The 72,089-nt window shown below is 39.1% G+C and overlaps 1 protein-coding gene across 1 annotated transcript; it reads right to left on the reverse strand.

Moving 5' to 3' along the window:
- Positions 1 to 15,470: 15,470 nt before the first annotated feature.
- On the reverse strand, positions 15,471 to 35,344 carry LOC149275861 (lysophospholipase-like protein 1). The gene is made up of 5 exons (XM_089504224.1): positions 35,260 to 35,344; positions 30,054 to 30,153; positions 22,170 to 22,339; positions 16,248 to 16,363; positions 15,471 to 15,722 (listed from the first exon to the last, which is right to left on the reverse strand). Exons 1-5 carry the CDS (start codon positions 35,342 to 35,344, stop codon positions 15,471 to 15,473), a joined length of 723 nt encoding a protein of 240 aa, XP_089360350.1.
- Positions 35,345 to 72,089: the final 36,745 nt, after the last annotated feature.

The raw sequence follows: 72,089 nt of genomic DNA on the forward strand, positions 1-72,089 counted from the left end.
TTGTTTAAAAATACACACATTTTTTAAATAATTAACACCCAATCCGTTTGATGACATTTAAAAAAAAAATTGTATTTGATGAACTTAATAAACGTGAAAAGCATTGGATGGTTTTGAGTTACTAACCTGTTGATTGAAGGGTTAATGTTAAAAGAAAACAACACTTGGCAACCGCTAAAGGCTGTATAAATTAATGTCAACTCTAATACACGGCCAATCATGTTTGCCGTGAAATAGCGCACATATACGGGAACATGTTACGTTGTTGCCAAAAAAAATTGCCGTGTTTATAATTGTTTGGAAATTTTGAAAAAAAGGGCTCCGCATATTTCTTAGATGGCATAAGATTATTTTTAGTATTAAAAAACCTGTGGATGAAAACGCATTAAAAGATCATTCCCCGTGGGGGTAAAAACTGCCACATTATATGTTTTAAAGATACCAAGTAATAAAACAATAAAAGCTATACACAATTTATTTTAAAAGGAAACGATGCTTCAAGACATTGAGGTTTATTCACTTAACCTCACGATGCAGGTGGGATAAGGTGAGTTCTAATATCCAACTGACATTAAGCAACTGATTTGATTTTAACAAATCCTGCTAAATAAACCCATGGAAGGTTGTTTTCCGATTAAAATAAGCAATGTATATTTACGTTTGTATGTCAGGGGGCAGCCATCTTTACTTTCTTGACTCCTCCCCATCAAGGTTCCTCTCCCCAACTGTTAAATTGCTGATAGTTGTTGATAGCACCTCTGACATAAAGCTGCTCGAGGTGGCTATATTGACTCATTTTAACCCATGGAGAGGAGTCGTTACCATAATGAATTCTGGATTTCCAGAATTATATATATCTATTTATATATACATACATACTCATATTTAACCTCTTAAGGACAATTGGTGGTCCCTAAACCCATTGAAAACAATGCATTTTGATGTACGGGGTTTGTCGTTAAGGGGATAATATATTCTTGAAGATTTTTTCTTTTTATATTTATGAATTGAATCACGTTTCATAATTTGAATAAATCAACAATCAGTTTCAAAATGAAGACTTTCAGCTAAACATGCACTTTGACATAATGATAAAAACACCTAGTAAATAAGAAAATAAAAGAAAATAATAAATTAAGCAAGTATACTGGCACAAAAATTACTTACCCATATGGATCCAACTATAGTTCTGGTCTTTGTTACCATTTAAGTGAAAATATTGCTTAAATAATATAACTAGAATATATGACTGAACAGGAGGCCAGAGAGCACTTCATAATCACAAAATGAAAACTGTCCCAATTCATACAGGACAGTCCCTGTTTTCCACAAAGTGGTGGTCTGGTCTCACTATGCCCAATGCCACCCCATGGGGTGGTGGGATTGTACATAGATGGCTTGGAGACTACTTCAGTACATGTAACTTCTGAAATACACAGCCATTTGCCAGGAATGTGTGACAGACCAAGTAATTGATATTTAAGGAATGATTCATTACTATGGGCAATGGAAAGTTTGAAAAATCATGATATAAACTAAAGGTCTCCAGGTAATGTGGGATTTTTCAAAATGGCAAGGCCTATATAATAAGGAACAGTATCAGAGATGTCCTTTAAAATAACAAGATTAATAATTGACAGAATTAATAAATATTGTTATCATTTTTAGACAAATTCGAAGCCTCTGTTTTTTAAGGTTCATTTCTGTCTTCTCATATCAACCTCGTAGATGATGGTAGATATACATATAGAGCTGAATTCTCAATGTTTTTGACGCATTTTACACATATAGTATTCACTGATTTAATTACAAGAATTTAAATAAAATTTTAAAAAATAAATAGTCTCCAAAATAGAAAAAAAAATTTTTTGTTAATTACCATAACAAGAAGTCCACATGACATTAGCAGGCATTGTCAATGAGATAAACACATTGGGGGTTTTTTTTTCGTGGCAATTCCCATGGCCCTCTAATATGAAGATTTACTTGCTATTTCATTTCGAGCCGAGATTTGTAAACATGGCATTCCATTGTTAATCTGTCATCAAAGATAACTACGAGGAGCTAAAACGGAGCAATGGGAACATTTCAGCTCTCTGTTATGGAGTTCAAATATGCACTTGCTTTAATGTGACATTTTAAAACAGGAGTCAATTTAAGCCAAAGAGAGCAGCCTTAATACCTTTAAATACCTTTAACCCCTTAAGGACCGGGCTCATTTTTCGTTTTGTACCCTGTGGGACCGAGGCTGTTTTGACACTTTTGTGGTGCTTGTGTTCAGCTGTAATTTTCTCCTCACCCATTTAGTGTACCCACATAAGTTATATATTGTTTTTTTCAGGACAAGATGGGCTTTCTTCAGATACCATTATTTTGATCGTATCATCTTATTTACTATAAAAAAAATAAAAAAAACATGGTGAAAAATTGAAAAAAAAACACATTTTATGACTTTTATTTGAAAAATCTTTTACTCACCTAAAAAAGCAAGTAAAAAAACCTGCTAAATAGATTCTACTACTTGTCCTGAGTTTAGAAATACCCAATGTTTTTATGTTTTTTTGCTGTTTTTTGTAAGTTATAGGGCAATAAGTACAAGCAGCGTTTTATGATTTCCAAATCTTTTTTAACAAATCTGGTCAGTCTGCCTCCATCTCCTCTTTGGAACATCTTTGAAGCCGGTTAACTCAATTTAACCCATTCAAACCATATATTTTTGAAAACTAGACACCCCAGGGTATTCCAAATGCTGTTATTTTAACCCTTTCCATGCACCAATTATACAACTACACTTTGTCAAACTTTGTAATAGTAATTTTTTTTATTTTGTTTTCCACACAAATTGTACTTTAGTTATAGATATACAGGTGCTGGTATATGTCACTGTCAAACAACACCCCAATATGTGTTCAGCAACATCTCCTGAGTACAGCGATACCCCACATGCATGGGTTTGTCAGATTGTTTGGCTGGTAAAAGGCTACTTTTGGGGCATGCGTAATTCAGGTGGTCATTTGGTCATTGTGCCTCCCTCTCCTCTTTGGAATATCTTTGAAGCCGGTTAACTCAATTTAACCCATTCAAACCATATATTTTTGAAAACTAGACACCCCAGGGTATTCCAAATGCTGTTATTTTAACCCTTTCCATGCACCAATTATAGAACTACACTTTGTCAAACTTTGTAATAGTAATTTTTAAAAAAAAAATTTCACACAAATTGTACTTTAGTTATAGATATACAGGTCCTGGTATATGCCACTGTCAAACAACACGCCAATGTGTGTTCAGGAACATCTCCTGAGTGCAGTGATACCCGACATGCATGGGTTTGTCGGGTTGTTTCAGATTTAAAATGCCACATTTGGGAAGTGCGCTTATTTTCTCCATTTTGGTCAGTCTGTACCTATGCCCTATATTTGAGCTAGGCCACTCCAATTTACCCCATCAGCCATTTTTTTTATATATTAGACACCCCTTGGGTATTTGAAGTGCTTTTATTTTAACTCTTTGTTGAGATTTTTGAGAATTTTTAGCACTTGCTCAAAATAATAAACTTTATTTTTTAATTTAATTTAATTTTTTTAATACTTTTTTTATATTTTTTTTTACACATTTTGCTGGTACTGGATGGTTCATCTAGTGACATCACTGCATAATTATTTTTAAATGTTAGCACATTTTTTTTTAATTTTTTTTTCCATTTTTTATTTATTTTTATTTTTTTTGAATATTTTACTAATCACATAGTGATTAGAAAGCTGGGCTCCATTGACTTGCATGGTTGAATGCAGTACCTGTATTCAACCAGCAAGTGGAGCCAGTTCTCTAGAGGGTCTGGAGACCCTCTAGCGAACTTTTTCGTCTTTATTGTTTTATTTCCCGGGCCGCCGCCATCTTGCTTGATGGCGAAGATCACCGGCAGCGGCGGCTGTGACCGCTCTCCGGAGCGGTCACAGCCCACCCAGAGGTAAGTGTTTGGTGTCGCTGGATGCCTCCTGATCGAGGCATTCCAGCGACACCATTTAAGTTGATCGCCTCCTAAACGCTTTTAAAACGGGCGTCCGCCGCCATACATGGCGCCCGATGCCGATCTCGGCCTTGCTGAATGCCTCGACATCGAGGCATTGCAGCAAGGCCGTTTAAGCGAAGAAAGTGATCCTTGATCACTTTCTAAGCTTATTTAATTTTTTGACGGTTCAGGACCGTCAAAGGTCATTTAGTGACCTTCTTGAACCGGCAAAGGTCGCGAAGGGGTTAAATGCCTGGTCAACTGCTGGAAGACTAGGCCATTTGTACTTTGGTTAGTAATAGTTATAGGCGACAAACTTAGTGAACTCAATCTATACATTATGCATATGTGTAATACTATGTAATAGTGAAAATGCACAAAAATATCAAATACAAGCAAAAAGAAAAAAAAATCTCAGTTATCGTGTTTCACCTTTTTAAAAAAAAAAAAATTGGGGTGTAAAAACGGTGCGTATTATACAGTGGTTGTAGATTTCCCCCCCGCTTACCTCTGTGTTGCTCAGCAGCGTCTCTTGTTCCGTCGAGGAGACACAGGAATCCAGTGGAGTCACGTGACTGTACATCACATGACTCTGCTCCGTTCCTGGGCAGGACAAGAGAAGTTCACTCAGAGTGCCAGCAACGCAGAAGAAAACAAAGTGTGTGAGTGGCACCGGAAGATCTGCAGTTCAGGTAAGGGTGGGGGAGGGTGTATGAGTCTGCGTGAATGGGGGAATGAACGAATATGTGTGTGTGATAGCATGGATGTGTAAGCAGGGAGCAGGGCACAGGGAAGCAGAAAGTGATGTGTATGTGTTGGCTGCTTGTGCATGATAGGAGTGTGATTGCTATATTAAATATACATGATTGCTAACAGCAATAACACTCCTATCATGCCCAGGCATACCCAGCTTCCAGCATAGCTAACATCACACTCATCCTAGAACCTGAGCATGATAGAAGTGTAATTTTCAGGCCCCAAAATTAAGGTGCATCTTATACATGGGAGCGTCTTATACATGGGGAAATATGGTATTACCAAATTTATATAAACTGCAGACAAATACAATATACAGATACCACAGGGTAGGCACACTGAAGATGGGCTAAAACGCTAAACACATGTTTGTGTACTTTTATTTTATTTGTGGGAGGTTTGGAATGTGGGGGACATCACTGTATATTAGCATGTATGGAAAATTTTAATTTATTTATTCATATGTAGCCATTGGAACCAAGAGCTATACTAAGTTGCTGGTTCAATATACTGATCCCTGCACATAGAGGAATAGCTTCCAATCAGGTCTGGACTGAATGGCAGCCCCACTACACGCAAAAGAGGTAATGGGCTCTAAATAGTGCAACCATGAGTGTTGGAAAGGTGATCAATCACGGCAATCAATGGTGATGATTGGGTAAAAATAAAAACAATTATTCAATATCAAGTTTTCAGAAGCAAGGACCACTGTTCTTTCTTTTTTAAATCTAAAAAGGAATCAAGACTGCAAATCTTGTAGTACAAGTTTTGTGGTTAACCAAGAAACATGAGTCAGGGTATTGGAAAGAGGACAGTAATTAAAGACAAATGCTATGACATAATCATTTATACACAGAAGAGAGGTTTCAGATTAAATGTACCAAGGACTGAAGCTTAGCGAGTGATATCTATGATTTTTTTTTTCCCTCCACATGTTTAATTATTTAATTTTGGGAAATGTGTGCCACATTTTTAATGGGACAGTCATGCCCTGTTTTAGTGAAATCAGCAGCATTTCCAAAAATGTATTCTGTTAACATACTTAGCAATTAGTGGTGCCATTTTTTATTTACTTCTATGTAAGGGGGGAAATAAATTGTTCAACGATTGAAAAAGGTCTTCTTTACGCTGAGAAAGAGCACCAAAACTCATCAAACCCAACATCAAATTCCAAATTGTTTGTATTTTAAAGATCCTTCTTTTTCCATAGACCTCTTCCCTTACACATCCAGAAAATTTATGAGGTCCAAAAGTACATTCATTTTACTTTGTGTGACTGGTTTCTGGACTATTTTATTAATTGGGCAACTGAGATGTTCATGATGAGAGCAGTCAGACAGAATTGGGCAGCTTTTTAAGAAATGTAGACACAAGAAATATCATTATGTCAGAAAAAGTCTTCTATGATACGACATCAAACGTTATTTGGCACTTGGCCTGGTTTTAGGTTCTAGTCCCCAAAATATTTTTCTTGAAAATGCATACATGCATCACATTTTGCCAGTTCCAGTACATTCTAGGCTAAATATATCTGGAATTAGAGATCTTTATTTAAAGCTCTGTGTAGTTCCCATTCATCCCTTAAAAAAATATTATCCTGCAATAAAGTACAGTTGGTTTAAAGACTTGGATAAAAAAAATGCATCTTTTTATAGAAAAAAAAAATCATAAACAGAGCTTGATGTTGTTTTCTCAACATTCTCCTTGTTTTATTCCACTGTGGATCCGCTCGCTCTTCTTCCTGGTGATCTAATGTATTTTCGCGTTGCACTGTAACTCCTTTCACAAACATTGGATTCAGCAGAAGGGCCTTGCCTGTAACTCCCCACTGATTCTAATTGGAATCAGAAAGCTGCGGCTCTATCTACGTGTCTAATTTGGACCTTCATCTCACACATCTGCTCTACACGTTATACAACCCATGCCCCTTTGCGGGCAAATACAGATGCTTGTGAGGCATGATCAAGGTTGCCGTTAATGTGGGAATATTTCCTTAATCGAGTGAGTTTCTTATTGCCATAATGCCGGCCATTTTACCACTGAAGGGATTGGTCCATTTGTCAATCAATAGGATCTACAACAAGAACCTAATGCTTCCATAAGATTTGTTAATATTGATTTATCTTACCTACTTCAAGCCAAGGCGAATGTGTAACTTATGCTGCCTACATTAGGAAAGCGGGAAAATACTCTACTACTAGCCATGCCATTTGCCTACACCGGTGATGGTGAACCTATGGCAAGCGTGCCACAATGGGCAGGCCAACGCAGGAGCACGGGGGACACGTCTGGGGATGCATCGGGAAGTCAAGGGGGAGCATATAGGGGGTTAAAAGGCATATCAGGGAGGCAGAGTGGCATATAGGGGGTTAAAAGGCATATCAGGGAGGCAGAGTGACAAATAGGGGTGATTAGGGCATATCAGGGAGGCAGAGTGGCATATGGGGGGGTATAAGGCATATCAGGGAGGCATAGTGGCATATAGGGGGTATAAGGCATATCAGTGGGGCAGAGCGGCAAGCCGTGGGGCAGGTTGGCAAGTTAAAAGAAAAAAATGCATTTTTCTCAATCATAGTTTTTATTAAATATGAAAAAATAGTTTACATGAATTAATATTTACTAATAAAACTTTAATCTAAGTTAATAAACTGCATTTTTGTCTGCCTTATTTATTCCTGTCAAAAAGAAACAACATGCGTAACATTTCCCTTACTGTAAAGGTTTTTGTACCTAACAGGTAAACCAATTTCTTATTCAGATTTTTTTTTTTAAACTTCATATATACTTGATCAAAAAATGATGTATTAAAAATTCTTATGTTTTTTTGTAGGTTAATCTTTTACCCGATGTTTGGCAAGCCTGCCTAGACACACAAAAAAAATAACTGGTAGAGCAAAAATGAAAATCTTATGTATTTTATTCTTAAGATTCATTATATCTCTTTGGGAAGAAGCATTTATCATCCGTAATCGTTTGGCAATTGCCATGTATGGTGGAGCGTGCCTGCTTAACATCTCGCGGCGCTGTGATCTACCAGCTAATTAACACTCTCCGGTATAAAATCCACCGAGAGAACAGATAAGGAAGTCTAGTTTTGACAAATTCTATCTCAGAATGGTAATGAACAGCACACTGTCAGCCGAAATTCCTTATCCTTTTATGAGGGTGAAACCACAATATAATGAGCGTTGCTCATAAACTAAAGTCCTTTGGCACAGGAGGGGAAAAGAAGATAAGCAGTCCATTCAGATGACTTCACTGCGTAGACTTTCTAGTGACTCACTAAGCAGCTTAACTATGTTCCCATCATGTATTTGGAACATCTGTATTAATGGTTTCACCTTGTACCCCCCTAATGGACCTTGTTGTGTATGTCTTGGGGGATACAAATCGCTATTTTATTTTTCATGGGAGATAATGCTTGAATAATCACTAATGATTAGCTGCAGAAGCAAAACAGATCACGCTTGACGAACAGCACAGTTTTTTTTTGACAAAATGAACAGTAGTGATTAAGTCACTGCAGGATTTTAAGCCGCGTTAAAGATTATAGGTTTGTAAAATTGATCTAACATTCGTTCGCATCCTTCCTGGAAATTACAGAGATTAATACACTTTTTGGGAAGAGCCGGGAATCGTAGTCAAGAACACGGAGAAGGGAGAGGCAGGGCAGTCAGAACAATCCATGTCAAATAAGCACAAACCAACTAAGTAAGTGGTCAACGTTTCCATTATGTCGTTATTTTCCATGGCCTCTTCTGGGACTTCTTTGACGTATCAAAACTAGAACCTTGGTGCATATGCAAGTGTCCACCAAGCTTGTTATCAAGGTCCATCGACTCCTTTCCTCTTGTTTATTGTTTAATGGATCCATATTCCTTTGAGGGCAGGTCTGGAGCCCACTGGAAACTCATGAAAATATTAGAATGCTTTTTTTTTTTTTACCTAAGAACATTCTACAATTATCTATTTCTGAGCTGATCTCAGAGACGTAATGAAACCGTCTGCTCTGTTTCAAAACCAAAGGACCAGAGACTTACGGAGCAAAACCCACAATTTAGGAGAATGTCAACGACGCCTTCAACTAAAGTAATATTCAAAAAAAGTATTTATTAAATGATTTCAGTAGACATCTGTCTTGTAAAATCTTCTCAATTTCCCTTTTTAACAATACATAGAGTTCTTGATTACGTATTGGCCACCAGATATTTTTATTTGGACTTTCTTGTACCTCTATAAATGAGAGGTTTGTTGGGAGTATTTAGGACAACGAGAACACATGTACAAGGCCAGATTAAAACTTGGTGGAATATTACCAGATTGAACGCTTATGTCAATAACTAAATGATCCCTTGAGGAATAAGAGTGCAAACGTTTCCAGTTTCCGATTTTAATAAAAGTTTTATATCTTCACACAAGGACAGCCTGACCCAATGTTTTACTGACCTCATAACTGTTATATTTGAAAGTGATAAAATTTGATATCACAGATTTGAAATAATAATAATAAGCAATAATCTTGAGAGAACATAAATACATGGATATCACAAATTTACCAGATAAATAAAATCCAGGTACATTTTATGTAGCTATATATATATATATATATATATTTATTTATTTTTTTCCTCCTCACATGACAAATATTTCAAGGGGGAAATATATTTTTTTCCCTTGAGAATAAAATGCGTTACTGTATACAGTAATCTAGGTTAGCAATCGCAAAAATGTGGTTTATCTCATTTTGTTTACTATGAAGAGTCACACAGGCAGCAAAAGCTGGCTCTGCACAATTCATAGTTTAATGGGCAAGGAGACTTTGAATAAACCTCACTTATTTAACTCTAATGTATAGTGAAGTCAAGGAGTGATAACAAATGTGTGTAAATTGTGTCTTGGTACATTACAGTCCCATCCAACCACCATGTGCATCAATTTGACCTTCAGAGACCTGCGAGGACTCAGTGATTGAGATCTAAAGCCCGCCACTATGTCCCAGAGTTCGGCAAATCCTATTTAATTTTTCATGGCCATATTGCTTAACAAGTGGGACTGCACTACATTTTAACCCAAAGGAGACTCATTTTTATATTATGTAACCCTTTTTTTAACTTACCCCACTTTTTTACCAGCCTGTTCCATGTTACCACCTTGGTGCTCACAGATGGATCTTGAGCATAAATGTAACACTGTTGCTAAGTTTATTGTCCAAGTTATCCCCAAGTCTTTTTCGTTTAATGATTTCCCTAACACAAGCCCATTTAAGGTATAATTTACATGTGGTTTTGTCCCCAAAATGCATAACTTTGCATTTGTCAACATTGAACTGAACAGAGCCTTGAGGAATGCCGCTTTTGTCCATTTGAAGAATTTCCGTTTATAACAACTCTCAATAAGGTTCTTTAACTATTGACGTGACTTTGGCTCGCTAATAAACTAGGATATTGTTTAAATTCTCCAACCAGGATCCTTTATAATATTAATGACACTCCGCAGCCAGATTGTATATGATTGTATACGATACGATCAAGCCTCCCCCCTCAAACGTCACCGTTTAACAGCCTGCATCATCGCCAAACTAACCTGGTAAAGTCACCTGATTGGTGTAGCTGCTGAATTATCCTGCTAGTAGCTCCTCCATTTTGAATCCTGGTAGTGGCTAGACAACTATACGTTATATTAAAAGAAAGCATTGATGACATGTCAGTTTTCATTATCTGCTGTGAGATAACTGATTAGGTGCACCACCAGAGGCATTTGTTTAATAAGCTTTGATTACATGGTTTATTCAATCACCGTCAAGAAAAGAAACATAGAACGAGAGAATAAGTACTCATATTTTCCAAACTTATTTGTGGCCAAGGGAGTCATTAACTTAAAAACCACTTGTCTAGTGTTTGTCAGAATGGCGCATGGTACAGCTTAAAAACGATGTTCTTTGTTTCAATATTATTGTTTCCAGGGAAGCATACAAACTGATCCTTCGGCTTTATTTAATAACACTTATCATAAAACACAAGCTGCACCGAATACTTCGTTAAGGGTCAATTTCAGCGAAGAACTTGGTTATACAAGGATTAATCTCACAGCATACCAATTCGGTGACTCTTCGTTTTTGGATTTAGTGAATGAAATTGAGGTCATTCAGATTTCGGAACCTTTGCAGAGAACACACTGCATCCACATTTTTAAAATGGATATGGATAAATAGATGATTATCTAAATAAAAAATCCAGGTTATATTTAAACATTGCTACATTCTATAAGCGAGAAGCAGATTACTATATAAAAATAATTAGGGTAAATTAAGTGGTTTACATCAAAATTGTTGAGTTTTATTATCGGTGATGAGATGGTCTTGTCAATTCTAATAATATACAGCGTGGCTGGTGATTCTCGTTGTAGGTCTTACTTTATTTACTATATGTAGCAATTATTTTCTATGCTCAATCTTCGAACTTTCCATGTACCAACTGGACAGGAATGGACATTCACTAAATGGTATTTATAAAAGTATGTGAGTGACATAGTCACACTCTCAAGAGTATGCACTGGCGAGCTGCTTGCAGTGATTTCCATCCAAATGAATGTTGTCTATTGGAAATGGTAAGATGGTTCACTTACTCCTTCGCTTGGATTCCATCTACAACTCTATCACTCTCTCTGTTACTCCACGATTAGTCTTCGTTTAACCACTCAATGAGTCGGACCATCTCATGGACGGCAGGTCTGATTTGGGGTCCCAGTAGTATTTATGCCTAGGGAGAGATCAAATGTAAATATTGTCCTGGAATTCCTTCATTCATTCATTTCATCATTGTCCCTGATTGGAAAAAAATCTGCAGCCCTCATTCTTGTTACTCCAATTCTTGGAAACCTTTTGACGATGTGGTTTTCACAACCATGCAGTAAATTGAAGGCTTAGTAACAGGAGAAACCTTAACTCACAAACAAAGTCAAGTGATGGCAGATTGTCTTACTTGACAACTGTACTTGTTTTTAGGAACTTCAGAAAGGCCATACGAGGATCACCAAGTTTTGAAGGGGATATGTAGGACTATCAGTTTTGTAAAATGTTGGCTCATCAAGATGTAAATGATAACACGTTTAATATAATAATAATTCACATTTGTCAGTTCATCAGGTGATGGGGCTCGGGATTAGTCCTCCTCCTCTAAATTGTCAATGAATAGTCTTTAAGCAGGATGAGGATCAGCCTGTGACCGTCTCGAAGCGCGAACTTGATCCCTTCTTATGAATAATGGATTCTTAGTGGACCATCTCACGTTAGACATCAGACTTCATCAATGGCACCCTCCATGAACAGAGTGGCCGGAGAACTTCCTCTCCAGTGAGACTCTACGTTTGCTGTCCATGGATCCCAGTATAGCCGGTGCTAAAGGACACTGTCAGAAAACGGATGTAGTGGTTTCCTCTGCCATGGTACACCGTGGGCAATGTCTGTGAGTGCACTGATCCCTACCATGCAGGAATATCCTTAGTGGGAAGCCTACTAGGCCTAGGGCATCAGGTCCAGGGTGACAGCAGCCCGGGAGGGCAAATTGCCCATTTGGGGGATCCATCCCCCAGGTGTCCGACTGCACAACGGGACGTTTACAAATTATGTTTGATATTTGATATATATGCTATGAAGACTCTCACAGCCTCTGCAGACTGCATTAAAAGGGGCTGTTTTCCTCCAACACACAGTGCACCAGGATATGATGTCATATCCAGCGGCTCCACGTCTTAATACATCACTGGTTCTATGATTGCATTTAGTTATAAAAGTCTTTCATTCTGGAAAATCACCTTCAATAGAGATCGATAAGTGTGGCAATTGTTTTGTTACTCGTCAAATATAGGGCTGGACAACTTTGGGTTAAGCTGGATATAGCATGTTTATTTTTGCAGGTTTAGCTTAAATATATCATTTACCTGGAAATTGACAGAATACAAATAAATATTTTTAGTCTGAGTGAACTGGGTTCAAATCTAAGTGTACATTAGTCAGTTCTGGATGTTCTCCTAATTTCTCCCCCTAAATACCACTTTCCTTTCCCAGAATTATCAGTGGAAATGCAGCTTGTTCTAAAAACATTCACTTTTTGCTTGAATTCCAAATGGAAAAAGAAAAAAAAAAAAATTCGGAAATTATGTCATCGGCCCCTCATGACCGTTGATGTTCATACAGTATGAATCGTGCAACCGATGGATTTATTTTATTGTGTTCTTTTCTTATTTTCACTTTTTTTTTTTAAATGGGATCCAATAGATGGTATTTCTTGTCAGGAAGTTCAAACATCTGCTACAGCAATGTTTATTTTTGTCCATGCTTGATATTGAGCAAAAAAACCCCAAAAAACTGAAATCCAAAATAGCCGAGTGCTCTTTGATGGCGTTTAAATGGAAAAATGGAGTCAGATTCTACAAGCGCTTGGACTGTTAACCCTTAGCGCCCAGGGAATATAAATATATAAGAAAACAAAGTAAATGCTAAGTAGCCCACACTTTCGTTTTCCCTTCACCCTAACGGTATCATTTTCAGGGGTCTTCTTTGTGAGGTTTGAATGTACAGCCATTCAACGCAAATACGTACATTAATATAAAAGCAGCGTTTTATGAGAATTAAAGAATAGTTCACTTTACAGATATGTGGTGAGACCTCACCTAGAGTACAGAAGGATATTGATATATTGGAGAGAGTTTGGAGGAGGGCGACTAAAAGGGTAAATGGTGCGCAGGATTAAAATGATCAGGAAAGACCAAGAAAACTCAATATGTACGGCATGGAGGAAGGAAGATAAATAATAAGGGAACAGCCTTGCATCAGAAGCGGTAGACGATACAGTAAGGGGACACATGCATGGGACAGGTGTATATGCCTCCTGAATCTAAGACGAGACCAACGACTGATTAAAGTCTGAGTCTTTACCGCAGGATGCATGGCTGACTAGATGGGGGCCGAACGGGGCCGACCTGCGGCCAAATTCCATTTTTCAATATTATCGCAGATCATCATCTTACTCCAAACAACGCTTACATGATGCCAAGATTTTAGACCTGATCTCGTCATCAGGCCGACTTATATCATATTGCCTTTTCATTACCAAAATATTTCACCATGCAGAATGCACTGAAATGACTCTATAATTTATCTCCATAATAGATCATTACCCCGACTTTGTTACTTGGATGCATGCTACACATCATATTTACAAGCACACGCATTAACCAAACCTACTGAACCCAATCCATGCTTCTTTGGAATATCTTGCAAGGGTGTATAAACACTCAAAATAATAAAGATTCTAATCACAGAATCCAAGGTGCCAGGGAACAGGCGTGTTCATAGTGATTTTTGGCAGCCGTAAAGAATTTTATTTTCTTTTTAAAAGGACCGTAGTAACCATCTGGTTAGTCTCTAGTTTTTCTCACTTCCATCTGATGGACGGATGTTTCTTACCCTCCATCAAATTCTATGTTTCCAAGTGACTGCTACTGTTACTCATTGTTTCTGGTGATGATTACTAAGCAGGGGAAAAAGCTTAAAGAATGCACCCTGCACAACCATGATTTAAAGATGAACTTCAGATGAAAAATCCAACAAATTCTTCTTTATATCTGTTACTTTACACTATAGGTGATTGTCCCCAGCTTAAGTTTCCATGATTCCAAGTAGTGACAAAAATTAGCATGCAAAATGGCCAGCCCCTTAGCATTATGGGAGATGTAGTCCTGCATCAGCTGGAAGGCCGCAGGTTGGATGCCCCTGGACTAGTGGAAAGATGCTGGCCATTTTGCATGCTAATTTTTGTCACTTTTTGGAATCATATCTAGGCACCGCAGTGTTTTTTTAAATTAATTTCACTCTTTAATTTTCAATATGCACATTTGTTGAATTTTGCTTATTGATTTATTGGGACTCAGTAACTTGAGGAATGTATGATTAATTTAGACTCTGATTATGCACTATACAGAACTTTTTTTTGTCTTAGCTGAATAAATTATAGATACCATGATTTATTGTAGGAATTACATTTACAGGGCTTTATTATCTAATCCCACAGCGCACCTTCCATCCAAGTGCCAATATCCTAAGTGCCACCAAAACAGGAGTTTGACAAGGAAGGACAAAGAGAAGCTCTTAAGCACCCCTTCAATTAATACTCCATTGATCCTTTATCATCTGCTGCTATACTGGTTTAGTGTGTTCGTCCATGAACTTCCACTCCCTTTATTCTTTGCTACTATTTCTCTCCCACTCCCATTGCCACCATTCCACGTCCACAAATCACAGTAACATTTCCTCTCCCCTTTTTTCTTGTACCCCAAGGCTCAGTTCTAGGGCCCCTTCTGTTCTCAATTTACACTACCTCACTTCACAAAATAAATTCAGCCTTTCGTCGTCAATACCCCCTTCCAATGACACCCAGACGATCATGTAACTAACTGCCTTAATGGTGTTTAAAACTCGATGTCTGCAGGATTCCTAAAACTCAATTGCTTCAAAACCAAAATTCTATAAGACAAAAACAGACTGGAAGTAAATGGCGGAGTTTGAGTATGTTGGGTTAAAGTTTAATTTAAAATCACGGCACCTGAGACACCTGACTCTGCACCAATATGTTGACTTTAAAAGCAAGTGGTCTCAAAGAAAAACAAAACAAAAAAGCAATTGTTTTTGGTAACAGATGTTTATTTATGCTGTTTTGGGGTCCTGAGATGCTGTGGCTTCTTCAGGCAGCTTTGTTAAAATCCAAGTCCTTAACATCTCCAGTTCTTGCAGGTTAAGCTCATGGTACAGGTTTGGAAAACTATGGAATGCAGTTGCCACACCAACAGATTTTAAGATTGCGTTGGTCTCTTCTCCCCATTTATGCAAAACAAGTGTATCGGCGCGTCCGTGGCATTGGAATAATTCAGGTGGTCTACATTTAGCTTCTTTAATTTTCTAAATGAAGAAATAAGAAAACCAACGTGTCATAATAGATAGAAGAAGATATGTGACAACAAACATCGTTTTAAGAATTAACACAGACTACACATTCTAGGGTTAGAAGGGTTTTTCAGGGCCAAATGCACATTCCACAAAACTTGTAACAAATGTAAAATACTTTGTTGCAAGGAACATGGGCAGGACATGAGCAGAACGGTGGAAATCGTTTGAAAATGAGTAGAGCATTGTAAAACATCCAAGGTCATAGAGTGTGGTGGAGTTAACATTGAGCACATGCCCGGTTGTCCCCTGAGGAACCCCTAATTAAATTGTAGCACCTTTGGTACACGTCAAGTGGGCTTATACAAGATTCCGGTCCGGTTGTCTAGAATGACTACAGTTGCACTGGAAAACCTTCTACGTAAGTGCATGATTATTTCAATTCATGATACAACGGCAATTCTGGACCGTGATGGCTGACATTCTAAGACTACACCAGCGAAGGGCTGAACAGCTCTTGAACCAACTTAGTCACATTACCTGATAAACCTCGGAATCTTTATTGAGAAAACTAGAAAGAGCAAATACTCCCGCCAAGTCCCTGTGGTATCTGTAAGCTAAATGCATCGCCATGGCTCCCCCCATCGAGAAACCACCTGCAAAAATGAAACACAAGAACAGTTGCTTCCACACAGCCCCTCAAACATGGCATGACCAACTACCAAGTCAACCTCTGAAAATGTGTCTACAGACACCATACATTAACAAAGTGCTTTTCCCCCTTTCCTCATATACAAGTCAAATTATCAGTTACTGAAACCAGGCAAAATGTTGCCCCTACTCACTATAAAGCGTGTATTTACCTCCCTCTCTATTGTAGGATTCTCAGGTACAATTAAACACACTACGCACCTTTAAGAAAAGGAGGGCCAGGATATGTCATCATAACCCGCTACGCCATGTCTGAAAGTCTATGGAGGCTGTTCTGAATTGGCACAGTCTCCATAGAGTAAATAGGTTGTTTGGGGTGATCCATGATCTCCCTTGTAACTGGCTCACTGTGCAGCAGGACACCGGGGTGCTTTATTACTCAAATGGGCATTCTGTCCCCTCTCCCCCAGGTTTTGTTTTCATTCAATCTATAGAATTTTCAGTTTATTCTTTGGGTTATACATTGAGAGCTATACTTTTCTCCTCGATTCATGTTCACCGCAGCCATGCACATTTCATACACCTCTTCTGCAGAACGACCTCCAAATAATATAGCCACCGAAATCTCATTATTGCTTCTTAGAAAACCCAAGCTACATTTTTACATCCCGTTAGTCACGATCTGGCAAATAAAAGAGTAATGACTCACTAGCGATATTTTTTTACCATGCAGTCACCACCAGAGTAGAATATTAGGTAATCATTCGTTTTATGTGGTTAACACTACAAAAGGAGAGGAAAAAAACCTTGATACATACGGCTACCTCTTTGAACGTAATTTTCCGTGGAAAAGCCTGCAGTGTATCACTCAATAACATTATAGTCCCAAGGTAAAAATTGTAGTAAATTGTTCGGAGAGGGTGAATAGTTATAGCTTACAACAAAATGCTATGATTCACCGAGACAGTATTTCAGTGTCTAGCTTGATGTGATGCGTAAAACACATGCTTTAAAAGGATTGCTGGCTTTTTCTTCGAGTGTGCTCAAAAGAATATGTATCTTCCCTTGCATTTCTAACAAAAAAATCTAAATAATGACAACATCCTTGAGAGTTATTGTTTGGTATTTTGTAATGTCTTACAAAAGGAAAGGAAAGGTAATATCTTGGCACTGGACAAAGTTGTCTCCCCCCCACCTCCGGCTTCATCGATGACATAATCTCGCTGGTAGTCAGAATGAGCTCATTCCAATCAGACTGGATAAGGCTTCCTTCAACTATGGGGTACAACTTAAAAATATATGGCAAAAATCGACCAAACAAGGATTTTAAACCAAGACACTTGGTTACAGTGGCGACTCTAGAAACAATATATAGGGGGGGCACACAAGATACTACAGTCAAACTGGGGGGGCATTCATAATTTCCAAAAGTAATGTGCTATGGAATTATACTTTTGTTATCGGGCTAAAATAATACTTGATCATTCAACATGGGAAGCCTGAAGCCACAACTGAGTGTGACTAATCCTTGAAATAAATACCGTATTTGCTCGATTATAAGACAAGGTTTTTTTCAGAGCAGGTTTTTTCTTTTTTTCCTAAATTAATATTCAGATTTGGGGGGTCGTCATAATCGAGCAAATACGGTATTATAACACAATAAATAACTTTTCAACTAAATGATTTCAGGGCCTTGAACGTTTTGTCCCCTGAAGTCACTACAGCTTCAGGAGGGCATTTTATCGCTGGATAAATTAAATAATTCCACTGTAAGTTAAGTGCCAGGAAACAGATGACCAAACACACACACCAACACAGGCTTTGTCACAACGACACCCAGACACACACACCAGGACAGGCTCTGCCACACCGACAACCAAACACACACACACCAGGACAGGCTCTGCCACACAGACACCCACATACATCACGACAGGCTCTGCCACACCCACATCCAAACACACACACACACACCAGGACAGGCTCTGACACACTGACACCCAAACACACCCCCTAGGACAGGCTCTGCCACACTGACAACCGAACACACACCAGGACAGGCTCTGCCACACCAACACCCAAACACACACCCGAGGACAGGCTCCGCTACACTGATAACCAAAATTACACAAACAGCAGGACACAATCTACGTCACAGACGTCTACATCAGGATGGATTTTTCACACTGCATTGTCGTTTATACCCCCCTTAGTGTTTTTGCCCCTTGTGTATTGATGCCCCTGCTGCCCATATATATATTAGCCCCAGTTGCCGATAGCAGGTATAGATCAACACATTAACACACAAACCAAGCTTTGCATGTATAGATCAACTGAAATTCACTTGTGATCTCAGCACTGAAGGTATATATCAAATAAACAGAATCAGACATACAAATCCTGTATTTGCAGGTATACAATAGTATATGGAAAGTAGCATTGCAGGTATAGATCAAATAAATACCGTATTTGCTCGATTATAAGACGACCCCCCAAAATCTGAATATTAACTTAGGAAAAAAGAAAAAGCCTGAATATAAGACGACCCTAAAGGAAAAAAGTTTTACCAGTAAATGTTAATTCATGTAAACTATTTTTTTTAATAAAAGCTATGATTGAGAAAAATATTTTTTTTGTTTTTATTTCTTGTATTTTCCAGCCTGTCCCCCAGTTACGCACATCTGCCCCCAGGCTTGCCACACCAATATGGCACTGTGGCCCATGATATGCCTTTTAACCCTCTATATGCCACTGTGCCCCATGGTATGCCTTTTGACCCCCTATATGCCACTCTGCCTCCAGAAATGCCTTATACCCCTATATCCCATTCTGGCATTTAGGGGGTTAAAATGCATATTATGGGGCAGAGTGGCATATAGGGAGGTATAAGGCATTTCAGGAGGCAGAGTGGCATTAAGGGAGTTAAAAGGCATTGTATAGAGCACTCTGCCTCCAGAAATGCCTTATACCCCTATATGCCACTCTGGCATTTAGGGGGTTAAAAGGCATATTATGGGGCAGAGTGGCATATAGGGAGGTATAAGGCATTTCAGGAGGCAGAGTGCTCTATTAAATGCCCCCTTAACGCCACTCCAGAAATGCCCTATGCCCCCATTTAACTAACACACACACACACACTCTCTCCCCCCCCTCCCCTCCCCTCTCCTCTCTCCCCTCTCAGCCCTCTCTTACCGGTGCTTCCAGCCGGGGCAGCGGGTTGACGTCGCCTTCTGCTGCAGCCGGAAGGAGGTGGAGTTGGCAGCGGGGGTTTGTATGCGTCCGTCGCGTATACTTTCCCCGGCTGTCAGAGATCAGAGATCTCTGACAGTCGGGGAAGGTCTACGCGACGGACGCAGACAACCCCCGCTGCTAGCCACACCTCCTTCCGGCTGCAGCGGACGTTGTCTACGCGGATCGCGTAGACGTCAACCCGCTGCCCCGGCAATACAGCAGGAAGCACCGGTAAGTGTGTATGATGGGGGGGGGGGGTGAGACAGGAGGATCCAGGTCCCCTGCAGCGGTGCGGGGGATCTGGATCTTAGTCTCCTAATCAGACTCTATTTGAGGTCTGATTAGAAGACGACCCCGATCAGAAGACGAGGGGTATTTTTCAGAGCATTTGCTCTGAAAAAAACCTCGTCTTATAATCGAGCAAATACGGTACATGGAAACAGCATTGCAGGTATTAATCAACTGAATAAGACATACAAACACTGTATGTGCAGGTATACATAAATAATGTATGGAAAACCAGCTTTGCAGGTATAGATCAATTGGAATTCACATAAAAACACGTCATTAAAAGGTATATTTAAAACCCCCTAAATTACAGGCATAGATCACCTTCCCACACAGCAATCACACTCCTATCATACCCAGGCAACCAGTAAATGCTGGTACCTAGGCATGATGGGACTGTGCTTGCTGTGATTGCTGTTAGCAATCACACTCCTATCATGCCAGGTCAGCCAGTACATGCTGGTACAGGGTGGCTGTAAGTGATGTGTAGACCCCACACTGCTGGCAGCATCAATACACAAGGGGGGCAGCTAGCTAGGTTTCAGCATGTACTGGCTGACTTGGCATGATAGGAGTGTGATTGCTAACAGCAATCAAAGTCCCATCATGCCTAGGTTCCAGCACTTACACATCCAACCAGTAAATGCTGGAACCTAGGCATGATGGGACTGTGATTGCTGTTAGCAATCACACTCCTATCATGCCAAGTCAGCCAGTACATGCTGGTACAGGGTGGCTGTAAGTGATGTGTAGACCCCATCCTGCTGGCAGCATCAATACACAAGGGGGGCAGCTAGCTAGGTTTCAGCATGTACTGACTGACTTGGCATGATAGGAGTGTGATTGCTAACAGCAATCACAGTCCCATCATGCCTAGGTTCCAGCACTTACACACACACTCAATCATTCATATACTCATTCATTCACAGATTAATTCCCTGATGTCACGTGAATTCTGCTGGGTTCCGCTTCCTCTATGCAGTACAGAAGACCCTCCCACAGGTAAGTAGCCTGGCTCGAGGTGCGGCCCGCGTAAGATCGGTTGCCCTGGCTGCCGATCATACGCGGGCCGCACCCTCTCTCTCCTCCGCATTAAAAGAAAAAAAAATAAAATAAAAAAAAAGACGGGATTTAAAGTCGCATTGCGACTTTATTCCAAATTCGGCAGGGGGGCAAGGATTAACCTAGGGGGGGCAATTGCCCCCCTGTAGCGACGCCACTGCTTGGTTATATTTATATTGTACTCTTCACAAAACATTGAGGGTCACTCCAGCCATCACTCGCACTTTTTACCCATTTGTATTGGCCCCTTTTCACCTCCCCAACTACATGCCTTGCAGGAGATGTGTTCGGCTGAACACATCTACCTACACGTGATATTCTCACCTAGAAACATGGGATTTAAAGACAGATAAGAGCCATGTGGCCATCTAGTCTGTCCATTTATCCTGATTTAAAGACTCCCGCTCTCTTCATATTGAGATCCCTTAGTCCTTCCTGATACATTTTAAGCATGGAAACCATTCTCCTCTAAATAGCCTCCGACGTATCGATATAATTCTGGAAATCGGCTCTCCAGAACTATACGCAATACTCTGGTGAGGTCTGACCAGACATCTGTAAAGCGGCAGAACCATCTCCCTCTTCCTTCTACTAATGCCTCTCGCTATACAATCCAACAATCCGAAATCCATCTCTTCTGTCGTCATTATTTTATCATGATCATTTATTGATCAACATTAAACTGCAGATGCCACACTCTCAACCATTTTTCAAATTTACTTAAGTCACTTTTGAGTTGTTCCACCAAGAATGTCTACCCTGTTGCAGCCATTAAGACCGTTTGCAATATCTCGTATGAAAGTATTAAAAAGTATTGGTCCCAGTTCTCCTCCCTGAGGAACATCACTAGTAAGAAGTCCGTCCTCTGAATATACACAATTAACTACAACCTCAACCATTGTCTTATCAAATAAACTATTTTAACATCCAAAGCCAAATAGTGCAATTTATTTATAAGTCGCCTATTAAGGACATTTTCAAATGCGTCACTGAAATCCAGTTATTCTATATATACTGGTCCTCACTGATCTAAAATAAACTAAAACAAGATCTCCCTGCAGTATATGCCATGCTGTTTCTGATCTTGCAAAACATTTAGATCCAGATACTTAACATCTTCCTATAGCACGATTCCCATTAATTTCCCAACAACTAGGTTGCTTACTGGTCTGTAGTTGGCCAAGTCTTCCCTGCTAAGGGAAAAGTATTCTTAATACACTGACAACTTACCTAAAATGATTCTGTTCTTGCTTATTCCAGATTTAACTTCTTCCTGGATTAAGTTCGTGAGGACATGGCACATCGAGTCAACGGAATCAAGATTTTCACAGCACTCCATTGAGATTTTATATCGGTCAAACCAGACGTTGGACATTTCTCCCAGCATCGGTGAATATGGTCTGGGAAACAAAATACAACAACAATCTTAAGACTTAAAAAGGTTAGAAATTTACCTTATATGAGAGCAGCCAACCTAATTTCTGTGCTCTAATTATCTGTACATGATGATGTAATCACGTAAGTTTATGTGGCAAATGGCATCAGACATCCTTCCACACATGATGAAAAATGCCAAAATGTGACAATACTCTGGCTTCACATACAGCACCCCCAGTGTGTAGAAGATGAAAATGTAGTATTGCCTCTTTATATACCTTTGGTAAGACTACACTTAATATGCAGTAAAGTTTAAGGCTCCAAGCCATCATGGAACTGGAAAGGGTTTGGAGACAGATAAGAAAACCAACTGCAGAAATTGTAAGATCGCCACTATGTGCTTACTTACACTGGAGAAGAGACACCTCCGTGGGAATATGATTAGTGTATACAGGTTGTGTCTGGGGGTGTTTTTGCTCATACAACTTTGCATTTGACACAAAAGTTCTTTTTGCTTCATTTTTTATGTATTATGGTTTTAGTTAGTATTTCTACTGGTCGTAAGAGGTTGAAAACCACATTTTCCAGAATTAATGCTGCTTGGGTAAGATCGTGTAGATAGACTGTTTGGATTCAAGAAAATGTCCACTTTAAGAAACCTATGCCTTCCAGTTGATGTAAACGCTATGTCATGTTCGTATTTCATATAGTAATGAGAATGTCATAGAATGACATTAAGTAATTATTTGTAAGTAATAAATTAATCAATGTTAAGACCACTAGAGCACAATGCTTTCTGGAAGCAGCATTTGAACACAGCTATTCCATTAGGCAAGGGTCTTGGGTCTACCTTTCTCGCCGGCTATCCCCCGACATTTGTTACTGTCAAAATATTGAAAACCTCAACATTTGTGAACCCAGAAAATGGAAGTGCCTTTATGTGTCAACCATGGGCTTCCGCAGGGGAGGCAAGAGGTGGATAGATCCAGGAGTCATAAATAAAATAGACCGCTGTGTCTGTCTGTGTACCGTACAGGCGAGGCTTCTACAGCATCAACCATGATGATCAAAGACGTTGGTGGTGCCAACGCACCATATCATTCTGGTGATGGGGCCGAATTCTTCGAAAAGGAAGAGTTGGGTAACAAAAAATTCAATTAAAACCAAAATAATAATAGGATGTTAGCCAAATGCATAGATGGTATGAGTCAGTTCACCTGCTGACCACCGAGTTGACATAGGAGAATGAATTGGGAGCAGATGAACCTGCACTCCAATGGCACTCAAAGATCTTCACATACATCACTACAAGGAAAGGAGAAGAAAACCTTCATATACATAAAGCGATTGAACGAGGTACAACAGAAGTATATTTAAAAGAAAAAGAAATGTTGGGTCAGAGGCTTACATGTAATGCCAGAGATAATGTCTTCAATTATAAGGTGGTAGATGAATGGAACAGCTACCCAGCAAAAGTGCTAGTGGCCAATACAGCGAGGGAATTTGAACATACATGGGATAGCCATATGGCTCCTGAATCTAAGACAAGACCAATGAAGTTCAGCAGACTATGTTTGCCGAATAGCTCCTACCTGCTGATAAAAGTGATGTTTTTAGGTTTCTTCTCTGCTTACATCTGATTCTTTTTTTTTTTTCTTTCTATTCCTTTGCGATGTATAAAGGAATATTTTGCATTTCAGCGACCGATACACTAGTCACGGAGGATCACTCAAAAAAGCATCGGGACAAAGAACAAATAGGCATGTCCGCCTACAGACTTGTAAAGGTACTTTGATTTGGGATTACTGTCTTACTGAATACATACCTTTGATACAAGATTAGCAATCAAGCTACGAAGACACGTGGAAAGATCAGACGCGTCGGCTGAAAAGGGAATAAGGTTTCTGATCGGGGAAGAAACCGGAATGTTTTAGGAAACATCTATTAAAACAAATGCATTAGATATCTCGAAATCTTTCCGGTGACATGGCCTGGATCGCGTGCCAAGTTGTTCATTTGTCTTGGGTTACAAACAAAGGGTTCTTAAATCCTTAACCAGCCTCTTGGAAGAGAAGGAACAATTTCATGTGCTTATCAATCTCTGGATGAACCCGATCAGCTTAGAATCCTCTATCCATGCAAAAAGCTTTGACCCGTTTAGAACCTTACAGAAAGCTTTTAATTTGCCTAAATTTGAGCTCGAGTAAGAGGAAGTTTCACATTAAATGCCTGTAAGAGGAAGAACGCATTAATAAATGACATCTGTGCCTCTTAACACTGCCTGGTGACGTTCCAATATTTTGGGACCGTCACAAAATCAAATAGTTTTATTTTTTTTAGGACTTTTTCTTCATCCTAAGCATTGACTTTATTATTCTAACATTGTGCAGGGCCTTTTAAGTTACAGATGGCATGTAAGCAACACTGTTACTTTCACTGATCGCTAAGCTGCTGCAGACCACCAGAATTCCGCTGCCATATCAATCGGCATAAAAAATGTACTGTAGATTGGGGGGGGGGGGGATTGTCCATATTCAGCTAAAAGAAATAAAAAGAATGCTGTGCAGTGCCCCGGCCACTTGACTTGCTAAGCATGCTAGGAGTTGAATCAAACCTTCTGCAACAATAAGCATATTTGTAAAACCTAATAACGAATCAGAAGAAAATGTCCAGAAATATAAATCTAGCCTCATAAGCCTCTGATTGTTTAAGTTTCATGCAGTAAACGCAGCCGTATCTTCACAAACTTTTCTTTATTTGTGTGCTGGTACCAAACTGTGGCAGGCATTAGTCACGAGCATCTGTTTCATGTCAACGTGGAACCGCACGGAGCTTATCAGGTACAGGGGGCTCAGACGTGATTTTCCATATGTGGGTTTTTTTCACTCAAAAACACAGGTATTATTTCTCGCAATGTTTTATGCATGGAGCAGACCTCGCACAAAGAAAAGAAACGGGAAAAAAAGAAACATTATCGAACGACTTAATACGGCTTGAGTAGCCCGTGATTTGAAAACAAGAAAAAATACAGAACCCAAAGTGTAAATAAATAAATATATATATATATATATATATATATATATATCTCAATCAACGCATATTCACAGCACTCCCGCTTTAAATGTTCTGTTCCCTGGTGCATTCAAACAGCAACAAAATATCCAGCAATATTCACAGGTCTTTTATCAATAATAAAAAATATTTTATTCACATTAAAAAAACAAACATTTTTATCAAGGGTCTCCGTGGGGACACACACACTTAAGTTCCAAAAGATCCTTGTTTTCCGTGAAAACATCATGCTGTGCTAACATAATTACAAAAGGGTTTCTCACGATCCGCGTTTTCCGAAACGCCAAAATGAAGGAAGCACAGTTGTAAATCAAATGGGAGTCCTTTTCCCCACAAAGGTGATGCCCAGGCTAAGGCTTTACCGGACAATAGTGAAATAAGATAACCCACTTTGGCCTTCTCAGATGGAAACTGGTGAGGAGTGAGCTCAAATTGAATTGAACACCGGTTGAGAAAACCACAACAGGACTCAGGTTCACCACTGTAACGGGCAGGAGCCGGAAGCTTAACAGGAGCAGACATGGAAGTTGATCCAGAAGCCACGGCCGGAAGAGAAGGATTGGGTGCTGATGAGGGGCCGGGCGTCGAAACAGAACTCCCGGTCCTAGGGTCTGATCTGGTGACCAAGACTTGAATGGCTCTGGCCATTTGGTCCAGGGTGTCTTGCGTATCTTTAAAACGGATTTCATGGGAGTCCAACATCTGTCCATGTGACGAAAGTACCTTGTTTAACTCAGTAGGATCCATGACCCTGTTGTAATGTCGCGTCTGTATCACAAGAGGTACTCACCGCAGGAGTTATTCTGCCCAGAAAACTGCTGTATAGGGAGAAGCCCCAACAGCAGTAATCCAGGACTTAGATGATCCCAACAGTGAGACAGCCTCCGTAAACACAGGTAGCGGGTAAGTACTGAGTATGATAAACAGGTACACAGGAGCTGGTAGACAGGCAAGCCGGGTCGGTACACAGGAGCAGGTAGTCAGACAAGCCGGGTCGGTACACAGGAGCAGATTATCAGACAGGCCGGGTCGGTACACAGGAGCAGGTAGTCAGATAAGCCGGGTCGGTACACAGGTAGCACGGGCAAAGGCACAGAATCACTAGGCAAATGGGAGGTCTGGCAGGCAAGGGTCAAAAACAGGAATCAGCAGAAATCTCAGATACTCAGGTAGCAGACCACAACAGGGTGCCTGTGAAAGCTCAGCAAGGATTTTTAAATCTGGCGCCAAACAGAAAACCCCGCCTCCAAGCAGAGTCAAGACCACGCCTCCAGACCTCCATCACGTCCACGCCTCCAGCCAGAAGGAGTAGCTGCGCCCCTAGTGGACGAACCGGCGGCCGGACAACAGGTAAGGGAACGCTTCTGGGAACTCCTGCATTGACGGGCAGCATTAGATCTGCCCGTCGAGGAGTTCCCGGAACCGACCTTCCTTCTCCCGTGTCGGTCTGTTCGCCGCCGGCACGGAGAGAACGTGCAAGTCTCTCGGGTGCCCGTGCGCCGCGAGCGGACGTCCGCTCGCCGACCACGGGACCGGAGAGAGAAGTATCGGGTCCCCGTGATCCGCGAGCAGACCCCCGCCCGCGGCTAACGGGACCCGAGGACGTGACAGTGCCATTGGAACACAGGAGTGATGGGAGTGATAAAGGGCTGTTGGAACACAGGAGTGATGGGAGTGATAAAGGACCATTGGAACACAGGAGTGATGGGAGTGATAAAGGGCCTCTGTACGCCTATGAAGAGATTCTATTAAAAATCAGCTGTTTCCAGCAACAACAGTCTTTTACAACATTAACCCTGTCTGCGCTGGATTTCTGATATCTCAGCAAGAAGGCTGAGCTGGCCTACATTCCGCTCCATTTAGTTATTTAGCGCAAGCAATTTCCGGGCCAGTGAGACAGAAAGAGAGGGACTGCTTGGGTGGAGATGATTTCATTGTAGTTTGGGTGATATCGAGATGTTGATGATGGGGAGGACTGATCGTTTCTTTAGGACTGGGCTGAGAGTATTAGGAGGTTCCGTTGTATGTGTCTCTGCAAAAAGTATAGTTACAATTCTAAGATGGCTAAGATAAATATTATTTTACAAAATCAGTATTCTTTCATAGAAAGAAAATCTTGGGAGTAGAAAAAAACAAAAAAAAACATACTTTAGGCATCACTTAAAAGGTTAACAGTTTTTGGATTAGCCACTAGATGGTATTGATGATTTACGGAATGGATTAAAAATACTTAACCCAGTTTATTTTCTGGTAAAGGAATCGACTGACTTATAATGTTACCTTGACCGTTCAGTGAGGACAAGTGGTTTATGATTCCTGCAGCTCAGAAAACTCACTTCTGTGTCCATTTAAATTCTAAACGTCTAGTAATATCAAGTACGCTTAACAAGGTGCATTAATAATGCTATTTTTAGTCCGTCAACAACATTTAGCATTCCCAGAAAAACAGTAATGTACTATATTTTGCTGAAAGAAGACTCTTTTGGTTTGTGAGAGATCCAATTGGTGATACGGATCAAAAGGAGAAGAAAAAAAAAAAAAGGATCTCCTTACAAGCCAGTAACTGCATACCCAAAAATTCTTCTAGAAACCACAAATGAAAAACGGGGGCTTACAGGCCTGGATCACAGTTTATTGGTAGAGAATGTGGAGTGAATAGTGAAATAGTAAAAACAGTCTCATTAAAGCAGGGGTTCTCAAACTGCGGCCCTCCAGCTGCTGCAGGACTACATCTCCCATAATGCTCCTTCAGCTAAGGGGCTGGCTGAGGAGTATGGGAGATGTATTCCTGCAGCAGCTGGAGGGCCGCAGTTTGAGAACCCCTGAATTAAAGTGATAGTTACGTGATGTGTTTATTTATGCAAAGACAAAGTGTTGGAAATCGGAGCGTCTATATTCAGTAAAAAGGCTTCTGCACACAATCGGCCACGGAAACCACTCAGCTGCCCTTCATTGGTTGATGCCAGAGGAGCCCCTGGCGGCAACCAATAGAGTCGCTCTTACGGACCTTTAAAATGTAAATCCTGGTGCCAAAGGGCCCTTCATTGGTTGATGCCAGAGGAGGCCCCTGTCAGCGACCAATAGAGTCGCTCTGACGGACGATTAAAATCCTGGCACCAAAGCTGCTGCATACTGTTAAGGCGTTAACCCAGTATTAACCAGCAAAAATTTTTTTTAAAAAAGAACAAATATTCGCCAGGAAAGAAGACGGGAACGGGCAAATATTTGTAGAATACGAAGGTTTTTTTTCACCAAGACTTGGCGGTGCCCAACAGTCTGCTATTTACTATGCGTTGTGATGTTAACGTTGTGGCTTACGTGATGTCACTGACTGTACCAGCTGTGGAAATTTTATTTCATTTTTCTCTGCAAGAGAAATTACTTTGAAATGTATAAAAACGTGCAGTTTGTGCACATGGGCGATCGCCCTAAATGAAGGTAAATGCCATGTAGATGAATGACAAGTGAGCCCTGAAAAAACAGACATTACTGGCCCTGGATCCATACCTTGAGAAAAAGCCTGTACTGGGGATAGCCTTAAGGGTTTCTAATGCTCTAGAGCTTAGATGTAATGTAAAGTTTTACTTTACAGAGAGGGAAGTAAATAAATGGAGCAGCCACCCATCAGAAGTGGTAGAGGCTAATACAGAGAGGGGGTTTAACATGCAGACCAACGGCTGATTAAGGTTTGAGTCTTCGCATCAGATAAACGGGTCTGATCTGCCGTCACATTCTATGTCTTATATTTATACGAGTGATAAAACAGCTAAAAGTAAATCGAGTGATTAATATCTCTCTAGCTGGTAATTGGAATTGGAATTTGGCTACGAAAATATTTGCAAGTTCCTGGCATGTTTTGGCCTGGAATTCACACTTTTACGGCCCTCTGAGTTTTACCAGCAATAAAAGTCAGGAGGGAAGCCCGTGGCCCGCATCCCAAACTCGCTCCAACCACTGCCGGGATTTACTGTGCGGATGGCGGCAGCTGGAAGCACCAGATCCCGTTTCCAAACACTCGCTAAGATCAGAAACTCCTGCCTGCCTTGGAAAGGCCAATATATTGGTTTGCATTTTCTCATTTATTGGAAGAAGCAAATAAATGAATCACGCTCGTCCGATCCAAGGATTAACAGTAATACAACGTACAGCAACGAGAAGACGTTCGCAGACGCGGGTCAAGCCCGTCAAGTATCGGACCGATTCAGAAATTAACCCTTTCATTGTGCATATCTCAGAAAAGTATTTTTCTTAACTATGTATCGTTGGTGTCATAATATTATAACTGAAATAAAGACAGCAATTCTATTAATCTGGTTTGAATTCACACAGGTTGAAAAAAATATAACTAAAATTAACACCCAAGAAATGTAAGCAGTAGTCTAATCAGAGTGCAATTGCCCCCTGTCCCCCTTGCCAGCCCACTTTGATGCCTGCCATCTCTCTACAGGTACGGGCTTTGTCATGAAGGGGTTAAACACAGCAGAATGAATAGTTATTATATGGATGTGACTTGAGGACAGGTCTGAAATTGCCCCATTCTGCCCATGTGTCCTTCAGAGACGTGTTTTTGGGTGCGGTGATTGCCATTATTATTTTTTTTTACTTAAGGTTACGAAAGAATACAAAAAAAAAAACAAAAAAAACTTTTACTAAAATGAAACTTACTGTGCTGGAGCGGTCGGGAAGATCACCTTTATGTGTTTGAATGCTAGATCTTGCTTTAAGATTTCTCTGATCCATGATTTTATTCCTTGCCCTGAATCACCTAAAAAACCACAAAGACTATTAATTATAGACTGAGTGTAAATTAAAAACATGCATTTTAAGTTAAGCAGATAATGGGTGTTACGTGATCAAAAATACTAAAATTTAATTTAATTGCCAGAAAATAAACAAATTAGAATAAACTAATAGTAGCTCCGTGTCTGCTATAAACGGATGCCTTAGTATATATATATTGCTGTGACTACTCTGTTTATGACCGGGAACTGGATTAGCTGGCCAGTTGGCTAGTGAGGGAACACTTTGTATAGTCTCCAAAATGGAGTAGGATTTGTTTTTGTGTTTTATTTATTTGCCACTGTGAAGCACAGGACGGTGCACCTTAACACCTTGATGACAACGGACGGTCCGAGCATGTCACGTGAAAACAAACGGTTAACAACAATTGACGTGCCAGGACCGTCATGATCTACGTTCGCTTTCTGCACCCAAACAGTGTTGCTGTTATTTAGCAACACCGAGATCAGCATCAGGGGCCATGTCTGGCACCTCCCCAGGGTGCCAACGCCGTACACACCCGTTTTAAAAGAGTGATAGTGAGGCATTCAGCGACACCGAACACCCACCCCAGGAGAGCAGTCACAGTCGCCACTGCGAGTGATTTTTGCCACTCGCAAGATGGAGGCACATCTTTTTGAAGTAAAAGTCAGAAAGTCCTTTTTTTCTAAAATAAAAAAAAAATTAAAAAAAATAAATCACTTTTACACTTGTTTTACAACTAAATGTGCTAGTTAAAAAATATAAATTGTTAAATAATAATCACAGAAGCGTGGTGTTTTGATGTGATAAAGGCACGTTATCAGTCACTGACTGCTGCATTTCTGTTTCGCCTTGATAGGTACAGAAAGAGATTCAAACATGTTGTACAATATAGGTAAATAAAAGGCACACCATGTCAACTATTCCTCAATACACTTTAACAGAAATCGGTAAGGCAGGCTAACACACAGGGTCACAGGGACAACGAGGGCCCCCTAGCACTTTAAGGCCACCGGCCACTCAATTTGCTGCTGGAGTTGTAGATCAGGTACGTGTGTGGTGCTGTTTTCCAAAGTGGGGTTGGACTTTGCCTACACACATATATATATATATTACGCACACACACACGCTACTGTTACAAACTTTAGAATCACTTAGAATTCTCCTTGCTGTGCTAACATAATTGCAAAAGATTTTTCTAACCATCAATTAGCCTTTTAAACTTAAACTTGGATCAGCAAACACAACGTGCCATTGGAACACAGGAGTGATAGGAGTGATAAAGGGCCATTGGAACACAGGAGTGATGGGAGTGATAAAGGCCCATTGGAACACAGGAGTGATGGGAGTGATAAAGGCCCATTGGAACACAGGAGTGATGGGAGTGATAAAGGGCCATTGGAACACAGGAGTGATGGGAGTGATAAAGGGCCATTGGAACACAGGAGTGATGGGAGTGATAAAGGGCCATTGAAACACAGGAGTGATGGGAGTGATAAAGGGCCATTGGAACACAGGAGTGATGGGAGTGATAAAGGGCCATTGGAACACAAGAGTGATGGAAGTGATAAAGGAAGTGATGGCAACTTGGGGGTGGGACAGGGAAGTTAAAATGGAAAGAGATATATACACAAATACAGTTTCATGTAACCGTAACTGTCCATTGTATTAGTATCGTGGAGTTATGTAACATACACAAGGGTTTTGTAAGTATTTATTTGAAATAATAAAAAAATAAAATAAAGGGCCTCTGTACGCTTATGGAGGAGATAGTCATTTACAACATTAACCCCGTCTGCGCTGGATTTCTGATCCAAAGTTGTGACCCCCAAACGTTAATGTATACTATTTTTAAGTAAACAAACAAGCGTAACAATGTTGTATACTAAAGAACTAAGTCTAAGTTGTCAGACTTTTGAAATTCCGAGAGCAGAGATAGGATCTCGCAGCCACCCAGCGATGCGAGGCCTGATGAAAACTGACAGTCAAATTATACAAATAAAGCGCCAACTAGAAATCAGAGAACAGAGCGTAAAATTGATTACGAAAAATATCGTTGCGGTTATTTGGGCCTTTGGCTGGGACCGTGAAATTAAACATACAATATAATCTTCTCCTCGCATTTAGTAAAACTGTAAACAAATTATTTCGGAGCAGAGGAGAGTGTTCTCGTTTTGGGGATTAGTTCACGGGTGAAAGCGGCTCTGCTGTCCTGGGAAAGAAAGAAATAGAAAACAACTTTCTAGAGGGTTTTTTTTTTAATGTATAAACAGAGATTACACCAGAATTTAAAGCATTTGGGGTAATCCTTGCCAGGATTTAGTGACAAATCTCTGAAACGTCTTCATCATTCATCTCAGAGGTAAAAAGAAATTGTGAGATCATAGCTATTTGTATGATGTCACACATCCACCCCCCACCAATTGAATAACTTCCGAAAACACACTGCAGCAGACCACCCCCTACACCCCCTCTTTATGGCAATTCCAATGAAGTCCTGCTTATGTGATAAAATCCATTCCGCCATAGAGACTTTCATAAATCAGAGTGTCCAGCTGAGTGATTAAGACCGAGCCAGTCTACTGTTTAGCGCAAGCTTGTATGGTAAAGAGTCAGAGTGTTCGTCTAGCAGCAGGATGTAAGATAAGAGACAGACCGCGTATAAATTATATGCAGCTGTGCGAACACGTTATGCAAAAACTAGTTGTATGCCTACCCCATGCATGTTTAAATTCAATTGCTGTAATAACCTTTACCACTTCTACTGGGATGCTGTTTCACGTACCAACTACCCTATTACATCTAAACCTTTAGATTATGGCCTCTTGTTCTAACATTATTCTATATGCTGTAATCCTTAATTCTGATATTGTGTATCAGACAATTTCTATCATTCTAAGTATCCGCCTGTTCATGAACCATCGCAAGCATGACTAACGCTAAATTAATCACGGGTCAGAAATTGACAAGACGCAGCAGATGCAACCCGACGCCCAGACCAGAGTGTTTCACGGTTAGTAAGAACGCAAATTAGGGAACTTAAAAAGACTCACATCGCCTCATAAAATGAAGCAAATGTGCTAATGGACTTTAACGGCGCTTTGCTTGTTAACTGTGAGTTCACTGTATTTAAAGGGGCACTCCAGCCGTCGCATATACTATATACTTGAGAGAGAGAGAAAAGGAGGAGGAAGAGAGAGAGAGAGAAAAGGAGGAGGAAGAGAGATAGAGAGAAAAGGAGGAGGAAGAGAGAGAGAGAGAAAAGGAGGAGGAAGAGAGAGAGATAGAGGGAGAGATAGAGAGAAAAGGAGGAGGAAGAGAGAGAAAAGGAGGCGGAAGAGAGAGAAAAGGAGGCGGAAGAGAGAGAAAAGGAGGCGGAAGAGAGAGAGAGAGAGAGAAAAGGAGGCGGAAGAGAGAGAAAAGGAGGCGGAAGAGAGAGAAAAGGAGGCGGAAGAGAGAAAAGGAGGAGGAAGAGAGAGAGAGAAAAGGAGAAGGAGGAAGAGAGAGAGAGAAAAGGAGGAGGAGAAAGAGAGAGAGAGAGAAAAGGAGGAGGAGGAAGAGAGAGAGAGAGAGAAAAGGAGGAGGAGGAAGAGAGAGAGAAAAGGAGGAGGAGGAAGAGAGAGAGCGAAAAGGAGGAGGAAGAGAGAGAGAGAGAGAAAAGGAGGAGGAGGAAGAGAGAGAGAAAAGGAGGAGGAAGAGAGAGAGAGAGAGAAAAGGAGGAGGAGGAAGAGAGAGAGAGAGAGAGAGAGAAAAGGAGGAGGAGGAAGAGAGAGAGAGAGAGAGAGAGAAGGAGGAGGAGGAAGAGAGAGAGAGAGAAAAGGAGGAGGAAGAGAGAGAAAAGAAGGAGGAGGAAGAGAGAAAGAGAGAGAAAAGGAGGAGGAGGAGGAGGAAGAGAGAGAGAGAGAGAGAGAGAGAGAGAGAGAGAGAGAGAGAGAGAGAAAAGGAGGACGAGAGAGAGAAAAGGAGGAGGAAGAGAGAGAGAGAAAAGGAGGAGGAAGAGAGAGAGAAAAAAGGAGGAGGAAGAGAGAAAAAAGGAGGAGGAAGAGAGAGAGAGAAAAAAGGAGGAAGAGAGAGAGAGAAAAAAGGAGGAGGAAGAGAGAGAGAGAAAAAAGTAGGAGGAAGAGAGAGAGAAAAGGAGTAGGGAGAGGGAGAGGGAGAGGGAGAGAGAGAGAAAAGGAGGAAGAGAGAGAAAAGGAGGAGGAAGAGAGAGAGAAAAGGAGGAAGAGAGAGAGAGAAAAGGAGGAGGAGGAAGAGAGAGAGAAAAGGAGGAGGAGGAAGAGAGAGAGAAAAGGAGGAGGAGGAAGAGAGAGAGAGCGAGCGAAAAGGAGGAGGAGGAAGAGAGATAGAAAAGGAGGAGAGAAAGAGAAAAGGAGTTGAAGAAAGTGTATAGGTGCAAAAGCAGGCCAACAGAGGGGGGTGAAACTGCAGCTTCTCTTGAAGGTAACGGGCTATTTTTTCTTTTACAGGTTGAAGAATGTATATTAAAATACTTTAATTGTTTGTGGAAGAGGCTGCGTGGGACATCGGGGGTCTCTTTATTGCTGTCTGATTAAAGCTACAAAAAAAAAGGCAGCATTCTTTTTAAAGGGACGGTTTAGTGCCCCACCAACGATCAATGTATATTAAAGTACTTTATGCATGTCACCCATTATCTTAAAGCTGCTTCCACGCCATGTGCATTAAAGTGTATATGATGGCTGGCGTGTACCTTCACACCCCACAATCTATAAAACGAGCTTGGATTTTATTCAGTAATCACGTGCAATGCAGATAGGGAAAATCTGGTCACCCCAAACCAAAATACCCCAGTAGAAAGTCAATTAGCATTCTACCGATACTGCGTGTACATTATATATGTATATACCCATAATTTGTATATTACATACATTACTGTATATATTACATGCTGTAAATATTGCTTTATAAATATTATATATAACACACGGACAGTATATACAGTAACACTCATACTCTGCCAAACGAAACCATCGGATGGCAGAGCATGCTGGGATTTGTAGTTCCCAGTGGAACGTTCTTATCCCTCGTCTGCCGTCTAACGACTGCGCACATCCTGGCGGACGAACCACACAAAAGAGAAGACGGAATCCACCTGATCCGTGCAGGAAGATCACCGAAGCCGTGTGTTTCCCAGCCGGGGACACTATGCACCTGGACAGGACACCGGGAGCCGCCATGGCAGGCAGGTGACTTCCTGGAGTGGGCGGGGACAGCGCGATTGCGCTACTTCCGCTTCTGGATGGCGGCGTCCCACCTGTTCCTAGACGTGCGTGCTGATTACGCTCTTATTGCCTATGCGCTCCCCAGACCCCCAATAATTCAAATGTTTAAATAACATAATAATATATATGATTTCCCTTTCCATTGTTCCCTCATAGAAAAAACATACCTGGTAAAAAATGAAAAATCCATAATAAGGGGCAAGTGATTTTGGTGCCCCACAAAACACAGAGGGGGTAAAATTAGGTACTCAGTGGCGATTGGGTCATTTTAGCCTCTTAGGCACAACATGCCTGGGACCTGCCATCGCTCTCAATACATATAAAGTAAAAGATATAATAAATAAAAATGAATAAAATACCATGATCCAATAAGTACTATAAACCTACTGTTGCCTCACCCTGTGTATGCGCCGGGGCTTTTGCTCACTATCTACCCCCCCATTGCTCTAATAGCACCTGTTGGTATAATTGCCGCATCCGCTATTCATTATTTTCTGCATCAGACAGCAGACTGATTGTTATATCACAGCGTGGAGTTTGGCATTTTACACCCTTTAATAATGTTTTAACTATTTATGTGCCTCGTGCAAGGCTATGGCAAAATAAAAATAATATGCGTATTCAGCAGGCTGATCTCCAGCAACTCTCATGATTCTTATCCAGGCTTTTGAGCAGATGATGACTCTATAAACCTCAGGGGAGCTGAGATCTGATAACAGATGAACCCCCTGATCAATCTTTGGTGCGGCCAGTTAACGCAAATAAAATAACCATTTCTTTGAGACGAATTGTACGGTTAGCATAACCCCCATTTCACGTGACGTCAGTGTTATTTTTTATTCTTTCTGGTGTAATGCACCAAAAACAAATTTTTATAAGACTGGAACAAAATTGACAAATGTTAATCAGTGTGGTATGAGATTTGTATAATTTTAGTTTTTATGAAAATATATATGTATATGCATTCTGATAAGCTAATAAAATTACTATTTTCTATGAACATTTTCTAGGCAAAACAAAAAAAATATATATAAATATGAAATATAAATATAAAAAAATTCTAATATACCTGTGATAGAATCCCAAGAATGGTATTGGATGGTAAATATGTAGCATTTGGAATATTGCACAGTTTTTTGAGGGAGAAGTTACAAGTTTAGTTTTTGGGTTCCTGGGGTGAAGCGTTAGGAGAGACTGTCGGGCTTCTTGCTCTACTCCATATATTCTTGGCAGCTACATGAATAGTAATCCAGTTCAGGATTACTAGTGAGCCATTGTTTTGTTCACCTGTTCTAAATTAATGAAAAAAAGAGCTTACACAGCTGATTAGGGGGCCTTCATTTTTGGACTAAAAAGCTAAAAGTTGGGTGTGTTGGGAAGGCTTTGCAAAGACTTAAGCACGTAGTGGGCACGTAGTATACATTGGTTGGAAAAAAAAAAGACGTACGTCCATCAAGTTCTACCTGTCCTTCCTGCTTTTGATCCAAAAGAAGGCAAATAAAAAAAAAACCAAATTAAGCTATTTTTATAATTTTGCCGGTTAGGAGGGGGAAAAAATCCTTCTTGACTCCAAAAGGCAATGAGATTTCTCATTGGATCAAGAAGCTCTTAAATATTAATGTTATGTTCTATGATTTATAGCCCTGTATGACTTGTTTAAAACTATTTTGGGGAAAAATAGTTGTATTTTATATTGGGAAAACGGTGTAGCCGTCCCAAATGTAGTCAGGGCTGGGGAAATGTTTTAAGGGCAATATATAGAGACAGCACTCTAGGGCAGTAGTGCAACAACCCTAGGCGTAACTGTAACTCTGAGTAGAATCATAAAGAAAAATCAAAAGCCCTCAAAAATATTGTAAAATTATCATCATCATCAGGGCCGGCCCGACAATGGAGCCGAGTGGGGCAACTGCTCCAGGCGGCACTTTTGAAGGGGCGTTACTTTGCCGCCCCAAGCCCTTTTTTTTTAAAGCGGGAGAGAGAGAGAGGGGCGCCGAGTGGTTTTCGCTGCTTACCAAGTTGTCAGTACCCGCTCGGCGCCCCTCTCTCTCTCCTCTGTGGCGAGTCTCCATGTTCGGTCTCGGTGCCGGCTTGTCATGCTGAGCGCCGGAAGATGACGTCATTTCCGGGGCTCAGCATTACAAGCCGGCACCGAGACCGAACAGGGAGACTCGCCACAGGAGTGCTGAAAGGTAAGTACAAGGGGGGTGGTGTCGGGTAGATAATAGGGAGGGAGGGAGAGGAAGGGTAGATAATGGGGGGACGGAGGGAGAGGAAGGGTAGATAATGGGGGGGGGGGCGGCATTTTAAACTTCGCCCCAGGCGGCATTTTGTCTTGGGACGGCCCTGAAAATCATCATCATCATTTCAAACCAATCTGCCCATTCTCCTCTGACCTCTGACATCAACAAGGCATTCTCGTCCGTACAACAAAACGGATTCCAAAAACTGTACATGTTACAGCGCATGTACTTAATTTTTAATGAAGGCAGGGGGTGGACAATAGGGGGTACAGCCTGTGCAAGTGTCTGGTTGTCTGTGTTAGTGTGAGTGTCTGGGTGTGTGTGTTAGTGTGAGTGACCTCACAAGATCAGGCTCTGGATCCGCAACTGGACAGAAGCGCAGCACAAATGTGTCGGCTTACTCCCACAACGTTGTGCGAGGACCACCACTGAATGCTGCCCCTCCTGGAAAAAAAAGGCAAGCAATCGGTGAGGGGTATCATAGGGTCTAGGGCAGCAATACAGGGGATGTGGGCATATTGCAGGGCATGGGGGACAATAATACATGGGCTGTGAGGATATTTTATGAGCTGTAGGGATAATACAGGGGATGGGATGTACACTATAGGGGCTAAGGGAGTGATGCATGATCTGTGGAAAGGGCCAGATTGTCTATCTTGGTTTCAGTTTTATAATTCTCTTGCATGTTCCTTGAAATTCACCTTTAATTTTTTGCTTGATGAATAGAATGTTTAATGTTTAAGCTGATGACTGTTAACTTTTTTTTTGTAAAAAAAAAAATTTTTTATTCATTGTTTTTATTTGTTCTGCTTGTTTTATAATTGCATTTATTGTGGGGGGCCTTAAAAGCTTTCCTGCTCCAGGGCCCTTATAAGGTTCCACTAGTTCCGCCAGGGTGTTTCCCCCACGTTTGCCCAAAATAGGATCTATAAACATACCAGAAAATCATAGCAAATAACCTAATACCAAAACAGATCATATGTCCTGCAAAGGACAAGAAGGCAAAAAAAGCAAAAACCGTAGGACCGCCAAAGATAACCAGGTTACCATTTCAAGGGTCATGCATTGGGTGATCCTACATTGTCTTGGGATATAATTTATTAAGAAGAAAAAAAATCTATTCCTTCATTTACAGTTGAACATTCTTGAAGATTGAGAATCCAGAGCAGAATTACAAAATAACAAAAGTTACATTGTACCATAGACAACATTTTCTGTGAGAATCACTTTTAAAAATCGTGTTTTTTTTAAGCATTTTTATTTAATAAGTTTAAACAGTCTAACATATTGAAATTGTTAGTTAACCAATTAATACTGTATGTGAGTAGAAATTGTAGTAATACACATTGATTAAAGTCATTTATCAAATCCTGCGTAGTACAGGCGAGTACAAGTCATTGGAAAGCGGTTCGGCGTTTGCCAACATTAAACAAAATCAGCTGAAATTTTACTACCTGAGGTCAGTGTTATGCAACGACAAAGGAATTTGTCAAGTGCCCAAAATTATTAAAATCTTTGACAGCTACAGTTATATATTTTATTTTGACTTAATAAGAGAACTGGCTCTGGGGAAATATGTGCACTGAAATTGGAAACTGTTTTGAGAAAATAAATCATAGAAAATGACAAACATCCACCACACAATAGCAAAGAAATTTTTTTTATTATTATTTTATACAAGGTGAGCAGGAAGATAAATTTTTTTTTACTGCCAATAATTTTAAATGCGGTTATTTTTCAGATCATAACACATATTTTCAGACTGTTATATGGGACACAATTGACAAGTTTACATTGAATTAACCCTTTAATGACAACTGTTTCTTACTAGTAGTACAATTTTGGGACAAAGTTGCTTTTTAGCAGTAATTGTCTTCTTTAGTGCACCCATACATCTTATATATTGTTTTTTTTCTGGACATGCAGGGCTTTCGTTAGATTTTTATCATATCATCTAATTTGCTATAAAATTATTATTATGTAAAAATTATAAAATATGGTGATTTTTTTTTTTTTTTTTTAACTCTTTCCATGCACTCATTCTACCACCAGCCAAACTTTATGGTAGTCATTTTTTTTCCCACACATGAACTTCAGGTATGAACTTACCACTCCTGGTGTATGACACTGTCAAACAACACCCCACACATATGTGTTCAGCAACAGCGATACCCCATTTGGGTTTGTTGGGTTGTTTGCAGGATAATAGGACACATTTGAGAGGTGTGCATTTTTCAAATTGGAATTTTGACATGTTGAAAATGCTGCCCCCATATCCTATTTGGGAGATCTTTGAAACCAGCCAATTCAATTAGGTCCCTTAACCTTTTGAGTGCCAAGGGGTCTGGGGACATTTTTACTCCTGAAAGCACTGGCCAATTTCCACAGTTTTTGTATAGTTATACTTAAATAACAATCTTATAAACAAGTTACACTTTAGTTAGGGAAATCTACATACATTCCTGGGGCTTAAAAAACACACCTTCACTTGAACAGGAGGTTCATGCAGGGCCTGACAACACTAAGCAGCCTGGATTTATGGCGTTTGGAAGCCTTTTATTTTGCCCTTAAGTGGAGGGATAACTAAGTGGCAGTGAAATTTTGTTATACATTTAACCTGTATATTTTATGTCACTCAATGCAACAGTATTGCATACTTTTTATGCTAAGAAGAGGAGTTGGGATAAGGGTAATGGCTAAATGGCTGTCCATTCCAGAGACTTTTGATTAATGTCAAAACCACTATGCTAGAATGCATAATACTTTTGTCAAAAAGTTTTTTTAAACGCCTTTTTCTTTGTGAAATGACAGCAGGGACATACATGTTTCTGAAGGTTGTGAAATGGATAGAAATCACGCTTGAAGAGTACAGAAGCTTTGCAGGTTATTACGTGCCACTCAGAGCCTAAGGACATTTTAGTCAACCATTACTTGACTTGTAGTTCCAAACCCTTGGACATAGGACCTCTGAGGAGCCCTGGATGAATTACATTAGCCTTCATGGATGCCAAAAGTCTATAGAAATTTTGGGGTCCTGTGGACATGTGCCTTGTCCGAATCAGATATTGTTTGCAAGCAGCCCATCACCAAGGCCATTCCTAGTTGCATTCAGGGCTCAAGGCAACTCCACTCTTGGGAAGCTCAACTTGCAACATTGTGACAAATATACTTTTCTTGTGCCATTTACCAATTGGCACAGATGGGAGACTTTGGCCATCCTGAGCCCCGGACATTGGGCGACTTTTTTTTGCCTATGTTACTCCTTCTACTGGAGATGCCAAAGTTACTGAGGGTATAAATGAAAGTTATACTCTCCAAATAAATGTTGGGAAATACTAATTTAAAATTGATCCACATTTAAGCAAATTAAAAATATGATTATGGATATGCTAAGATGTATTTATACATCTCCATACCCGAGCGATGAGCAATTAGTTAAAATTCACAAGCTAAAAATTGCAGTTTAATTAAACCTAAAGTTATGAATCCTAAATGATTTTCTTTAGAAATTTATGACATGTTTTCTATAGGAATGCGTTTCGGGATTTTATTAATATTTTGTGTTTATTTTTATATAGTCTATGGTGTACAGTAACGTATTCTGTGATCTTCACTTTACTCCAAACAGACTGCACCTGGCCAGTAAAACCTCTATGTGTTTTATGTTGAGCACAGTTCATGCATGTTATATACAATAAAGTTAGTTGGAGTATAATTTCAAACGCAGATTTCCCTTAGAATGAAAAACATGAAAAGAAAGGAAAATCGCTCATTCTCCCTTTCTCTCTCATTGTATTTATTTATATTATGTCACTTATCATTTGGTGGACATATGGGCATTGGTGTGGGGGACATTGAAGGGAACAGGTGTAGAATGGGGGTAACGAGGACAAAGCAGGTGTCGCCTGATGAAAGACAGGGCATGGATGTGAATTGTACAGAGTAGAGAACAGTCAGTGGGTCCAAATGCCTTTTTTAAGGTGTACGATGCCTCTATCATCATGCAAGAAAAAAAAAACATTCTCTATCAAATGAGAACTATTGCCATCACAGCCTTTAGCACGACTAAATGAATTAACTAAAACTACCTATCTACATCAGCAGTATTGCAGAGGTAACGTAAAGGGGAGGAATGATGAGACAAGGCTTAATAGTGCTCACTGATTGCAAAAACACTCCAAAAATGTATATTTGCAAAAAGCAAACAGCCAGGCTATTTTACAAGGGTCTTTGTACTACTTTTCATGCAACCACTTCCCCACCAACCTGGTCCAAATAATGTCTAAATAAAGTGGCAAACAATAAAATTGTCTGCTTTTGCACAGCCATTTTAGGGGCAAATGTAGGTGCTTCTGGTAAAAAAACTCTGTTAATACCCAACTACTGTAATACCCCACACTTGTATGTTTTGGCCAAAATGCTTCCTTATATACTTCACAACGCTGTAGTATATGACACTATCGTTCAAAAGTTTAAAAATGTCCTTGTTTTTGAGAGAAAAGCACATTTTGTCCATTTAAATAACATGAAATGGATCAGAAATCCAGAGCAGACGGGGTTAATGTTGTAAATGACTATTGTAGCTGGAAATGGCTGATTTTTAATGGAATCTCTTCATAGGCGTACAGAGGCCCTTCATCACTCCTGTGTTCCAATGGCCCTTCCTCACTCCCATCACTCCTGTGTTCCAATGACCCTTTATCACTCCGATCACTCCTGTGTTCCAGTGGCCCTTTATCACTCCCATCACTCCTGTGTTCCAACGAGTCTTTATCACTCCCATCACTCCTGTGTTCCAATGGCCCTTTATCACTCCCATCACTCCTGGGTTCCAATGGCCCTTTATCACTCCCATCACTCCTGTGTTCCAATGGCACATTGTGTTCTCTGATCCAAGTTTAAGTTTAAAAGGCTAATTGATGGTCAGAAAACCCTTTTGAAATTATGGTAAAACAGCTAGAAATATCCTTGTTTTCCATGAAAACAGCTAAGTGACCCAAAACTTTTAGTGTATATATATTTTTTAAATATTTATTTTTGGATATGTGAGCAGCTCAGTGGGTTTCTAAAGTTTGTTCATATTATTACCACTTGGAGTGTTTTGTAATGTTTGAAGCACTTTTTAGAGACTTATGCCATGACTTAAGATGGCCGGGGTACATCACAATGGATTCCAGGGAAAAAAATATATTTAATTTTTATCTTTTTTTTTTCTTTTTTTGTTTAGCTTTTATTATTTTATTATTACACTTCAAACATTTTCAGTGAAATAATTATTATTTCTAATTTGTCTCTTCATAGACATAAACTGTCTCATTGTCCCAAATGCTTCTCTCAAAGGCTAATAGCCATCTGCTCTGGAGGTATTCCCATGCAGTTTTGTTAACGCAACAGCCGCAGTATTTTCAAATGTTGATACTATGAAAATGTAATGTGATTGGATTTGGACATGAGCCTTAAACAGACCACCCTTTTTATTTATTTTTATGCCAGTCAGATCACACAGCCTTTGGTAGAATGTTGAAAATATTCAGGATTTACATTTCGAGACATTCCAACATGTCACAAATATCTTTCTCCGTCTCATTAAGAATGAATGCGATCTCTTATTTCTTTTTACGCAGGATTTTCTAGAGCACACTGTAACTGGCATGCAATAACTCATTTTTTTGTGTGTTGATTGTTTCTTGGATTATAACAACAGAGGTTCAATGAAATCCAAAGAAAAGCCTTAGTCTCCTGGTGGAGAAGTGTCGAACTCTAGGCCTTGAGGACAGCAAACTTGACCAGAGTTCTGGATATTCCATCTGGAGCTGAAGGCCGGCGCGAATCAAAATGTTTGGAATTGATTAAATCGCTTGTAGCTGCCAGAAAGAGAGAGAGAAGGAAATCTATTAGTGGGGCCAAGGTGATTAACTATTAAAGTATATAATGCATTAGGAATATTCTATTTTAAGAATTGTGTAACTGTATCTATAGGAAACCATGAATGTGGAATAATTATTTAATTTACCGATAATTACGTCCGTGGAGGTAGCAGGAGAGATGGAAACCAGTGAGTATTTAGCTGACTTTGATTTGTTTTTGTGTAACCGTGTTTAACCCCTTCATTCCCCTATAGACGTACCGGGACGTCCAAAAAACGCCCACTAAGAAACCCCTATGGACGTCCTGGTACGTCCAGCCCTTCGTGCAGTGTCAGGGACACATCCCTGTCGTTTGACAGCCTGGACTCCCCCCTGGCAGCAGAAGCCAGCATTGCCTGCTTTCTGCTGCCCGATCTCCTGTAACAGCTTCCGGCATGAAAGCCGGTAAGCTGTTACATATGAAAGTGCCCGATCGCGCAGTTGCAAACGCGCGATCAGGCATTCCCTTCCGGGTTGCTCACTGCTGACGTAACCCGGAAGGTCATCGGAGGACAGGATATCCCCTGCGGGGATATCCTGCCCTCCGATGAGGCACAGAGACGCTGCGATCTCTATGCAGGTCTGTGAGGACCTGCATAGAGATCACAGTGTGATCGGTGCAGGGGGATCGCGGGGACGGGAGTGAGAAAAAAACGTTAGTCCATTTAAAAAATAATATTAAAAAAATCATTAAAATAATAATATAAATAATACTAAAACAAATTATAATGTGAGCTGTGATGTCATTGTGACATCACTGGCATGTTCAGGAGGTCCCTAGGAGGACCTCTAACCATTACTGTGTAAAAAAATATATAAAAAATACAAAAAAATGTAAAAAAAAATTAAAATAAAAAATATATATAAAACGATAATAAAAAAATTCTTAAAAAAACCTTACTTCCCATTGCCCTAGCATAACATCTAGCCATTATAACCCTCCTGCCCCCGTTCACAACCCCCAAACCCGTTAAGCCATAGGCATAAAAATTATACAAAATTGTACACCTTATAGTATGCTCCCTGGTGCTGGGAAAGTCTGGAAAATCTATATAAATTAGGTATTTCTGAAATCAGGACACCTGAATTAATAAACTTGGAGGGGATTTTCCATCACTTTACCTAATTTTGTGAGGATTCAGAGGGAAAATGTAAAAAAAAAATAGTTTATTTTTCTAATCTTCGCTAGTTTTTACTAAATTTCTCATTCAAAATTTTCAGCTAATCATCCAACTATGGTATCAAACGAAAGCTCTATCTCTCCTTGAAAAAACAATATATAGTTTATATGGGTACACTATTCACAGGAAAAGAGAATCAGCGCTAAACTGACATACCCCAAAAATGGCAAAATTGCTCTGGGCTTTGAGGTACCAAAAACCCCTGGGATTGAAGGGGTTAAAAAGTCGCTATCTCCCAATAAATATTGGTATTTGGAGAATATCACACTGTCCATCACATCGCAAATAGGCTGCATGTATCTGGTTTAGGTTTGTGCTCTGCCTTTAACACAATCAGGCATTAGGTATTACTGGTGAATAGAGGATAGTGAGTGCCAGATACCGCTTAATCTCCAGCCCTGTGTCGCTTACCTAGTAATCCACTCTAAAAGTTGGCTTTTCCATTAGTCCGTCTGTACCCTGAGACCCAACCTTTGGGAAATGGTTGTTACAGGTAAATACCTTGCCAAAGCACCTGGTTACCCACTCACTGCAGCCACTGCACAAGCCGAACAATAACAGCAAGGTGAGTGAAGCATGACACACACCAAAGCATGCTGACAAATGTGTTGTGGGGGTAATGCTTGAGGACCCATTACAAGAGAAGGAAATCCCACTTTGAGATTATTTTTATCTGCTGCTAACTCTGCTCACCTAACCCTAAACTAGTAGACTGGGATTCCAATTTGGTTTTCATCCAAATGCCTGCGCAACCAGCCTTCCTAATGCTAAGCCCAGGCATACTGGTGAAGAACAGAAATACTTCTGTAGGATATAGACCACATTTTCCTCTGACCATTTTTGTTACAATGTTACTCTAAAAAAACCATGGTAAACCAGGCCCTGTAGTTCCGATTTTATATTGTATTAAATACGTGCGCTCACGCGACACTCGGCATCCCCTTTTCTTATGGGGGCAGGAAAAGTGCAGGCACAGAAATAGGGGAGAGGGAGTGGATGGAGTTAAGCCTTTTGGTCCCAGAGCCAATAAGGGTTCCCATATCTGATAAAAATAATGATGGATATTTTCACTTTTTGTAGATACTGAGTGACTGGCTCCGTTTTTTTTTTTTTCTCTAAACCAAAATATGACTCTTGGGACTTTCTGCACAATTTTTATTTGACCATTAAGAGATATTTTATATATACATAGATTTTTCAGATATTCTTTTTAATATAGAACAGACATAATAAGAAATTTTACTTAATGTCTATTTTGGGGATTTTACGCCATTATAGTTGATATGCGATCTTTAATCGTTTTATACTCGGTCGAACTGCAAATTTATCTTATTGTTACTGCTTAGATAAATTGTTTCGCAAGTGATGTGGTTCCGTTCCAATGGTGATCTCACTGCGGGGGCCACCATGCCGGCCCTGTAGCTCTGTTCGAGAAATAAAACAAATAGATATTTCTGTATGCAAAAATAATAATGTGAAAGAATGCACATCTGTTATTTGGATATGTTCACACTGATAACGTTTTTGATTTGCCACTTGTTTTTTTGTTAACTGATGGTTTTGTGTATTTTTAAATTGGATATATTTAGGCACTATCTTCCCTGTGCCTCTGCATAATGTTTCTTTGACTGTGTGAAAAGGCAATTCACCCCTTTAAATGATGACGCCACCAAAAGAACCAAAAAAAAGCACAATAACTCAGCTTTCGTGACAATGCTCGCTTGCAATATGGGTTAAGTAGGACAGTGAAGCCATTATTGATTTACCGATACCGATGCTTTTAATTTTTTTTTTTAACTGATGTCTAAAATATAGGCAGTTTCCACAAAAGGTAGGGGTTTATGAACCTGGAAGCTTGTCTTTCAAACACTGCACAGTGCACAAGAACGCTGGTTCACATCATTCATTACAGTAGCAATGTCAACTACAATGAATGTCAAGACACAGTCAATGTAACCTTTTGTATAATGAAGGGACTGTGCATCTGTACCTTTTTACTGGAGGGGAAAAAAAAAATATCGACAAAGGAATAACATGTAGCAAAGGACATTCATAGTTTTAATGTGAGGATATTTGCATATGTGTAAGAATGAATTGTGGCGGTGTAAACATTGGCCTCATAAGAAGGTAGAAACACTTTGAGAGGTCTGTTAAGATGAGTAAGGTGTGGAATAAATGGCTGCGTCTAGGAGTTTGATGAAATCTGTATTTAAGTGTGTGTGTGTGTGTGCGTGTTTCTATGGGTGCATTAAACCATCAGATGAAGGTCTGTTCCTTGCAGTAAATATGACATTATGGGCATCATGAAAACCTTACATGAAAGAATCATTTAGTACTTGAATTATAATATGGAATAATGGCCGCTTTCAGAATTCGTCATTGAGAAGTTACCATCGAGGCTGGAAGACTTGGATGCCATAGATACAAGTCAACGTGGTGGTACATAGTTACTTTTTGTAGTGAAACTTTGCCATGTCCAGGAGATACCTAATAAAACTGGAAAAGCCTCCGGTGAAATGACCAAGGGTATGAGATAATTCTCCAAAATCGAATTAACGAGCAGTGTGCAGCTCATGTAAATTGTAATGGGCAAACAGGAAGACAAGATCTTTCCGTGCTGTGCTTTAGCTGTCATTAATCTGTATAATTTTAGAACTGCAAAAAATATGGGGCTATTGTTTTGCCCAGCTCTAAATGTCACATGTGCTGAATCAGTAAAAATAAATTTGAAATTATTTTCATAGTGATAGTCATCTTGTGGGAAAATTAGACTAAGACAAAATATTTAAAATTACTTGAGTGCCAGAGGGTTGAACGGTTAAAATCTGGCTTTATGAGGTCATACTTGGCCATTAACTTGTTTGCTCGGTTAAGGAAATAGGGTTCCACTAGACACGTTATTACTGGTCTACATCTGCTGAATTAGCATGTGTGCTGTAGCTTTGACCAGAAAGCTTAACTGGGCTTTATGTCATGGATGTGGTTCAGGATCTTGAAATCTGTAGCGTTAAAGAAGGCTAGATGTACGATCCATACAATAAGAATAAATATGGAGGATGCGAAGTTGGACAGATTCCATCCTTATGTCGAGGTGTTAAAAAGATACAGAACAATTTGAACGGTATGGCAGACGTTAACGTCGGAGCTTCTTTTTCAGAGGCCATCCGGGTAATTTCTAGAGATGATTCCTGGGCATAAAAAGGGAGAAAAACATTCAAAACTATGATCGTGCCGTTATATAAAATTTCCAGAAGTCAAAATTAATTTGAAAACAGATCTATGAATGAAAAGGCACACAATCATGCCGTATAAAGCAGTGCATCTCATATGTGTCAAGAGGCATTTTCAAAGGTTTAAAAATAACTGTTTTTTTATACTAGTGTTTTGTCCCATCATTAAAGTGATGTGCCAAAAACAAAGGATTTTAGCTTATTTTACAGTGTTTTTTCTTACCATGTCTTTACCATGCTATCTACTACACGCACAACATGGGCTAAAGTCCACCATAGGACCCTAAAACCTGTCATCACCACAAATTTACAAGCCAACGTCCCATCAGCTTCGTATCGCCAATCCATAACGCAAGTTTTCAGCCGTCTCAAACGCATTTTACCAAAGGAACCAGAACGCTGAGTTATGATTGGGGAAAAATATACAGAAAAGGCATAAAAGGCATACACATTCAGATTCCCGGGTTGCTGTTAGAATAATGACGACCAATAAGTACACAAAACAAAGCAAGAATTCAGTGCGTACCAATATAGGACCATATGGTGTGATGGAGTGCCCAATATTTATGCCTTAAACTATTATATGGACCCCCATGATGTCATACATAACCACTTCCTTGCCCAACAGAAGATTCCGTTTCATATTTGCAACTTTAATTTTCATCGCTTTCATTAACCAGACTTTTTGATGGATTTTGGTTGATTAATAAATTCATAATGTTGACAGACTATTTTTCTAGAATTAACGACGATCTCCATCCAGCTTTCATGCTGCCTGTCAAGTCCGATGAAGCGCAACAAATCCTATTGCGCAATGCCTCTCTAATTGCCTGGAGTTCAGTAACAAAGGCAACCCTTTAATCCCTTTAATTTGTTAAATTAAATTTTCACCCAAGAGTACCTTTTAATATTTTCTGGCCTTATATTCCCTTTTAAAAAGGTATGTCAGCTTTTTGGCAAATTATTTCCAAGACGCTAATTTAGTAAAATGCTTCAATGCATCTATAATTCTTGACATTGGCTGTCGTCGGTACATAAAAATAACAAGCAAAATGTTCCGTAAGTGGTGGCCAGCCCATGTCTTATCAAGAGAAACATTCCCATCAATGTGTTTCTTCTACTCTTATTTTGATGTATGTCTGGTGTTTATTTTGTGTGACATTTTGTTTGATATTTTGTGTGTCGGCTTTGGTCAGTGGTTCGTTCTGGTCCTATGTACTTCAAACAGTATATGAGCAAACGAGACTGAGAACACACAATCATTTGGTGATGTTGCTAGTGTAGTTACGCAAAGTAATGAACTTAATTAAAGACAGAAGGCGATTATTACGCATTATCTTCATTTACTGCTCCCGATAGCAGCAAAAGAGATAACACGGTATCTCTGTTTATAAGTCTACCACATGCAAAACATTGAAGAGGCATGGAGTCCATGGCAGAACACCATGGGGGAAGCCTCTGCTCTCCAATTGAATATCGCTGTTCGTCTGAAGTTTTCCAAAGAGTCCCTTTACACTCCCCAATGCTACTGGGAAAATGTTTCGTGGACTGAATTGTTCAGGGAGAACACACAGCACTAGATATATTGCTCAATGGTTTGAGCGATTCAATAATTCCCTGGTCCTGAGAGGATCTCTTTTTTTTTTTAGCATGATGCTTCCTTCTATAGGGACTGCAGGATCGTCACAATGATGCCTCTTTTGTCAGGCTTTGCCCGACTTAACCCTGTCCGTAACATTATTCCCAGAGCTTGTAGTAACTGGGGTATAGGAAGTAAAACTAAATAAATAATGCTTAATGGGAACATCAAAATTACCTAAAGTCATAGAAACTGGCTCTTTTATGACTGACATGGCTGACTGTAAGGTCTTGGCGAATGATTTAGATACCGGTGCCTCTTTAAAGGCTTACGACGGAAGGTAAATAAAAAAATAATCATGAACTCTGAGGAAATAGGATGAGCGTCCATGAATTCATAGTTGGATCTAGGAGCCCTCCAGCTGCTGCAGGACTACATCTCCCATAATGCTCTTTCAGCTAAGGGGCTGGCTGAGGGGGATGTGAGATGTAGTCTTGCAGCAGCTGGAGGGCCGCAGGTTGGGCGCCCATGTACTATGAGGTAAAATCCCAATGGATAAAATATTTCAACTATTAGAACAAATTAGAATAAATTATATTGCAATAAAGAATTCAATTGAATATCAGTAAATAACCTATAATGAATTAAACTTGAATATTTATAAAATGTAAATATTACAAAATAGTAAAACAATATTAAAAAAAAAAAAACCTTCAAGAAAGCAAATCCTGACCGAAAATCAGATACACCGCTGACAGAGCTGTGAAATGCTGCCCTAGTTCACAATCAGCTGTGTAAACCTCAGCCTGAGAAGCTGCAGCTTCCCGCATCATCAAATGATACTCGGAGCAATGGCCGATGCTCCGGAAAGAAGGTGCATCCGCTGCAACCAACGGCAACCGATCCTACCCGAAGTACTGTATCACCAACAAAACAAAGTGAATTACATAACTGCGCAGAAGACAAAATAGTACAATGCAAATTAAAACCAGCAAACAAATAACAAAAAGTAATAAATTAAAATGATAAAAATACCACAAGGAGGATAAATCAATTTTACTGCATAAAAATGCAATGTCATTTATTATAAGGGGATATGTTTATATACCTTCTGCTGTTATACTATTGGTAGAATTTGGGGGTTCTATAATTAACTCTTCGTTTACTATGTTGTTTATGTCTTTTGCTGCTATTGGGGGTAGTAAAGGGAGATATTGCATAATATTCACCTCCTGTCTTTAATAAAATCTGTAATAGGATCTGTAATAATGTATCCAATACAGTGAGAGAATTAAAACACGCATGGGATAGACGTACGGCTCCTAAATCTAAAGCAGGACCAACGACTGATTAAGGTTTGAGTCTTTACAGCAGGATAAGTAGGTGAGATGGCCGAATGGGTCTGATCTGCCCCCAAATTCTATGTTTCTATACACAGAGATGTGTAACAAAGACCAAAACAAATTAATAAGAGTTTCAAGTAGGACAGAACTTTCATACAGTGGTAAGTAGGTTCAGGCCTCGACTGGCCATCTGGATCAATGGGAAAATGGCGGGTGGCCGGTGGGCCGCTGGCCGACAGCGCCACACACTCACTTGATCTGCTATTTGGCTGGATGTGCCGAGCCACATGCTACACGAGCATAAAAACACATAGCATGCGGCCATCCGTATCCTCACGCCAGCCGCACTTACATCATCAGAAGGCTGCTGGCCTTAAAGTGTCAGGGCTGCCCCATCAATTAAGGTCCGGCCCAGGGTATAATCTATTTAAAGGTATTGCAAAGCCTTAACTAGGGCAACTAATCACAACAGTGCCTCCACGAGAAGGCTTTGAAGAGGGCCACTGGGGCAACTGGTTTTCAATAAACAGTTCTTAGGGATGCGCAAAAATCTATAATTCTACTGGAGCTGCGTAATCTATCAATACCAAAACTTTGCGGTCCTTATACGCGTTGACACTAATTCCTCCAATTAAAATCAGTTGCAATTGCTAGGCTTGACCTACAAAGTGTGGCCCCTGCAGCTTGGCGACCTTGGCAGCCAATGAGATCATGTGTTTGGATTGGCCGACCCGGGTCTTTGTACATTCCACTACAACTAATGCAGGCGGAATATTTCCAAGTAATATTTGTACCCTCCTGTTATTTGAATATTTTGTACAAAAACTTTTTTTTTTTCGGGTCGCTACCCTCTTGACTGTTTTTCTAACGTCGAAAAAAAAAATCCCCCTTTTTATTTAAGGTAGGGGCGCAGCACTTACCAGCGGAGAGAAAGGTGGAAAACTTCAAAAGACTTAATAATGAAGGGTGGGAAGGTGAGCCAAGCACAGGGGAAAAAACGTGTGTAGCACAGAAGGAAGGAAACAGGTTTTTGTTGGATCAGAAACCATCCTAATGACACAGCTGGGAAATATTCCTTGACAACGTGCACTTTTCTATTATTCTGGGTTTTTTTTCTCTTTCTAAGTCAATTTATATATTGAAAGCGTATACAGTGTAATAGTGACTATATATATGGTTGAGATCTACAGCAAAAAAGTGGAGAAACTGGCAAAAATTTTAGCATAATTAAATTTAATTCACGAAAACTACTTGTAACTAATGCTTTGTGTTTGGCAATCTGTGTAATAGTGTTGGAGACATTTAGTTTTAAAGTTAACCTCAATAATAATAACATTATTATTATTAGCATCATCTTTTATGTGGTGCCATTCAATTCATATGCATGCTTGAATTACCTTACTGTATTAACTGCTACTACTTCTCCTGGGAGGCCGCTCCACTTATCTAGCACTCTCTCAGTAAAGTAATAAAGTGACATCCAATTTTAACAGCTCTGGTACCGAAAGGGTGGTTGAACTCTCAATATCTTTGCGCAATACACTTCACCTTTTTTTTTATTTCCCCTCCCATACTTTCTATAATGATTTTTATAAAAACTGTAACTTTTGTCTTTTAACTAGAGCTTTGACTCTTCGTAATGAGCCGTAAGGCCTGTTTGAACAAAAAGTATGGTTACACAGCTTGAAACATTTAAAACGTTTCATGTTGGTCTCTGGCAACCCTAGCGATACGCGGTATGCTTCTGTCACTTCATCATGTGAAATGATTCCCCCCCCCCACCCTTTTTTCTTAACCCAATTTACTGCTAGGAAGAGAACAGAGAGTTCTGAAAAAAAAAAAATTACTGACGGGATGTTGGTTTAAAAAGAAGGAGTTAACTCTGGTATAGGTTTCCAATTACAGAATGTACCTGGAGTGGAAAACTGTAGATTCTTCCATGTCTTCTGTGACAGATGAAAAAAAAAAGTACTGAAAAGTTATAAATCTCACAAAGTTCATAATGAAAGACATACAACAGGGAGAACCAACAGGAGGCTTTCTGTTTCACTACAACACCTATGGTCCAAATCCTCTAAAGACTGGCTTAGTATCATTGGCGCTGTTGTTCTGGGGTATTTAGCCTTTTGTATGGATCAGTTTGTACAGACTGGATCCAGGTTCTCTAGTGCCCTACGCTAAGTATGCAAGTCTATCCTACATGCATGGAGATGGTGCCCCCAACCAGCTTTTTTTAGGTAGCTACCTGGATCAGGCCTGGACTAACCATCTGGCGTACCGTGCAAATGCGGCCGTCAGTCGCGCTGATGCCATTAACCCCTTCGTGACAATGGCTGATTTTATTTTTTGTACCCTTCGTGACGATGGCTGTTTTAACATTTCTGCGCTGCTCGTGTTTAGCTGTGATTTTCTTCTTTCTCGTTTACTGAACTCACACAAGTTATATATAGGTTTTTTCAGGAGAAGAAGGACTTTCTTTAGATATCATTGTTTTGATTGTATCATATCATTTACTATAAAGAAAAGTATAAAAGGTGGTGAGAAATTGAGGGGAAAAGGACTTTTTCTGATTTTTACTTGAAAAAGCTTTTACTCTTCTATAAAAGCTAATGAAAAAACCTACTAAATAGGATCTACTATGCGTCCTGAGTTTAGAAATACCCAATGTTTTTATGTTTTTTTGCTTTTTTGTGCACGTTAAGGGGGAAAAATTACTTCAAAACCATTTTTTCCAAATCTGGTAATTCTTCCCCCATGTGCTATTTAGGGTTTCTTTGAACCTGGCCAATGGAATTTACCTCATCAAACCATATATTTTTGAGGACTAGACACCCCAGGGTATTTCAAATGCTAGTATTTTAACTCTTTCTATGCACTAATTCTACCACCGACTTTGTGGTAGTCATTTTTTTGCATTTTTTTCACACACATTTTACTTCAGGTATGAATTTACAGCTCCTGGTATATGCCACTGTCACGCAACACCCCAATATGTATTCAGCAACATCTCCCGAGTGATACCCCACATGGGTTTGTCAGGTTGTTTGGAGGCTAAAAGGACACATTTGGGACATGTGCATTTTTCAAATTGGAAATTAGACATGTGGTCATCCTTCCCCGTCTATTAATTGGGACATTGTTGAACCCGGCCAATTACGTTTACCCCATGAAATCATACATTTTCTAAAGGTAGACACCCCATGGGCATTTAACATGCCAGTATTTTAACTCTTTCCATGCAAGCATTGTTGGAAGATAAAGTGCTAATTTTAGGACTTGCTCATAAAAATATTTTTTTTGGGGGGGGCTTTTTTAAAATATTTTTTGGAACTAGAATCCTAATAGACAAGGAAGAGTAAACTCACAAGAGTAGGGCCCTCTTCTCCTTCTGTACCATCGTATCTTTCACGTTTAAATATTTTTGTCAATTTTAACACCATTCTTAATTTAGTTTTTGTAATAGAATCTGCTGGTGCCCTGTGAAGAAAATGCCATATTTATATACATTTGTCCAGTCCTGCCTCTTATATTTTAACATTTAATAAGGGACTGTCGCCTTGACACAAATGTCATTTAATTAATGAAACAACATGAAATAACATTAAACATTTAAAAAAAAATAAACATTATTGATGGTATTTACCATTTTTTATAAGATAATTCTATTTACCCATTTTATAAAAAAGAAAACACATTAATAAGGGTGTTTCATTATGATGTAAAAAAAAATCGGATATAAGAAGAATGTAAGAATTAACTTATCTTTCATAAAAATGTTGGCTTTGTACTTAGTGATAGTTTCCATCCATCAAGTTTTGTTTAAAATTAATTTTAACAAAAATTAACTTTTTACATTTTTTTTTACAAAATGTATCAATTTTTTTTATTTTATTTGAATATCTCACTATTTTTGTGTTCTTATTGTGACATTGTTATGGAAACACGTATAAAAAGATAGAAATGTTTGGAATATGAAGCCAACCGTACAAACTTGAGATACAGTGTATAGATTTGTATGGTAACAAAATGGTCTTTCCATAACCCTCGAATGCTTAGACTAAGTGGAGGGACCTAAGCCTCAACACAGATGTTCAGGAAGTGAAGCCATCAATGGACCCTATCGGACTAGATTTTATTGATATGCCTGTTTAAACTCAAGTGGATAAATTAAAATGACCCACCTGTGTTCAATCAGGCATATCCTAAAAGTTCAACCTAGTAGAATTATTCAAGAGTTGAGCAGTGCCTTTCCTTGTTTGAACTCATTATTTTGTAGCGTTTTTTAATTGATGGTGAAAGAAAACAGACAAGTCTGGATATAAATTGAATATGGCTGTAGGCACTGGACCTTCTGTAGCCACCTGCCCTCCCCAGCTGGGTCTACATGTAATGAACCCACTGGGAAGATGTTTAAGGAACACCTGGAGAAACGTCACACGCACTTTTACTGCTTGTTAAATTCTATTTCTGTTTTTTATTTATTAAACAATTTTAAAAATCTACTTTTTTTTACAGTCTTAAGGCGCTTTATTAGAGTTTAGAGCTAAGAGCCATAAAAATGTGTTACCAGTCTTGATGGCGTCCACAGGTTCTTTAAAATCCATATCTCTTAGACCCACAGAGATGGTCGTTAAACTGTCAATGTGGTTAATTTTTTAAATAGTTTGCAGGGGTGTCAGTATAAAAACAGTTAATTTTTCCGCCCCGAAGTATGCAACATATATTTCTCCACTCGGCTAACTTTAACAAGGGTCCTACAAGGATAATGATCCTAGTTCCCATCAGGTGATAATAGCTGAAGACCATCACAATCTTTCCGTGACCTCAATGCCATAGGCGTGCATGGAATATTGGTGAAATTGGTGAATTGGAGTTATGTTGTATCTCAACCCCTTTTTTTGTAACACCTTCTTTTTCAGCTCTTTTCGATGGCCTTCAACACTCTTGAGTATATAGAGGTGCCTTTGAAAGAGAAGGCATGTTAGCACAAGAGGGCACAGTCTAAAAGCCAGAGGGTCAGAGGCTTCAATGGAATGTAAGGAAATTTTACTGAGAGGGTGGCAGATAAGTGGAACAGCCTAACAGCAGAAGTGGTAGAGGCTAATACAGTGAGGGGCATGGGATAGGCGTATGGCTCCTGAATCTAAGACGAGACCAACGACTGATTAAGGTTTGAGTGTTTAGAGCAGGAAAGGGGGCAAACTAGATGGGCTGAGTGGTTCTTATATGCCGTCAAATACTATGTTGCTAAAGTTCAAACTTTCAAACGCCAGTCGTGTAAACCTGTCATAGGTTCATGAGAACTTTGTGTCATTACGGTATCTGATCACGAGATAATATCTAGAAAAATATATACAGTTTTCTTATTGATTACTGTAACTGACACAATGTATCAGAATTTACAAAAGCTTCTAAAACCAAAACCTCAGGCCATTGAATAATCTCTTTCACATCAAATGTCTTAAGTTATTAGTTAGTTAGTTTTTTGCGTAAAGATCTAATTGTACTTGTTATGACTTCTTGTTCTTTTACCATTTAACGTTTATTTACCTAAGCTCGTAAATGATCAGGCTTCTATTTCTTTCACCATAAGGTGCAGTTTCCTTTTCTTGCCACAGGGGGAGCTGTTGGATAATTTTGTTTGAATTTCTGTGGTTACAATATTTTAATTTAATGATTTATTTTGCAACTTGACAGCAAAAGCAAGTGTAAATTGGTTGCTGTGTTGTATGTAATGTTTTGTAATTACCTCAGCTGTTTTACTGGCTTTAAAGAAGTTGCCTGTGGCCTGCATTAATGCGTAATTCCATGATTGCGTCATTCTGCTTACTGAATAAAAATACAAAACCACTGAAAAATAAATAGGAATAAAATATGCATTTAACTATATATATATATATATATATATATAGTGTATTTGCATAATACATTTTTAAGAATGCTTGTCACAATGATTTGTGTAATTCTTCTGATTTGATCATATTGGAAAATATGATTTTAATTATTGTGACTACCTTAAGCCGCTTGACCACGATTCCACTGGCTCCCATCCCCTGGATATCTCCCTTATGCCATGTTAAGGACCGATTCAATTAAACCTGGCTAACATTTGCAAAAATGAAATAATGTTCTAGTTAATTGCCTGGCAGCGTGTCAGTGAGCTCAATTACTAATGAAAAGAAACCATATCGCCACATAAAGCCTCACGGAAAACATTCTACAGGTTTAGAAAACCGCCTCTGTTTTAGCCATTAGGGCTCGCGCATGTACTCAGTTCACGTATAATTTACATTGATCTTACTATTTAAAGAAATGCACTCGGCGGTGTTGAAAACAAATTGGAAACAACTGAACGCAAACTTCACAATAAAGCAGATACACATGGAAAGTAGTTGCAAATGAGAGTGTGTGATCCAGGCCTTTAACCCTCACGACGGCAGGTTTTTTGTGCAGTGGTCAGCATTTCCACTGCGTCATGTATGAAAAACAAAGTTATAACTATGGGGCAACTAGAACAGAGGCTGTACTTGTCCCCTTAGTACATCTTACCCAACGGTTCATGATGAAGCTGACACTTAAGGGTCTTCTGCCCAGAGCATACTTACAAAGAAATGTATGATCGGCTAGTAAACAGTTTGATAAATGAGATAAGTAAATATATATATATGTAGCACATATATATTTATATATATAAATATATATGTGCTACAAAAAACACTCAAGTGTAAATTAAGTGTTAAAGTAGTGAGGGTGCGCAAGAAATACAAATATTTCAACTTATCTCATTTTTTTGCATGAATCACAGTGAGATTCTACAAGCTATTTTTCGGTCATATATCACTCGGAAGGAATATAAAAAGAAACAGGCACATTAAAGTGCCCTAGATATTTGCCCTTAAAAGTAATTAACTCGCTTTTAGGTGAGCCTCTTAAACCCAGGCTCACAGATGTCAAGTGTGGATATATCTTAATTGAGATACACACTCTACTTCTGTGAGCCTGGCTTTAAGAGGCTCACCTTAAAGTGAGTTAATTACTTTTAACGGCAAACAAGCTCTTAGCATCTAAGCAAGGGCGGAATGGTCCAAATTTCTTCAAACGGGGCAAACCCACTTTTGGGTTCATGTAGCACAAAGTTTTGTGGCCCTGCAGTAATAGAGTGGCCAGCATCTGTAAACAAAGAGGCTCCTGACAAGATACGGGAGCTATGATGGTGTAAAGGCGTAATGATGTGGAAGTTTGATGAAGTGTAAGGTGTGATTGGATGTTTTAGTGTGAGTAGGTATGTGCAAATGTGTTAGTGTGTGTGTACAGTATATGTGTAAATGCGTGTGTTAGAGTGCAAATGTGTTAGTGTGTGTATGTACAGTACATGTGTAAATGTCTGTGTTAGAGTGAGTGTGCAAATGTGATGCTTATGGTAGTTATTGGGGGAGCACTCAACTTTACCTGCCCCCAGGGCCAGAAGGTGCAAGCCCTCCTCTGAGTCTATGGTTGCTATTAAAATGATGATATTAAAGAAATTATCTTTTTGCTGTAAATATTACAAAAACAATATGTCAACTACTGAAAGCAATGTGGCGAGAGCTTTAAATTTATATTTTACTTTTACTAATTTTCTCGTTAATAAACACAAGGGCAGGACGCAATAGTAAAAATTGGACCTTTTGAACTCAGAAGGTAGGATTTCAGTTCTGTATTATTAAGTATAGTAATTTGATGTCCTGCACATTATTCTAAAAGAGAACAAAGGTGAATGATTTATTTTTATTCAGTAAATTATTATATATTTGCATTCATTCACATATTTGTTTTGCCTATATTTTACACGTCTAATTCCCGTCTTTATGGTGTAAACTACTTGATCTCAAAGACTAATGCCAAAGAATAAAATATTTACTATCCAAAATAAATTAAATTTAGTTACAGTAGACTTTGGAATGTATGCAATGTGGATGTTTATCTTACGTCACGCGTAGAGCAGAGGATTTTCGGTTTTCTGTATATTTACTGCGGGAGTGGCGTGTGTGGGGGGGGGTTCTTTTAAAAGAATGGTACCAGGTCACAAGTTTAGGCTCATACTTTTTGTATAGGCCAAGATTTGGGAATAAAAAAAAAGTTTAAAAAGGGAGTTCCATGGAAAAAGGAGCCATTCCATTGTTTGTCATAGGCAGTATGATAAGGAGTCAGGGAGCCAAGGCTAAGTAACACCATTGGCACACACACACTAACATTTCACACTCACATTCAATCACTCTAACACCATACACTTATACATGCATATCCATACTCACTCTCTCTCGCCTCTCCTTCTCTTTCCCTCTCCCCGCCTCCCGCCCCCCTCTCCCATCTACAGTGCAGCTTTATATGCTTTTCCCTCATCTTACCCCATGCAAGGGCGTTGGGGCAGCTTGCACTCAATCAGTGAGTCACATAATGTGCACTTTGTGATCCAGCTGGGTGCTTCTTTTCCGGTTTAAAAAAAAAAAAAAAGTAGCACAATGTTCTTGAAAATGTATTTTTAATCTGGTGCTAGGAATAATACTTTGGTGGGAGCTGCCCTTTATACTTAAGTCAGACAAAAATACCTTGTAAGGAAATTTTACAAATATAATATTTATTTATTTTTTGTCAGAACAATCCTCGTTCTTAATCTCATATACAACACATCTATCAAGTTTTGTCTTTTTCTTAAAACCATTTAAATTTTCTCTGTGAGAACTGCCATTTTGCTGCCTCTTCGTGTTTTAATCAGGTGCCTAGACTTAAGATAATGTGAAAACAGCATTCAATGCGGGTAGAATCCAGGAAGTGCGCTACAACTTCCTGTTTGGGCTGACAGTAGGGCTGCAGCGCAATCTTCTTCGGATCGTCATAGGAAAAGTGGGAAAATTGCTGGTACAAAAAAAATCTTAAGACCTTAATAGGATACAGTTAATAAAATTAGTAATGTAAGCGATAGTGGGTGTCTAGTGCAAGATTCAAAAAGTATGTCTTTTAAACCAAATGTACTCGCTTCTCTTGCAATAATAGAGTGACATTTCATCAACAGCGTTTTTTCTGACATATTACTGTCCCTGTAATTGTAAAGAAAGCAAGTAGACTTGCACACAACAAAGGATGATACTTATTTATATATATATATATATATATATATATACACTCACTGCCCACTTTATTAGGCACACCTTGCCAGTACCTGGTTGGACCCCCTTTTGCCTTCAGTACTGCCTTCATTCTTCGTGGCATACTTTCTACAAGGTGCTGGAAACATTTCTCAGAGATTTTGGTCCATAGGGGCTTGATGGCATCACGCAGTTGCTGCAGATTTGTGGTCTGCGGATCCATGATGCGAATCTCCCGTTCCACCATGTCCCAAAGGACTATTGAATTGAGATCTGGTGACTGGAGGCCATTGGAGTACGATGAACTCATTGTCATGTTCAAGAAACCAGTTGGAGATGATGCACCATTACACCATCATCAGCCTGAACCGCTGATACAAGGGACGATGGATCCATGTTTTCATGTTGTTTACGCCAAAGTCTCACCCTACCCTCTGAATGTCGCAGCTGGAATCGACACTCATCAGACCAGCCAACGTTCTTCCAGTCTTCCATTGTCCAATCTTGGTGATTCTGTGCGATTTGTAGCCTCAGTTTAATGTTCTTAGCTGACCTGTTCCAGTGGCCAGTGAGTGTATATAAATAAATATATATTTATATATAAAGAATATAAATATGTATATATATATTTATATATATATATATGAATATCTTAAAATAAACTACCATGCAAGCTAATAATTATTTATAATTTGTTTAGAAGCACGTTCTAAAACCTTGGGCCTACATTATATTATAATATTATATTGATACAATATTATGGCATACTTAGCGGCTTTGGTTTTTTTTTCAGATGTGTAAATTACTGCAATTTTTGGAGATTAATATAAAATGGTTGGCCTTGAGACAAAATATAGCGGAATAGTTATCATGTAGAAAAATGCCCTAAGATTGTATAAAAGACATATTATTTTGTATGTCTCCACATATCATTACATAAGTCAAACATAATACAAGTTATGAACGTAAGTGGTAGGTGAACTCCAAATACACACCAGCTGTCAGTACACGAGTAATAGGTGAACCCACACCACACGCGGATCAAGTTTCTGGAATGAAGCAAAATGGATCAAGGTTTCCGTAAAAAGCAACTTACAATGACAGGTACTAATTTAGATCTCATGTATATTTAGTGTTAGTATATTGTGCCAAAATCAATTATATTTGTCATGACCCTACTCCCTTAACCCCCCCCTTGCAGCTACCCCCCCAACACACTACTTCTTGGCTTTTTTTGCCCTTGACAGCTTGTCCTCATTTCTGCTGACAAAGTGGCTTTCGCTATGTAATCTAGTAGTAGGTAATCTAGTAGTTCGGGATCTCTGCCTCAGCCAGAGCAGACCTCGGTATAATAAAATCCATTTGATCTGTGTGGGCTCGAAGGACATACTGAGCTGGGGTATGATGTCATAATCCAGTACTGAATTTGTCTGGACAGTCCCAACTACCATGTTTCGGCAACCACTAGCCTCACCAGCCCTTCTGTTTCTCTGTTTCTGTTGGCAATTGTGCATGCGCACAAACCAAGTGTGATGTCCTACGCCAATGGGTGAACAAAGTAGCATGATTCTCTATTGTCAATACATTATTATATTATTTTATTTCAGTATTATTTTTTCTTTCTGTAGGTATAGCTGTAAGAGTTGACTAATTAAAATCATACCAAAACAATGTTATCTTCAGCCAATTTGCCTTTAGACTATGTTATGATCTTATTAGGTAAAAGGGAAGCTTTGTAGCGATGAAAAAAAAGAAGTATTGTCTTTAAAGTTAGATAAAACATGTTTTATCTTAATCCCTTTATCTCTGAAAAAATGATTTTCAAAGCATTCCATCTCTGTGCCTTAGTTTTTTTGGATGCCTTATACAATTGCCTTCTAACAAATATACATTGCAATAGTCACAATATCTAGGCAAAGTGTATATAAAATTCAGCTGCTGTCTTGACCAGTACTGATCAGAGCATATATATATATATATATAATAAAATAAATAATATTAAGGAATGCATTTTCATTAGTATAGAGACATAAGACTTGACAGCATTAAGAGTGTATGCCTATCCCATATATGTTTAATTTCTCTCATAGTATTAACCTGTACCACCGCTGGGAGAATTTTCCACCTATATACCACTCTCTAAAATAACTTCCTTACACTACATTTATGCCTCTGACCCTCTGGTTGCAGGCTGTGACCCCCTAACATTTCTCCTCCTCTGAAATAAACTTCTCTCCTATACTTTTTAAAACCCCTTTATTTCAACATATCTCTTCTCCATTTGAGTCTTCTGAATCTCCCCTGCTTGCTATTTCTGACATTTTGTTGCATTACCTGCTTAAGTCCTCAGCAGTAATTAGTCCCAAGCCCCTCTCTTCTAGCGTCGCTGAGAGCACAATACCCCCTAGTGTTCTCTTTTGGATTTTTACATCCCAAGTGCATCATTTTACATTTATCAACATTAAACTGCAGCTGTTAAACTTGCATACCCTTTTAACTTACTTTTCAGCATTTGACTATATGAAAAAATATTTTAGTAAAGACAGCTTCATGAACAACATATTGAATACATGGGAAAACTGATTGCCCTAAAATGGTCAGTAATATTTTAATATAATTTGATTTCATATATTTATACTTAATACAAGTGAAAGTTGTGAGAACTGAGTGTTCTGCTTATTTTTGCTGGGTAAAATCCTTGCTTTTAGAGAAAGCTATTGATGATAGTAGCAGATTCAGCCAATGCAGAAAGTGTAGAGATGATAAAAAATATCGAAACCCCAAAACCATACTCTGCCCCTATGCTCAGCTAACCTTAATGCTCCGGGTAGCCTACCCCAGTTCCAAGGAAGGCTCATAACATTTATATGTTTAAACTTCTCCTATTGTAACCTTGAAACATTGATTTTCAGTTCAATACTTTTTTAGACATTTCCTGTAATGAGGCTATATGATGCTCCCATGCGCTAGTGTGACAGGGGTACAAATCTATAACAGGAGCTAAGGACAGGCACATAGAGTGTATGGATTCCTTGCTGCCATCCCCGGTAAAACCTGCTTGGCTTTGTTCCTATAATGTCCTATAGGAAGGAGGAGGTTTTGATGGGCTTACATATCAAACTATATTTTTTCATAATTAGCTCATGCCTATGGTTATGGTTATTTTTGTGTAACTTTGCTGGTAAAACCTTTATAAGATCAGCGGCACGGAGCTCCGTCCTTCAGCGTCAGCATTAAGTAAGAAACTTTGCCTTAAATAATTGGTTAGACCCATGAATAATCAATGCTAGACCAAGACTGAATGATCCAATGCACCGGCCATAGACAGCTCCTCTCTGTTTTCCGAGTAGAGTTTTACCCTAGTAAAGTAAAGGGGGTCCCACTTCCCACCTTCCTATACGATATGTCATTCCTCATTAAAATGTACTTTAAAAGACATGTTTTGTTTGTATACTCGTAGCAGATGATGGAAGATTTCCCTGTTTCTTAAGTAATATTAATGTACAAGAAAGCAGACTCTTTATATACAGATACTGCATCGACTCTGAAGTTTGCATGTCGTATTTTCCAAATTAGTAAAGGACATAATCCGAACTTTGTTTCATTGGAAAAATGATCTGTTTGGTCTCCGACATATGGAATTTTTTATTTTGAGACGCAGCCCTGATTTGTAGGTAATAGGTATTTCTAATTCAACCATAGTCTTAATTGTGGAATACTCAATTATTTTCGCTCTCTAAGGGACAGAACCCATACACAGAGCTTCTGTTTTATGTTAGAATTTAGTTAAATGTTGTTATTGGAAAAACATGATTAATTAGCTTTTCATTTCCATAAGTAGCATATAATGGATGGAACGTAATTAACATTGTATTTGCTATCTAAAAAGAAGAAACACCAAATGGGTGTTTCTTGTGCTTATTTAAAAATCCAATAAAATATATATAAAAAGTGTATGTATGTAGCTGTTTGTGCTGCATCTCTTTCGAAGATGCCATATGTGCCAGTAAAACGTGCATCGGTTCTTATTTTTTGACAATTAAAAGGAACGTATTAATCTTATTTTTCTGTCTCCTGGTCTGGCTGATATACTATTTCTTTGTGCCCTCTTCTGTCCACTGGAGCCAGAAAGTATTAAACTGGTCCAGAGACATAGAGGATTCTTACAGTAGTAGAGCATCGATTCACAGAAACATAGAACTTGATGTCAGAGCAGACCCATTTGGTCCAACTAGACCCAGAAGCCATATACCTATCCCATGCATGTTTAAATACCCTCAGTGTATTAGCCTCCACCACTTCTGCTGGGAAGCTGCTCCACTCTTCATTTTCTAAGTAAAACAAATTCTATCTTTACCCAAACGAATCCCGTTCAGCCACCAGATCCATCTAATCTCACCCCCAATCTGAATGGTCTCCAGTCCTGTTCCTTTCTCAAGTACCTCTTCCTATATCCCTCTTCAATTCACCCCGGCTCGCATGGTACCCCTATATCTACAGGGACATAATCAAAGGCAAAGATGTCAACCTGGCCATTTATCTGGTAGTTTTGCTTGCCATGATTTTAAAATTTGGAGCTGCTATATATTGGAGTTTTGATCCAAATTGCATATATGGCATTATATAAACACCCCCTATTATTGTACTTGTGTGCCTCCAGACATTTTTTATGTTTTTTAGGGCATTTGTTTAATAAAGGTTAGTTATGTTTTTATTTAAAAATGTATGTAAAAATAATCTCCCACTGTCACCAAAAAAGTCTATATATATATATATATATATATATATATATATATATATATATATATATATATATACACACAAAAACGTTTTTATGAGCAAGTCCTACTACAATTAACGCTATAGCTTCACAAAAGATGGAAAGAGTTAAAATATTTTAAACTAAGTAATTGGTGACATTTTCGTGAGTATATTATTACATTAAATTTTCTAGTAAGGATATAACATATTACACATGCATTACCTGATGTCATAATACAGGTAAGTAAATTATATGAAAGCAATTTAGCCATAGATTTAATTATGACTTTATATATATATATTTAAATATTTGTCACATCACAATGTAGGCGAAATGTTGCATTAAACACAATTTGAGTTCTTATTTTCCTGTTTCCATCATTTTTCTTTTCCTTGCATGCCTATTCTACTGTATATTCAAGCAGTTGCGTCTGACAATTCGAGAACATCTGGATTATGTATTACTCAGAAATAGCACAGACTACCTGTGTTTCCACTTGTAATGTATCCAGGATAAGGATCTCAAGAATAAAGACTGACTACTCCATCATAGTACAGAATCTGTAAAATAAAAATATTACACAATTTAAAGCGGTCGGCCATAGTCTGTTTGCTCACCTGGTAAGCAAAGAGCCACATTAACCACTTAGAAAGTGTATTAACCAGAGAAATAAAATAGTTTTAATTCAATAAACAGTGAGTTGTGGGTGATTGGGGACATAAATATGGATTATGAAGGGCTAACCATAAAGAGTATCTCCTGTAAGGAGCACACAGCGCGATCGTGGTGGAAATTAGAGAATGTAATGTATAAAAACCTCATTAATATTAAAAAGTTCCGCATTTCAAATTTGTTTTTTTTTAAATTCAGCTTAAATAAACTCTCAATTTTATTACATTTCCTTTACAGGGACACTCCACTAACCTCATTTATTTTAATATATATGATAGCTGAGATGTCCCTTCATTTTTATAATTATATTTATTATTATTATTTATTTTTTTATAGATTTATGTGTGGTCTCCGGTGCAAATGCAAGGGGGCAGAATCTCCCCATACGCACTTTTTTTCACCAACCTTGCCTCCCCAAGCTATTTGCCGTGCCGAGGATGCGTTTCCAGCAAACACATCTCCTGGTAGGTGATAAAATTACCGCCAGTCGGCTCCAGCGATGGCTCAGTGGATGGTCTAGAAGGAGGTCTAACAAGTCCCCCATGTGCCGAAATTGATCCCATTGATCGTTAGTGGATGAAACCAGAGAGGAGGTTGGGAGCTACAGCTTCTCCTTAAGATAAGTACTTGAAAATGAAGCTAGGCATCAAATAGACAAAAATTTTGTTTGTCATATGAGGGTGTGTAACAAAAAATCTGTCGGCATGAGCCAGACATACCTATTATGACCTAATTTTGATATTTCTATCCCAGTGCCATTTATATAGATTTTAGAGTTGCATTGAAATAACATTACAGTTTGTGTTTTATTCCCCAGGTCCCAATTTTAAACTTGTCACAAGCATAAAATATATTAATGAGCAATAAACTTAAAAAAGTAATATTTCTTTACAGCGCTACTATAGAAGCTGCCACCTTGAACCATGCTGTTTTATAGATGACTTGAATGAAAGTCTTAAAACATTTTTATATACATTGTGACAGCAGATGGTACGACTTAGCTTCAGTAGCCACGGGTTTTCCAAATGACATAATTGCAACAATCAGCATTAGGAGTTGATGTAAGAATACCTGCGATGACATCACTGGGAGACATTCCAAGCATAATAAACCAAGGCTCCATCTTCAGCGCTTAAGAGATTAAAAACAAAACAAGCACGGATTCCAAATACACAAACTACATATTAACACCTTTTTTCAAACTATATGTGGGTTTTCATAATCCTTATTTATTTGGAATGAGCCACTTCATTACAAGGTGGTTTTCCACTAAATTGGAATTATAAAATGCTGCTTTTGAAGAAAAGCAAAAAAAACCCAAAAAACAAGTGAAGATATAAGTCAGCTATAAAATGACTTAGTAAAGCGTGTAACAGTAAGAATTTCTAACAATACACAATAAAACAATACAAAATAAAAACACCTTTTTGATGAATGTCGTAATTTAGACAAAATACACGACAGCAAAACAAGACATAACGAGTCTGATTTAATGAAGCAGATGAAGTCAAATACCGCCAATTAAAATAGAATGGACTGCTTATTCCAGTTATCCAGGTTTCACTGAATTAGAACGCAGGTTTCTTATATGCCGCAATTAGCCAGTTCAAAATGCAAAGTGAATGAACAGAAGAAAAATCTAAATTAAATCACCACGGTTTGCCTTCAAAACATTATTAATTCTTCTAGGTACACTTGCACAGTCTGGGATTTTATAGGCATATAGTTATGTGTATGATTAAACAACTTTACCAAACAGGTGCTAATGATCATCAATGTAGGTTGAAACACAATAACTAACTGAAACAGAAACAGCTATGTGGGAGAAACAAAACTGGGTGAAGAACCGCTAAACTCACAAACAAGTTTTCAAGTGAAGTTGCTGAAGACGGTTTAATGTCAAAAGTCATACATCATGGTAAGACTGAGCACTGCAACAAAGACACAATGTAGTTTTAATTTGTTCCGTTGCTGAGGCCGCCATTGTAACTACACTAAGAAGAGGAGATTCTTGCCATTTTGCCTGCACTAAGAGGAGGGACATTGAGTGAGTGGATCTTCGTTCTTTCAATCAGCTCACTCCTGTCACATAATGCTGAGAGACTTTCAAAGAAAAAAAGCAGACTAGTAATGAAGAGAGCCTATATAGGAGCAGAGCAGCCAGGGGATCCGTTCATTTCACTGTGACTGTTTTATATGTCACTGCTGTGCTGCATCTGAGCATTTTACAGAGTGAGAGTCTTCTGTGTGAGTCTTGGTGAGCCTCAGCCTGGCATTTCTCACAGTGTCTGAGACTCTCTAAAGTTTTCATTGAATTAAGATCATTTGGCCAGTCCACTACTATCCTTAACCCTGTAATGCTAAACTAATTTTGACCCTTTTTCTTCCGTCCATTGACCTATTAACATGCCTATTTTTGAAAGCATTTTAATTTACAGAACTTTTTCACACCTGCCTAAAACATTTGCACAGTACTGTATGTCTCTGAACATGATGGCAACAGGTTGTGTTGGCCATTTAAAGATGTTTGGTGCAAATTTTGCTGTTTGGATATATATGTTTCCATGCTTGTAGGCATAAATTGTGTTGGTGTTAAAAGTCTGTGTTTTAATGTATAATTTTAGAGTATGGGGTCTGGCTTGATTGATAATCTGCTACAGCCCGTTGCCCACATATAGTTTATTCATTTTTTAGTTTTTTTGTTAATATTATTACTTTATTATTAGCTATTGCCTACATCTGAGAATGTGTGTGCCCTGCGGGTTTAAGCAATGTGTCTGTAATATGACTAATCTCTTTTACTATATGAAGTTAAATAGAGACCCTTAAAGTAGCTTACGCAAAAGGATTTACAACACATACACGATTGCTATTAAATTTAAACCATCCTTTACATTTCCCCATATATTTGGAAACATTTTTGATCTTGGTCTAACACATGAAAGTTTCCTTTTCCAAAAATGTCCTGTATCAAATTAAAGTGAATAATTATGGAAATATTTACACATACAGGATCTCCTGCAGCCTCTTTATATTACACGTGGAAAGAAATGAGTTAGTGAGAAACCCAATGGCAACACAACAATGGAAAAATATCCTTTTCATATTTCCCATGCCACATAAGCAGAGTTATGATACCCGATATTTGCCGCCCATCAAGGACCTTAAAATCCGTACATGTACTTATAGCTTTAGATTTTTTAAATACATGCTGCTTAAAAATCAGAAGACCTAAATTCATAAGCAAGTGGGGTCAAACTATTTCTTGCTACAGTTCAGTCTTTGGCCCTCTGCTGTTCTCTCTTTATACTTCATCTCTCGACAAACTAATCAACTCATTTGGCCTCCAGGATCATCTATATGCAGATGATATCCAAATCTACCTGTCTTCTTCTGATCTCTCTCCATATCTCATGTCCTGTATTACCAATTGCTTGTCTGCTATTTCTTCATGGATGTCACAACGCTACCTGAAACTTAATCTTTCTAAAACTGAACTTCCATCTCCACTCCGCTACCTGAATTCTCCACCATTAACAACACTACTATCTCTCCTACTAACAAGGCCCAATCCCTCACATTCAGTCCCTTGCCAGATCCTGCTGCTTGCACCTAAAAAACATCAGCCCATTCCTCACCCAAGAATCCACAAAAACTCTGGTTCATTCACTTATCATTTCCCGTCTTGACTACTGCAACACTCTTCTGGTTGGCATTCCACTGTCTTGACTCTCTCCTCTGCAGTCTGTCCTAAATGCGGCTGCTAGGCTTATCTTCCTTGCACGCCGCTCCTCTTCTGCTTCCCCACTCTGCGAAACCCTCCACTGGCTCCCTATTACATTACATTTAAAATCCTGGTACTAACAAATAAGGCCCTCCATAACACTCCCCCCATAACACTGCCGGTCCCCATAACACTGCTCCTCCATACATTTCTACCCTCATAAGCAAATACTCTCCTACACGACCCTTACATTCTTCCCATGGGCTAAGCCTCTCCTCCTCACTTATCACCTCTTCCTTTTCCCGTCTACAAGATTTCACTCGGGCTGCCCCATATCTCTGGAATCTACTTCCACCAAAGCTTCAGCATTCACCCTGATTCAACCACCACACTACCTCTCACCCTTTCTCTAAGCCTTATGTTTGTCACCTCATTCCCTCAAGATTGTAAGCTTGCTAGCCGAGCCTCTCCACCTGATGTATCGGTTTGTCTTAGTCTGTCAATTCTTGTCTTGTCATACCCCTAGAATATATGTATTGTATTAAGTGCTGCGTAAATTGATGGCGCTATATAAATAACTGATTAACTGATGTTGCATGAAAAATTGAAAGTGATAGGTGGGAAAGTGGGCGGGAGTGTGACGTACCTCAATGCCGCTCCCGCGACCCAGAAAGTAGCGGGCCTCTACTTGGAGTACATGTATCAATTATTGTGCACGCACGTTGTACTTAAATATCGATTGAATATATTGAGGAGATTGTAGGACCTTCTAAGGCAGGGGTGTCCAACCTGAGGCCTCCAGCTGCTGCAGGACTACATCTCCCATACTCTTCTGGCTGAAGAGTATGGGAGATGTAGTCCTGCAGCAGCTGGAGGGCCGCAGGTTGAACTTCCCTGTTCTAAGGTTACTGGTTGCATGATAGGAATGCAACAAATAATATATTAAGAATTAGCCTTTTCTAGATATTGTTTTGGGCACATGAGAACTTTTCAGTGGTCGGAGCAAATCATTTACAGCAGTCCTGGATTGGTGATGACGAGGCGGCCCTGGCACTCTAAGATCAGAGGTTGCCTGATGCAGCCAATGGAGCGGCGTATGGGGCACTTGCCCAGTGTGCCAAATGGGTAGTCATGTTAGCAGTGGATAATCTATATTTTGTGTATCTAGAGTAGGTGGACTAAGAACCCCAATTAGCCATTTTCTTCTTATCAGAGAATTTAATGTTTTGTATTCATATTTTCCTTTGACATCATAATTTCCATTCCCAAACTCAACTTTGTAAAATTAATATTTATTTCTAACTGCTATTGTTCTTCAATTTGCCTTTGTTGTTTTCACAATACTTTCTTGAAACCATTCCCTGACTTCTTCGCATGAAATGTTTATTACATATTAGGGCATGCTGGTTTTGATTCTTTTAAAAAAAAAAAAAAAGATATTACTCTGTCATGGAAATTTGTGTGGTACAGTGTAGTACAATTTATACTCATTTGCGGTGAGATTCAGGTGCTCCAGATCCCATCCGGGGATGCGTGACACGATTCCCATACTGCTAAGTTAGTGACCATGAAGATGGCATGGTTCATTGTACGTAGGGCGCCGTAGCCTTCTTTGTAAACATTGCAAAAAAATTCTAAGACTAGAAAACTTTGCAACATCCTGCCAAGTGTGGCATTTTTAACTTCACTTTATGATTAAATAAACCCATTAAGCAATGTTGTGTATTAAATTGAATTTTGTTGCATGTTTGTCATAAAAAATTGCTTTGTAATTTATGGCATACATTCATATAACCTCATTAAAATCAAAATTCCATGTTTTTTGAGTTTAAATTAGTATTTTCCAAAGATTGCCTTACTTAATCCTTTTAAAGTTCTTAGACTGGGCCTCCTTAGATTTAATGACATCCTGCTGGAATGCCTTTTATCTGAATTGTGAGAAAAATCTGCCAAACGACGAGAGGACTATCTTTTTTTTTTGCTGGTGAAAGCCAAATTTTTGTATCACATTGATGTTTTTGTGCATTCTAGTAGATGAAGATGTAGTGCAATCAGGGAAGTACCTACAGTATTTGGCACCCGGGGCGGATCCTGTATGTTGCACCCCACCCCCACAAAAAATTAATGTTGGACAGAATATTTATTTCACAAATTTTTATCTGTATGTCAACTGGAAAAAAAATTAAATCTGGAAAAATAAATTATTAACTCATAAATAAATTAAATAAGTTTAAATAAATAACATTTACTGAACAGATATGGTACAGCATAACTCTCATTGCTATATACTGAGCCAGACATTGATGGTAGTGCAGCATAACCCCAATTTTTATATACCAAGCCAGACATTGACGTGGTAGGCCTCTGCCCCCAAAACAGCCTGCCTGTGCCACCGCTGCCCCTGAAACAGTCTGCCTGTGTCACTTCTGCACCTAAAGCAGCCTGCCTGTGCAACCTCTGCCCTTAAGAAACCTGCCTGTGCAACCTCTGCCTTTGAAGCAGCCTGTCTGTGCCTACTCTGGCCCTGAAACAGCCTGCATGTGCCATTTCTGCTCCCCAAATCATTTTTTTTTCTTGTTACCACTCATCTGCTGCTTGCTCTTCTGCAGTATTTTTGATCATGATCTACTTAGTTTGTATAACAATGTTTTTGTCTCTACCCTTTGATACTTCTCCTTCTGGCTCTTGAGCCCTCATTAATTGTTCTGTGTCTATCCAGACCCCATTGATCATGAATACGTCAGAAGCATTTCCATCGGGCTAGTAAGCTCCACCAATATATATATATTGCAAATGATACCTTGAGAATTAACAATACAAAAGCCGGTTGTCACTTTGTTTTAGGAAGAGTAGTATGGGAGATATTAAATGTCAAAGATTTTTTTTAGTATTATTTATGTACAGTATACGCTGCATTTAATGTTTAATACCTTTG

This window comes from Sceloporus occidentalis, unplaced genomic scaffold (genome assembly GCF_023333645.1).
Source record: "Sceloporus occidentalis isolate IW3139 unplaced genomic scaffold, rSceOcc1.0.p SCAF_261, whole genome shotgun sequence".
NCBI classification, from domain to species: domain Eukaryota; kingdom Metazoa; phylum Chordata; class Lepidosauria; order Squamata; family Phrynosomatidae; genus Sceloporus; species Sceloporus occidentalis.

What these genes read in the sequence shown, in the direction of transcription:
- LOC149275861 (XM_089504224.1), bottom strand. Translation starts at nt 35,344, where the DNA reads ATGGCGGCTCCCGGTGTCCTGTCCAGGTGCATAGTGTCCCCGGCTGGG. An exon ending in GATCTTCCTGCACGGATCAG is followed by an intron (nt 30,154 to 35,259) that starts GTGGATTCCGTC and finishes GTGGTTTTTTAG; the next exon opens with GTGATTCAGGGCAAGGAATA. An exon ending in CAAGAACAGAATCATTTTAG is followed by an intron (nt 16,364 to 22,169) that starts GTAAGTTGTCAG and finishes TCATTTTTGCAG; the next exon opens with GTGGTTTCTCGATGGGGGGA.